Source organism: Dermacentor silvarum, chromosome 3 (genome assembly GCF_013339745.2).
Source record: "Dermacentor silvarum isolate Dsil-2018 chromosome 3, BIME_Dsil_1.4, whole genome shotgun sequence".
NCBI classification, from domain to species: Eukaryota; Metazoa; Arthropoda; class Arachnida; order Ixodida; family Ixodidae; genus Dermacentor; species Dermacentor silvarum.
Window position 1 is genome coordinate 72,457,537 of NC_051156.1, and position 72,089 is coordinate 72,529,625.

The following is a 72,089-nucleotide window of genomic DNA, read 5'->3' on the forward strand; positions in this document are numbered from 1 at the left end:
GATAGTCTTGTGCAAGTCCAGGGTGGCCCCAATGAAAGAGACAAGCCTTGCCAGACTCGAACTACTAGCCTGTCTCGTCTCAGCACGAATGTACGAGTACGTGCGTCAAGAGCTATCCGAGGACATTACATCAGTGCAGTTTTGGACTGACTCAATGATAGCACTGTACTGGATTACCGGCGATCCTAAGAGATGGAAAGACTTCATTCGCCATAGGGTAACGGAGATTCAGAGTACAACGAACATCACATTGTGGAGACACTGCCCTGGAAAGCAAAATCCTGCTGATTTTTTGACAAGAGAAGTTTCGGCCCGTGAATTGACAACAAACTCAGCCTGGTGGACAGGACCCCATTGGCTTACTTGTAAAGAGAATGAATGGCCACCACACCGTAGACCGAACTCAACCGATCTTCCACCGAGTGTCACGGAGGAGCGTACTCATCGGGTACCATGCTTGCAAGTCGCCATGAAAGCCGAATCACCTATTATAGACATTCACAACTACAGCTCTCTTACTCGACTACATCGTGTTACAGCTTGGATACTGCGATTTACCTCGAAGTTGAAGCGGAAAAGTGTGTCCCGGGGAGCCTTGAATGCAGAAGAAGTACAAGCCGGCGAACTATACTGGATAAAGAAGGTTCAAAGCTCAGCCTTTTCTCCTGAAATTGACTGCGTCTCCAAAGGAGCTCAACATATAAAAGATTCTATACTGCGGGACGTGACATGCTTCCTCGACAATGGAGTTCTTCGAGTCGCAGGACGCCTACAATACAGTAAGAAATCATACGATGAAAAACATCCAATCGTCTTACCAAAGGACCACTATTACTGCGAGCTCCTCGTCATGCAGCACCATCGGCAACTTCTTCATGCAGGAGTTCGGGATACACTTGTCCAAATAAGGGAAAGATTTTGGATATTACGAGGACGGCAGCTAGTCAAGAAGATCATCAGACGATGCATCGTGTGCCAACGCTACAACGTCAAAGCCTTCTCCAAAGTGACTGCACCGTTACCACCTGAAAGAGTAACCGCTTCGGAACCTTTTCAAGTAACAGGACTAGATTTCACTGGTCCCTTCTATGTTAAACATCCAAATTACTACGCCAAAGTGCATATTTGCCTGTTCACGTGCGCCGTGATTAGAGCTGTTCACCTCGAACTAGTAGAAGACATGACCGCCACAAGCTTTCTCAACGCTTTCCGACGCTTTGTGTCGCGGCGGGGACTTCCTTCTGTTATATATTCCGACAACGCCTTAGCATTCAAGAAGAGCAAGAGAGAGCTTTCTAGATTGTGGTAGTCATTGAGAAACGAAGAAGTTTGTAACTTCATCGCGAACCATCACATAAAATGGAAATTTATCGCCGATCATGCACCGTGGTGGGGCGGTTTTTACGAGAGACTTATCAGGTCGGTCAAGCTGACGTTGAAGAAGTGCATCGGCAAGGGACATCTTACGGAGAAACAGCTACAAACAACTTTAACTGAAGTAGAAGCTGTAATCAATTCCCGGCCAATCACATACGTTTATAGCGACTATCGTGATCTGGAACCCCTCTCCCCGGCTCACTTTCTCATTGGAAAGCGAATATCTGCACTTCCCGACCTAACAAGCGGCGAGATCACAGCCGATGGTCGCCATATACTACCTATGTGGGAACAACGAGAAAAAATTCGAACTTTCTGGGAACGTTGGTCCAAAGAATACCTCTCGGAGTTAAGAACAATGTCAAGCTCCAAGTCAACGAGACCGTTCGACAGAATTAAGAAAGGTGACCTCGTCCTTCTACAAGAGCCCAACAAGCCCCGGCAACTATGGAGCATTATTCGAATAGAGGAGCTCCATAAAGGAAGGGATGGCAAGACAAGAACCTGTACCTTGAGACTACCGGGCGAATCTACCGTTAAACGGGTCGTTCAACACCTGTACCCGCTGGAATCAAACTTTTTGTGAACTTCTGCGCGCGGGGCAGTTTGTTGGAACAAGCGCGACAAAGAAGAGGACGAAGCTCGTGCTTGGGACCACGCGCAACAGCAGCTAACCCACGGAGTCGTTTCACGGTTTATTCATGATAAACCCTTTTCCTATGGAACGGGAGGCTTGATTTCCTACAATATTAATTTATTCTATTTTAAGAATTCAAGAACGTACCTTTGCGCTAGAACTTTGATAGTATCTTCGCTTACTTTCGGTGACCTAGCTGCTGTCAAACTTGCTTGAAGAGATGTTTGGAGGGAACTTGCGATCATGGTATTGTAGTCCTTATCAGGCGATGCATATCATTATTTGATCACACACGGGAATCGATGAGGCAGACAGTCCGAAGCAGCGCTGCTCTGTGTGCGGAGCCTTAGGGCCCATTCACACTTGCGACTAGGCGAGGTCGCGCGACCATGTTAGTCGCAAAGCGACCAGTCGCAAGTAGTCGCAAATGGTCGCTTTTTTCGAAATGCGACAGTTTCGGGCCAGTCGCTCACTGCTCGATTTTTCAGTCGCGCGACCACACTCGCAGAACACTTGAACCAATCAGATGCTTAGGAACAGGACGTCCGTATACGTTGACGCTTATTTTACGCGGCGATGACATTTCAAGCAGACGTGAACGATATATCGCGAGACATTTCGGTTTAGCGACTCGTCGGTCGCATTTGTGAGTGTGAACATCGTTCGCCTTGAGTAGCTGTCTGGTCGCCAGTCGCAATCGGTCGCGGGACGTCGTTGTAACGTCGTCTAGTCGCAAGTGTGAATGGGCCCTTAGTCAAAATTACGGCGTCCGTAGTTCGCGGCAAATTAATGGCTAGTAGCTCTGAGAGATTTGAAAGTGTTAATTGTCTCCTGACATGCCGCTGTTCTGAAAACTGCCGAGCCGTTTAATTATAGTTAGGATGGGCTCTCCGTAGCAAGCAGCTCGTGTGACGACGGGGTCGGCTTAAGCGTATATACTGTGGAGGGAGTGGGGGGGGGCACTTTCCCACCGCTCTCAGAACTAGGGGGCAGTAGCGCACCCAGGGTCTCTCTCTGCCAGGGGGGGGGGGGGGGTGGCAGCAAGCAGATTGCATAATTTGCAATTTCCTTGATTTAGCCAAAGGAATCCAACAGATAAGATAGATGCCTTATAATTTTACTAATAATGACACGAAGGATAATGACGATGCGTATTTCTTCAGCATTTTCAGAGCAATTAAGAGTGAATGAATAAATACAAGACAGTGATGGAGTATTTTTGTGAATCCAGAAAATTCGACCTCAAGCCACCTATTGAATTGCAATGACCATGTGAACAGGCCACTGAAGGTACACGTTGGACTGGTGGGGCTGGACGCAGGGGGGGGGGTGTTACAACGCTCGAAACCTCCGCCCCCCTCCCCCGCCGCCCCCCCCCCCTTCGGTGCGCCACTGCTAGGGGGGCAAAGTAGGCCATTTGCCCCTCCCACTTTTGAAAGCAGGGAATACAGTGCCTGAAGTCCCGACCAAGGTCACTTGAGTCTACAGAAAGCCGCTTCACGCCATGATAATGGGGGTCTGGCCTCGCCACCAGCTAGACGCGGAATCTCGGTCCCATTGGTTCTTCAGGGTACTCATCACCGGGATGTACACCCATGAGCAAAAGTATACAAACCAGGCATTGCTCGATTAAACTAATTTTCTCCTCTGTCATAGTGAATGCAACTTGAAATTAAAGACTGTAGTCCAAACTTGGCATTACAATTTTTTAGTGCCCTAAATTCTTTTTTCGGCGACCCTGCGGTCCGTATACTTTTGCTCACGAGTGTACATAAAAGAAATTAGTGTAGCTTGCACTGGAGGCGCAATGCTAAAGAGACGGCGGAGTTTATTGGCACCCAGCTAGTCCTGGCTTTTGGGCTAGGCTAAGCATTACCAAGTCAACCCCAGGATCTGCCCGAATTTATTGATTATTGATCGATCGTTGATTACTATTGATTGGCTATCGCAAGGTATTGGCCACTCATTTGGGCGAGGCTAAGCACTACCAAGTCATCCTCAGCATTTCCCGGAATTTTCCGGATTAGCTATTGATTGGTTATCGATGACTGACTAAGCTTAAGTAGTGCCAACCATGCTTAGCTAGACTTAGGCAGGCTCAGCTTCACTTGTTCACAGGGGTATGTGCCACTGTGCTTGGAACCTTCCTGCAATGCCGCCAGGATCGGCCCACATTTTTGGATTCAGCAAACACATTACGCCCGGCTTAAACAGCTCCGCTGTTAAAACACAAGATCTACTCGGTTCCATCTGGTAAATTCCCTGACCTCTACGAGTCTGCAGTAGTCTTTCAGGACGTGATCTAGGCGATGATTCAGGCTACTTTGTCTGTCATACTAGGAACCTCATTGAGTCCAATTAAGGTTCCCAGTACTTTCAAGACTTTCACTTCTTTGGCTGTGAAAGGTGGCCTCGCGGTGAAACTATAGAGGCAGCACGAAACGTTCGCTTCTCACTGTCAGGGCTCATCACGCCAGCCTTGTGACAGCGAGTGCTCGTGGTCATCGAGTGATATTTTTATATTTGGCTTTGCGTGCGTGACACCATGCTTGTCATAGGCGTATCTAGCAGTGGGGGGGAGGCATGCCCCCTGTTCAGCACACGAGCCGAGCGACGAGGTGGACTACTGGCAAGCGGAAACGAAAAAAGCAAAATCTTTATTCCCTCTCCTCAAAGCCCCTTGCATACATGGTCCTTTCAGTGGATTGTAGCACCACCTTATGGCCACCTGCTACAAGGCATACAGGTGGCGAGCTCCTTCTTTTTCACATTTTATGGGGCAGGTCCCTACAAGTCCAACCGTCACGGTGGTCTCACTATATGACCGCTGTAAGTCTGTGTCACCGTTTCCTACGGCGTTACTTCTGGCTGCGTTGGATCTTCTCGAGGTGCTGCAGGCTGCATGATCTCGGAACGGACAGGGGGAGAAGCTGCCAGTTGAGCTGGGGTTGCTTCCGAAGAATCAAGTACCAGGTGCTGAATCAAGTACGATTATGCTGAAGGACACCTCTCAGGGTCTGAACGAGGTAGGACCGTGGACGCTGAGCCTGTGAGAGTACTTCACCACTGCAGCACGTGTCAGTGACCCATACATATCTCCAGTAGTAGAACCTCGTTCATACGTTTTCAAAAAATACGCGATAAATAAACGTACGATCCGGGAAAACGTACGATCCGAATCCAGTAAAAATTGAAGCTGACAAGCCCATATTGAGGTGCAAAGGCAGAAAACATTTATTTCTTGCAAAACATAGTTACATGTATTTTCTGCTGGTGCGTCACACCCTTGGACAGGAACAACTCCTTTTGCGCACATGGCAGACTCTTGTCCGCATTTTCGTTGTCTTTCGTGCGAAAGAAGCTTTGTAAGGCTTCCAGGCCAGCAAGGTCTTCGGCGAAGGTAGCCCGTGGGCGCAAGCCTTCGTTCTCGCCGCCGTCTTCAGGCGCCTCGTCCGCCACCACCTCCGCTATGATCTCGGCGAGTCGTAGCGCGCGCGCGCGGCCGCCTGTTTTCGCCGCTTAGTAGTTCGCGTTGAAGCGAGTGGCGAGGTAGCGCAAAGGTGAATTCGCTCGCCGCGCTTCGTCACTTCGGGCGAACGAGCAATGCAGAGAAGTCGCGGAGGGTGGGGGGGGATTGAGCACTGCAGAGAAGCCGCGCGGCGGCTGTCTGCCACTGAGCGCTTCACAAGCACGAGAGCGGCCTTTTTGCACACCTGAGTGATAATTTTTCGCTGCAGAATGTATCATACGACCGCATTTTCCCGCAATGCTGAACGTTGCTGCCGAATAATTATATTTTCCGGGAACATATTCACTGGAATGTATTAACACATGCCTCTATGGGATTATGTTTATTTTTCGCGATTGCGAACGTAAGATTCGGGAAATCGTATTAAGCGGGAACGTATCAGCGCGGTTCTACTGTACTTAGAGGGGCCAGCTGGCTTGAAGCATGATGTCAATTTTAGTTCATCACTTGCCGTGCCTTGTTTCACGAGCATTTTCCATGAAACTCATGTGGCATGGCAATGACGGCACCAGTTGTTCCGGTAGTCTCAGGAGACGAGTTTTTAATTTCCTTCCCATCAAGGCTTGAGCTGGGGAAATGCCGTTGGGACTGGGCATGTCACGGTACTACAGTAAGGTGAGGTAGGGATCAGGACCTTTGAAGAGCAAGTCTTGCACCGGCAGAGCGCCGAAGAAGAGAGAGTAGCAGCAGACCGACGTGCCCGAGGTTATTCGAGTATAAACGTACAGACGTGTGCAGACAATATGGTCGCCACTGGAAGTGCATGATGTTATCTGGTATGAATGGGCATGTGGGACTAGTGTGTCCCGTCATCCATACACGCCTACAGATCGTGTATAGCAAAGAGGTCATGTCTCATCAAATGGTTGGTCGCTGGTGTTGCATTGCATGTCCAGTGAAGGAAGGCAGAGTGTGGAGGATGATGAAGGTCAAAGTGGGCATCCCTCCCCATTCACAAAGTACAGGACATGGTGTTAATGCACAGGCGCATAACAGTGTGAGACGTGGCATCCACACTGCGTATTGGTCATGCTCAGGCACATCACATGCTTCATGATGTGTTGGGTTACCGAAAAATGCCTGCAAGATAGATGCCGAGAAACCTGACCCAGGATCACATGAATGCAAAAATGGGTATCAGCCTCGACCACTAGATGGAGTACGCACGAGAGGGAAACGAGTTCCTGTTCAGAATCATCGCAGGCGATGAGACACGGGTGCACCACTTTACCCCAGAAACCAAGGCCGCCTCAATGACGTGGAAGCATCCCAGTTCACTAGTCAGGAAAAAAAATTCCACCTCCATTCCACTCTGTGAAAGTGGATGTACAGCAAAGTAGTTGCCGACATTACACAAGCGCCAACACCACAAGGCGTCACACCGTCAAGATAAATGTAGAGTCTACGACCTTATTCGTGCCCTTTCTGTTGGTGCTTCAACGCCCCGGTGCAGGTTCCTCGCGGCGTCCATACGCTTGCGCATAACCCATGTTCACAAAGTGAATGTCACTAACTTTTTAACAGTTTTGCCCTGATATTGATTACAATCGTAGCACACTTTGCATGACCGATGCAACGGACAGAGCGCCCACTCATCAAGGACAGATACATTGTATGCACACGTTTGTCACACGAGCACGCAGGTGTGCCGGAGTGCAGCATATATCCTCATTCCAGTAGACCCTGGCGCAAGTGCGTTATTGAACTAATTCAATTTCTCAAAGTAAAGTGCGTCACAAAATTTGTAAAGTACGACACACACACAACCTGCAGACATGATAGCATCGGATTGTGATTTGAAGATACGAGAAAACTTAATTCTGTTACGCCGAAACTCAAATTAACACTAGCTCTGGAGACGAAAATTTTTCTTTGTCGACGTGACTGCGTACAGGCACGGACGCAGAGAATTTGCCGGGGTAGCCATGTACAGATGCACTGTAAAAATTCAAAGTGTCACCCTCCGCAGTATAGGTTATGGCCACAATGTTCTGGGATGCGAAAGGTGTGATTCCCCTTGATTTCCTCCATGAAGGGACCATCAATGCATCACGCTACTACGACACCCTCACCAAACTCAGGTCCGCCATTCAATGAAAGAGACTAGGGCTCTTCAGTGAAGGTGTTGTGCTCTTGGACGACAATGCAAAACCACACACAGCAAGGCTCGCAGAAGATCAGATTCGTCACTTCGGATGGGAGAGATTGGTTCACCCAGCCTACAGCCCCAATCTTGCCCCAACAGACTTTCACCTGTTCTCTGCATTGAAAGCCGCACTCTCAGGACGTCACTTCCAAAACAATGCTGAGGTGGAGCAGGCTGTGCGACAATTCCTTGCATCGCAGGGAACCAAGTTTTACCAGAGTAGTTTCTTCGAACTGATTGCAAGCTATGACAAATGTCTCAATGTCGGTGGTGACTATGTGGAAAAATAGTGGAAGGTGTATAGGTCATGATGCCATAGTGCATTTTTTTTGGCAATAAAGTTTCCATGTGAAAATAAATGATGAAAGTTACTTTCAGAAAGTCCCTTATACATAAGCTCGACGCACGGGGCACTTTCCTTATATTTGAATGCATCAAGAACAACTGCCTATTATTATGAAACAAAATACTTCTTTTTCCTTGACTAACTTGACTGTCAAAAGTGGATGACCATAAGCTTTCTGGGGTTATGGATGCACTGCAGCCACAGTGTGGATAAATGGGTCTAAGGTTAACAGCCTGCAAGACTCGTAAACAAAAACCACCCAAAAAAGTAAATGAGAAACGAATACCGGGGCGATGTACTCGAGCGATCACTTTTGGAGATACTCTTGACCTTCTGCAGTCCCTCTAGTTGAGAAAAAAGAAAACGGCGATGAAGAACCATGCAAAACATTTAATACTGCTATTTCATATTTATAAAATGTCACATAGAAAACATAAGTTTATGGTATCTTGGTCACTCCTTGTTCATGTCACTCAGTTGCTGAACATAGTTTTCATCAACACTGTTGCTTGCTCACTCCATGTGGACTTTCGTCTGCTTCTTGAACAGTTTCCCAAGGTGACATGCCAAAGGAATCCTGCTGAGTACTTCCAACCAGTTAAAATAGGACGATTGACTTGTTTCAGGAAGAGGGCTCAATGTGCGCTGTAATTTCTCGCGACTTCGCTCTGGCAAGCTGATGACGGCGTGCCTCGGCCAGCTTGGAGAGAAACTTCGCCTGCAAGAGAAAATGATACTGCATTCTTGTGGCGACAATGAAAAGGAAGCAATGCCAAAATTGTGAGTCAACAAGAATCGGAATCTTTCTATGGCAAACTTTTGCTCGGAAATACAAGTAATACTGAAATCACAATGATAGCGGTGTGCAATGTTGATGCTCGTTGAATTTAAACTCCCTGTTCAAGTCCGTTTGTTAATTACTGTTACGTGCATCAAGGCACACTGAAGAGTACTTGCTCATCCTCGCTTACATTTGAGAGTGTACAACAGCATTCCCGTCATGTACACAATTTGATTACAAAAGACTCTCTCTCTATATAGATGCGGCGACAACGTCCAAGAATGAAGGAAAAATAGTCAGTCACCTGACTGTAGTGCAAAGCTGCAAAGGATACCCAAACGAGTTTCTCTTTTGAGAAACCTGTATCGGTTTCCTCTCTAGCTTTATGCTAAAGTGGGGTGGTTGACTATTTTTACCTTCCTCCTCTTTGCGGGCTTCCGCAGAACAGATTTGTCACATTAAAGAAGTTTCAGATACCTACAGTAGACAAGTGTTGCACCGAATGATAACTTGATAACAGTGACCTCTGCTCACTGGTTTCAGTGAGCTGAAGCGTGCGCTGTACCTATGTTGCAGCCATTCAACTAATTCTACCCGAGAACTGCATTAGTGATCCTCAAAGAGACCAACTTCACGTGTTTTGCCATGCTATTGCAATAGCAAAGATCCAAATAGCCAGGGTCATTGCTAGGAACCACAATAGAAGAGGATGGTTTCCTTAGCAACAATAGGGCCCCATGCTTTTATTCAAAGAAACATCTGTACTGCTGGGTAAGCTGCATAAAAAAAAGTCCTGTCTATTCTTATTTTTTTTCTTGCATTCTTTTATTATGTGCTGCGAATGTCAAACACAGGTCTGGCCTAAGTAAAGTAGCACGGCATTTGGCAAAGAAATTAGACCACTAAGCAGAGGACTGCTTCCTACTCCTCCATGCATAGGACATGAGAAGCATGCAGGCTGAAACTATGTAAACTGGCTTTTTTATATCACTGCTTGCTTCTGGGCTAGTTGATGCATACTTATTACGATGTGTTAAGAGGCAACCCAAAGTGAAAAAATCCGCCTCCAATCCACCCTGTGAAAGTGGATGTACAGTGAAGCTTGTGTGGACATTAGACAAGCACAACCAATGTTAGACAAGCACCACCACCACAAGCGACATTAGAAAACCACAAACTGCTGATGTAATACGTTTATTTGGACAGTGTTTGCAATAAAGTTGATTACGGTTGCAGCACATGCTGGGCGACAGATGCAACGAGCACAGCACCCATGCATTAAGGACAGACACGTTGTGCGCACACATACGTCAGGCGCGCATGCACATTTGCAGAACTGCAGCATACGAGGTGTGTTCAAAAAGAAACCGAACTTTTGAAATAGCGCACCAACTGGCAGAGGGAGCGCACTGTGGCTACTTAGCGCATGTAGCGGCAGGTTTAGACAACAAACTGCCATTTACCGCGTTTCTCTCTGACCGTTAGTTGGCGAGTTACAGCCGTTGAAGTGAGCACATGAAGAAGCTGTTATTCGGATTGGTGCCAAAGTAACAATGAAGGAATTGGAAGAACAGCGTGTGTGTGTGAAGTTCTGCTACAAACTTGGGAAAACTTTCACAGAGACATTTCAGTTGCTTAGCCAAGCATATGGGGAGGACTGTATGAGTCGCACGCAGTGCTATGATTGGTTCAAACGTTTTGAAGACTGAAGAATGTCGGTCGGTGACGATCCCAAGCCTAGAAGACCTTCCACATCCACAGATGAGGGCCACGCCGAGAGAGTTCGAACTGTGATTCATGGAAATCGTCGTTTGACTATTTGAGAAGTCACTGACGAAGTGGGTATCAGCATAGGATCATGTCAAGAAATTTTGAGTGACAAACTTGGGATGCATCGTGTCAGTGCAAAATTAACGCCGCGTTTGTTGACTGACAAACAGAAGCAGACCCGTGTTGAAATCAGCTAGGAACTGCTCGCTGCTGCCAATGAGGATGAAAACTTTCTTAAGAACATCATAACAGGCGATAAGACATAGGTTTATGGCTATGATGTTGAAACGAAAGTGCAGTCATCGCAGTGGGTGGTCAAAGGTTCTCCTCGCACCAATCCGAAGAACAGCTTGTTCATGTGCTCACTTCCAACTGAAAGTGATGGACAGGATGGCATTGCCACAAGAAGAAACTATCAACAGCTATTCGCACAAAATAAAGGGGCCCTTGTAGCAATATAACATACGCTCGAAAAAACGTTCAAGGCAATCGCTGACGCGCATAGGCACCAATCCTTCGCCTAGGCACGGCACATGGCTCGTGCAAACACGAATCTGCGCTGGCCCACCAGTCTCCTCGCTTACTGCTGCCATCGCTCCAATATGAGTCCACTTCTCACAAGCTAGACGATATACTGTCTCTTGAATGAGGCGCTAGCAAGAATCGTAGATGTGTCACAATCATGTGGTGAAAGCTGACGGCACGTGCTATCCTTGATATGCCGATGCATTAATCGCCAATCCACAAACTTATTCTGGAGCCCTCTGCCATGGCGTCCTCCCTCCTGTTAAAGGGGCCTAAAACACAAGAAACATTGCTCATCTGTAACCAAAGCTCCAGCCAACATGTGAGCCAAATATTATTGCACTGCACACAGCAGGAAATGTACAATCTCATGTGAAAAGCAGTGAAAAATCGCTTTCTCTGTCCTTGGCAATGTCATCATGCAGCTGCGTTGCAAGCAGCCAAACCCACCAACCGTTATTGACTAATTTTGTAACCGCGAGAACATTCTCAGTAATACTATTACTGGTAATATTGAGTTTGTAACCGTTAAATAAATCAAAGATATACAGTCAAACCTCAATATAACAAACTTCGATTTAACGAAATTCGGGATGTAACGAACTATTTTTATTTCCCCATCTTAGTTCTATTGAATCAATGAAACCTTGATATAACGAAATTCTCGATATAACAAAGTTTTTCGCTGCAAATACAGCTTCGTTGTATCGAGGTTTGACTGTACATATATGTCTGCGATCTCAAAAAGACAGAAAAAGCAATTCATCTTTGTACTGCCGATCTACACACGACAGCCGCGTGTAGCTGCGTGTGGCCTCTGAGATAGCAGGGGCACGCTGCGTAGCATAGATATCGCGGCTGCCACAAGGTGCCATGATGAGCCCAATCGCTGGCAAGACACTGAACTTTTGGGTGGGGCCTTGCCTCTTGCCACCTTGCCTGTGTACCTTCCAGTACCTTAGTGGATACGAAAGGAGAGAGAAAGCCGCTCATCGGTACGATAACTATGTGAAACTCCGCTTATACTTGAAGGATTCGAAAAATGTTTACGGCAGGATATTCGTGAGGTGATGTCCTTCATTAGTGAGGTCACTCTATGATTACTTAGAAAAGTGTTCTAGGGCCCCTTGAAGGTGCAATGCTGAAGTGCTACACTCAAGCCGCTGCCTGTGAAGCAGGCATCAGCAGGTTCTCATACCTTGGCCTTTGAGTGGTCACCATGGGATGCTCTGCTTCCTCTGAAGTCCCAATGGAGCTTAGGAAATTGGAATGCGAGTGACAGGCCCAGGTAGTGGTACTTCCAACGGCGGCCACCACTGCTTGTGTCTGTTATTAAGTTGTGTTCACTGCAGGAGATGGTGGGGAGAACAGAATTGTGGTACAATTGGCAGCGGAAGCAGCACAAATGATGCACATTGTGAGTAGTAAGCTCATGACAATCAGCTGCGGCAAAGCCCAAGTGAATGAGTGCACAAGTCATCAACCCCAACCTGTTCCAGCTCATTAGGAAAGCGCTCGGTACAAAAAGACAGGTAATAATGTATTCTGTGTATTACGTATCCCAAATGCTAAGTAGTAATCTGTAAATATCTTTGATGTAGTGTGTTTACTTCGTGGCCAATACCATTGAGGTTTGATGGGCATGGTATGCAAAAAAATTCTAGTTACTTGCTTTTGAACTAAGGAGGCCAAAATGAACACAAATCCCCCCTTTACTGTAGTGTCTCTCACGGTCAGTGTTGTCATCTTTTTTTCAAGTGTGTTGCTGAATTGTCGCAAGGTAGTCGCTAAATGTTCACTAAATATTGCTCCGAAGTCTCTAAAACTGTCCGAGTGATTTTGATACAACTTCCCTCTTTCTTATTTATTTCTACAATTCAATTAAGCATAATAGTTAATTTCCCTTTTGCTTTCTTTGGCTTGATAGCCTGCTTTCTTTGTATGGTTGTCACATATAAAAAATCAAGCCGTGAGATTTCCTTATTCCTCTTGCTAATAAGAAACACATGCATTTCCTTAATAACGTCTACTGTCGGGTTATTTGGCACATGACTAGAAGCGGTTTGAGGCGCAAAATAAGATGAGGACTAAGGAGAGACACGAACAAGTTCAGACACATTTGCAATTTCGTTTTGATAGAGCATTAGAAATTTTCTATAAATACATATCACAAACAATTTTTAGTTTTGAATGAAGATTTACAGATTATTCTACAGCGACCTCGTGGTGCATGACACTCCTATGGCAGCTCATCTGTCGCGGCATTTTAACACTCCCGCAGCTTTCGGCCACCTGGCAAAGCTTCAAACTGACTGCGCTGCCAAGTCAGTGGCCATGACCTCCGCGATTATGGGGCAAAAACCGTGTGCGCTAAGAATTTCAGAGATGATGCAGCAGCAACTCCACTCTTGCACTCTATTGCTGCTGAATCCAGCATTTCACGCATACAACATGCTGTGCTTCGACTGCATGTTTCGTTACTATCAAGTCAGAATAAAGCTCATGGCTTATGGTACATGCTGGGCGGCGTAACCGCGGCCGTGCCAAACTTCTGCACATGCTGAGATACTAAATAAATTAATCAATCAATAACCTTATTTTCATCTATTTGAACAGACAGAGGAGCGGCGGATAAAACCTGCCATTCAACAGCTTGACGTGTCCGCAGTCCCCATTAGAAGCACTTACAGCTGCACACATATTTAGAGATCAAATCATTAAAGTAACAAGTTAACAAGTATACCAATATAATGCTGAAAGTGTCTGTGTTATCAAATTATGTTCTCGCGGCAACAAATTTCAAGCGTAACTTGCTTGAGGCACTAGAATTCGTTGCCCTTCCACTCCGTGAAGATAGTTAACCAGTGAAGCTGAAATGTGTGACCCCGGTGTTTATCACTGGGTTAATCCCGAGGGTTCATTAAAGTATTTCTCAATTATGAGGTTACACACACGTTCGGCTGCGACGGAGAGAACGACGCCACTGATGGTATGCCCACAGTCCGCCATTGTCGCTTGCGTTTGATGTCTCGAGTTTGCTCGGTGGTGTGGTTAGCAGCATTCGCCCGCCATTGCCTCTTGCGATTCTTCGAGATTAAATCTGTTCATTACGCAAGACAATGAATGGCTCATACCCCCGTAAACACGGCCTCCCCATTACGACGACAGAAGAGAAGTGAAACTCTATGCTGGAATGATTAGCGGCAACACAGTGAGCTGTGGAAGCAGACGACGACGATGAATGCGGGAGCAGTAGCATGAGCGCGCGCCAAGCGTGAGCCAACGAGCCAGCTGCGGAAGAAGATGCCAACGCTCGAGCCAGTGCTGATGATGATAGTTTTCTGTGGACAGGCGATTTCGCCTAACCATGTAAAGCTTCCCTTTAATAGGTTCATAATTATTCCGAAGGCAATGCAACAAGTTCAATATTGAATTTTAAATTGTCAACTTCATGTGTAGTGGTACAACTGGTGGATTCTAATGACACAAGCATTCATAAAGAAATCAATAGTTGGTGTCCCAAAAGAGGTATTATAAGCAACCCAAATAAACCGTTTTTATATTATATGTTTCTTGCATTATATGGGTTTGCAAATCTGTGTCTTCACGGCGATCCCTTAGCTTATTGGTGTTTTCTGAACATGCCAACAGAGCACTGCAAGCCTCTGGTTTCATACAACAGTCATTGCTGGATGCTAGTATAGAAAAAATTAAATTCTGGGTTTTTACATGCCAAAGCCATGATCCGATTAAAAGGCACACCGTAGCGGAGGACTCTGGGTTAATTTTATGACAACCCGAGGTTTCTTAATGTACACCTAAATGTAAGTACTGTATAAAGGCGTGTAAGGGCTGCACCCTTGTACGGGCTGTGTGCTTGTTTTCGTCCAGGAATGGATGTAACGGAATGGAAGTACACGGAATGGATGGCAAGCTGCTGGCACGAAAAGACACTGACCGGACAGCTCAAGAGGGCATTGCTTGTGACTGTGCTTGGCTGGATCCTGTCAGCGTGGGGCTCGATGTCCGTCTATCTCTAAGTTTTAAAGTCACCGGAATCTCGAACAGCTTGGACGGCGCAGTAGATGACTTGTTGTGGGATGAGTGTTCACCGTAACACAGCACCAGCTCTGAGTCTCAGGACTCGGCGAGTGATGATGATTGAGCATATGTGTTGTATACTGCAATAAACATTCTTTGTTCGCTAATTGGTACTGTCGCTTTTACATGAAAAAAAATTTTTTTCTTTCACATCGTGTGCACAGGCCGCACCCTGAAAAGTGGCCTATGTTTCTTGAAGAAAGTGCGTCCCTTACATGTGTTTATACGGTACATAAGCGTTTCTGCATTTTGCCCCCAAAGGAACATGGCCACCACTGCCGGTATCGAAACCACGACCTCAATCTCAGCATCACAATGCAGTAGCCACTGGGCTACTATGGCGGGTGCTAGAGTAAACAAATAAATTTAGTTGTTAAGAAGAGTCCGCTCAAACCCAGCGATGAGCATTTGATGAAACCAGTGCATTGCAGCGCTCTGCAGGCATGCTTACAAAATGCTGATAATTCGACCGATCATGGTGGAAGAATGCATTTTCACATCTTCAAGCGGCAAAGCACAGCCTCTTCAGTCACGGTGTAACGTCAGCGTAAGCAACTCCTTTTTTTTTGCCAGTTCTGTCCAGTAGTGGCAAGAAAAAAAAATTACGGCACATCTCATCTCACAATGACTATCGACAGTATTACGAATAGCATTCGTGCAATGTAGCGATAGAATGTATTCCTGAAGTCACGATTATTTAACACGTATAGTGGTAATTCTGAAACTTTCGTTGCTTCGACTACATGCCACATACTCCGATATTGTCCCACTTTGCTATGACACGTGCTTGCCAAGGTTGGCCATGAGCATGGTGGCATGACGAAGACTATGACACCGACGCAGTGACAATGGAATCATGAAGAAGGAATAATATCGACAGAATGACAAATGTGCATAATGACGCTGGCATGATGACAATGATATGTTGATTTTTAAATTATGCGATGGTGTAATGGCAACAGCATGACGATGACATGAGGACAATTAGATGATGATGACTGTATGGTGACGACAGGCGTGACGAAGGTATGACGACATCCGGATGAAGTAGCTGGAATGGCGATGACGGCATGTCCACGATGGTGTGACGACGACGTTATGACAGCGGATTCATTATAGCGTCTTTCTGACGACACAATGACGACAATGGCATAAAAACGGTGGCATAACTACGACTGAGTGATGAAAGCATGATTAGGACAGAAAGACAAACAATGAATGACGAAGGTGGGATGACAACAATGGCATGACATTACTGAAATGATGATGATCTCGTGAAACGACAACATGACAACGATGGCATGATGATCACGAGTGTATGGTGACAATAGTGTAACGATCACAGTATGATAAAACCACAATGACGACAATGGTGTGGCAAGAGTTGGATGACAAAGCTGCTGTGACGACGGTGGCACGACAGCAACTGTCTCATAACGGACAGACAGTCGCTGTCTTGCAATGACGGCACGACAAGGGCAATATCCTCACGATTGAATGACGACAGCACGATTAGAATAGAATGACGTAGAAAGATTGACTTCGATGGAATGGCGAAGGTGGTATGATGACGACAATTAGATGACGTTACTGAAGTGATGATAATGACAAAACGACAGCGTGATGACAACATGACGACAGTATGGCGAGGATGCAATGACCAGGATGGCATAACGACCACGAACACATACCTAATGGCCCAAGCTATTACAACTTGGACCACTGGGTCAAGGTAGAAGGCATGATGATGACAGCATAACGAAAATAAGATCACACATCTGGAATGATGTTAATGGAACGACCACGAGGGCATTACGACCAGGAGCACATACCTAGTGGCCCAAGTAAGTAGACAACTTGGACTACTGTGTCAGCGTAAGAAGCTAGATAGATAGACAGAGAGATGGCTCAAAACGGCTGAAGTAGGCAAAGAATGCTATTCACATTAACAAAAGCAATAACATTAGGCTGCACGTAAAATGAAACCTCTGCTTATCCACTGTGGCTCCATTTTACTTCAATATATGTAATACAGTAGAACCTCGCTGATACGTTTTTCACGGGACCGAAAAAAAAACAAAAAACGTAAGAGCCGGGGAACGCAAGAGCCGAGAAATCGGAAAAATTTAGAAATGAGAGTAGTGGTGAACTGCACACAATTTTATTTTAATCCTTCCGTTTAAAAAAAAAAGTCGCAGTTTCGCCCGAAAGCCGAAGCATCGATTGCGATAGCAAATTAGTAGGCAGCTATGCAAAGTAAGGATAGTAGTTTTATCGTCGCCGTATAAACTTGTAAACATTCGCTTATTTACTATGTTAACAAGCACGGTGTCAGCGTGCACAGGCAAACATGAACACATCAGATGTATCCGATGAGCGCGGGCACTCGCTGTCGAGGAAACGCAGCACAGCAGCGAGCGATGTGACCTGTGTGCCGTCTATCGCTTCAACGCAAACAGAGCACCGAGGACACATCGCACACACCAGCACGCATAACGCCACGAGCCGCCCATGCACCTACACTGCCTAGACTCTGCCCCCAATGCACATCGCTTTCAAGATACAACCGGCACGACCACGCGCCGCCACGCAGTACGCAGTTGATGCCAGAGTACAACGCCGCCCTCTATCCCTCCCCCCCCCTGGTGCCTCGAGCGCGACGGAAGGCGCGCATCCTCCCAGCTTTTCTTTCTTGCGTGCTCGAGATTTAGCTGCGGTCGTCGGCTCCCCTCGCACACTTTCCCTCGCACATACAGCATACGGCGCGCGGCGATAGAGTTATCGCCCTTGGACTTTGTACGGAACCATTTGAACAAAAGCACTAGCGCTGAAAAGACGTAGATGACCAAGAAACTACGAACACGGGCGCTGTGTTTGTCGTTTCTTGCTCGTCCACGTCTTTTTTGCGCTAGTTCTTTCCTAAGGTGGTACCACACCACCTAGCCCAGCTCTCAGTTTTGATGTTTATACATCTATGTGCCACAACCAATTTTAGGGCCCCAACACGTCATAGACACCATCCTTAGATAACAAATACGGATCTCAAAGGCGGTGCTTTCGTGGGCGGAAACCGAAAGTACGTCATAGGTGTCGCCCCGACCACTTTGGGCGGCCAATCCCATCGTCAAGCCCCCAAGCCAAGCGATATGAAAAGTTAACATGTCCGCTCGGAACGGTGCGGGGTGGCACTTCGCCACGCATGATGCAGGAACGGTCCCACAGTTGCGATGCAGCAGCGGGTTACCAATGCATTGGGTCCTAAGGAAACTATGTCGGGACCGGCCAAAAATGACCTAACAGCCGATAAAAAGCAGCACCCGGCAACGTAACAGCAGGGTTCTACTGTATTCCTATGCACGATCACTTCATGAAGGCACTACTGTGTTTGACGTGCCATGTTCCGTCAGCTATGGTAAAGAAAGTTTTTTGTCCAGTCAGGACTATAGCCAGTATTAAACTTGTGAATGAACTTTTAGACAGTGATTCAGTTCATTTTATGAAGAAACGCGACATGAGTGACTGTATGCTAAATAAATATTTAATTATGTGCTCCGTAATCATGAGGATTCACTATAAAGTGTACGAATGATAATCCTACTGTCTTGACTTTCTTTCAAATAAATCTGCAGCACTTTGGAGCATTCTGTAAGTCAGACACTATTACTAACAGTCCAACATAATTCTTAAATAAAGGGGGTAGGCATAGCAACAATTCACTGAAACCACATCACATAAAAATGCCAGCTGATTACCAAAAAGAAAAAAAAATTAATCTTCAACCGGTAAATTCCACAGCCGAATTCCACAGCCTTGAACGTTCTTGAGGTTGGAATGATAAATAATAAATAAAATAGATACATAACATGCTAGCAAAAGCACACAAGACTTACTTTAGGAAGTCGATGATCTCGCGGCGGAACTGCTTTGCGAGCTTGTGGTGCTCCTCCCTGGTCAGGGGATGTCCAAGCAGCAGTGGCTGCACTTCGGACGAGAACTGCGGTAAGTGATGCCCCTCCAACCACTTGTCGTCCTGGCGTGAGGATTGGAGAGGGATTGAAAAGCATAAGTATTGAAAAAACACATCTGAAAGCTGACAACACGCATGAGCGTTTGATTGCTATTCAGTAGCTGCTGCTAGTTATATAACTACAATTGCTAATCAGTGCTTGTCCGTGTCGTCTGCCCTTTGATCACTAGAAGTGCTGTCATGTTTAATTACCAACTTATGTACTGTACTTATGTGCAAGTTAAAACATGCTAGAAGGTGAACAATAATAGGGAACCTGCTTTGACAGCCCATGCAGAGCTGGTGGTGACAATGGCGCAGTGCAATAAGAATGCAAGCAGCTGCGGCTGACGGCTCAGGTTGGCAGAAGCACCCAGCATGGGCTACATGTGCGACTAATAAATTTCAACATGTTGCTAAGTATTGCCACCTATGTACAGTGGAACCTCGTTGATACGATTCTGCATAATATGCTTCTTTCTTTTTTCCCCGATAATACGATTTGGTTGGGTAATACGTTGAATGATACAATTTTCGGATGATACGGTTTATTTTCTGGTACCCGTGATGATCGTATTAACGAGATTCCACTGTACCAACTAGTGACAAGGCCTATGATCAGTCATCACAATATTCGCTCACTATTAACAGTGGACAGCCACAGCTAGCTTCCCAAAACTGAAAGCATTTACCGAGGAAGGCGTCCAAGAATGTGGCGAGTATGTGGAGTATTTGAAGTAGTCGTTTAATTGCAAATGACGTTGAAGAAGACAGTCGAAGAGCAGTGTATTTGGGCAGCTGCGGACGACTGACGTACGCATTGCTTCTGACATCAGAAAGGCCGTCGGAGGTGTCACTAGTCAGAACCTTGGAACTGCTGTCTACACAGTGCTCTTGAAACCTGTTTTAAGAGTAGTGTCAAGAGAAGTGTACTGTTGAAAGCAATCCATTATCATGCAGCCTTATTACTTCTACAGCAGGTTGCAGAAGGGCAGTGGCAACATAAAAAAAGCATGGTCAGCCTGTGTCAGCCCGTCGACAAATGTAATTCCAGTCCAGGGCTCGACGACAATCTGTGAGATTGCCTTGCTTGGTGCGTGGAATCTACAATGATGCCATGTGCAGACACCAACTGTAGGAACAACATCTGACACTGGACAAGAACTGCCACACTTGGTGCTGACCAGATTACAGGTCAGGTTGGTGACATGGCAATAAACTGTGTGACAGACTACATCGAGAGGCTACCTGCAAAGGTCTGTGTGCCCACCACAGTTGACAACTTAAGGCAGCGCTTGATGGCAACTCAGACGCAGGCATTGTCAAGAACCTTTGGGTTTTTGAGATCACAGACCCAACACCAATGTCACATCATGTGAAAATCCCAAGCAAAAGATACTGCCAATTTTTTGGGAAATTAAGGTACAAATGAGGCTAGTCACAAAGGAATTAGACACCAGTGCCACAGATCTGGTCATGGATGAAACCGAGTTTAGGAGTCCCAACGTCAGCAGAGGGTCATCAGTTCTCACAAGAGCGTCGATCACGAAAGGGCAAGGGTGCTCCACTGCCGCCACCCCCGAGGCTGGAAACCTTAGACAGCCCAAATTACCTGCAGCATTTTGATGTGGACAAGTCTATTGCTGTGATCTTATCACGTAGCAGAATTCAGGGCGCTTTCCCATGTATGTCATGAAATAACCTACATACAGCCATGCAGCAAGTCTTTCTGAAGTCTGGAAGAAGCTGTTTAAAAAACTTCCCAGCTCTTTTACATTGCTTGTTTGCTCTGGATCACTACCGACTGTATTTTTTCGTTTAAAATTCGCAAGAACAGCAAGTCTGAAACCGAAACATCCCTTCCTTCACTAGCTCTTATGTTAGCTTTGATTTGACCATGCGGTCAACTACTTCACTTATCTTCATTTCTTCCTAAGAGATGGTGCATCAGCGGCTGTCACTGTGACTCAGCGAAGAACAAGCGGGCTGGCCAGCATGTGAAGCCCATTCTGTCACCATTAACCAGCATCCCCCCTCCCTGGAAAAATAGCTTGCTATGTCTCTGTGTTGTCAAGTTATGGGGACATTTTAGCCAGCTCTTGTCAGTTTCTGGCAAAGCAATGGTGAACGTGGAGTTTGGAGGAAGAACAGCAAGGTTACTGTTGTTTGTGGTGCCTGGCAGTGCAAGAACTCCCCTGGATCGAAACTGCACAACAGTGCTCAACATGCTCTGGAAAGGAATCGTCAAGGTCCATCGGGTCGCTGGTGGGATGACCTTGTCAGTCATTATGGACTTAAAGTTAATTGATGGTTTTGGAAAAAATTGGGTGGAATGCAGGGAAATGTAACTGTACCAGAAAGCATGAGGTCAATGTTTTGCAGCCACTGCACTGTACCTTTTTCACTGTAAAATTCAGCAAAGGTGGAACTTCGGCGACTGAAGCACAAGGGCATCTTTAGTCTCGTTTGGTCATCACTATGGGCAGTGCCCGTCGTTCCAGTATTAAAAATAATTGCAGAAGCAGTACCTGTGGCAATTTGCACCAACAGTGAACAAGGTGGCAGCCACTCAAGTGTACACCGTGTGCTGAAGCGCGAAGAAATGTGGGGCTAACCAATGGCAGGACAATATTTTAAACATGTTCAATTGACGAAGTGAAGCCATCATACATATTTGTAGAGCTAAATTATGGGTATGGCTTAGGTAAAACCAAACTAAAAAAATTTCATTCAAATGATTTATTCAGAAATGCAGATGCAGTTATTACACGAGTTCACGTAGTATATGTGTAATTTTTACTTTTGTGTAGTGACAATGACAGCAATTTATTTCAGTGGCAAACATTTATTGAGAAGATATTGATCCATACTACTTTGTTTTTCCAAACATATCTAGAAGCAAGGAGATGGTGGTTCTATGGCAACTTCTAAAGCTATCTGGTTTCCCTGAGCTGAAAAGGTTTGCGATTTCCCCTCCAGAGGTGTCCACTTGACAAGACAGTTGCAATGTAGCTTGGGTACTAAGAATGCGCTGTAATTTCCATATGTGACCTGTACAGTGAAGAAACATAAAGAGACATAATGAGTTTAGTGAGTGAACGATACTCAAAAAAAAAAAAAAAAAAAGAAAACGGTTCTTATTCCTAAATTTCTTTTGCATTAGTGGTTCGCAAACTTTAAGCCACCATGGACCCCGACCATGTCATGCTTATTCAGGGGCTTCCCTTGAGTGCAATATAAATCATCATTTAAGCAAAAGCATGCATAGAAAATCAGAAACTGTGCCATAGGTGCAACTGCCAAAAGCACTTTTCTTTGTACCATATCAAAGCTACATGTTTTCCATGCTTGTTATGTCACTTATACTCTGCAAGCAATGAGAAACAAAGGTGTTTGCTTTGTTGCAGATACTGTATGCTAGTGCAAACAGAAATTATGAAATAAAAAGTCATCTGATTGCGTATATTCATTTGTGACGCTTTGGCGCAAGCACCTGCCTGGAGTAATGTACGAAAGAAAAAAAAGGTCCCGTAAGGAATAGCTGTGATTAAACAAACTATCATGCAGTTTAAGCCAAACGTTCCAACCACTATGCCATGGCTGCTTTGTGCAAGTTAACAGATATTACTAGCACTGTGAAATAATATTCCTGCAGCAGCAAATATCCTGAAATAAGCAAAATTAACAGCGCAATGAAATTATTAATGTTTGGAAGTCTGAAGCTTGTGTCTGCATCACTTCGTGGAGGGCTCATGAACAGGATGTCTGTCTTAAATGTCCCGTTTTCCAATGGATGGCGCTGCCGACTAGAGTTACTGTATATGGCTCCCTTTAAGAAGGCAGGGCTGCGACTGTGTTTCCCGTTCGCCGCTAGTACTCCCATTTGTCAAATGTAGTCACGTGGTTCCAATAACAGTGCCAACACATCACTACAGTTTAGCACTTTCTTCAATGACGAACGTCTATACAACTGCTTCTGAAACTAGTCCGTTTTGCATGTTTTTCTTTAGTGTGAAGAATTGCAGGATAAACACTTTCTTTTCTTCATATACAGTTGAACCCACTTATAACGATCTCAGAAATAACGATCTATTGGCTATAACGACCACATTTCTGTGCACTTAAAATTTTTTGACCTCTCCCTATGGAAACTGCATCCACATATAACGAACGTTTTTAAAATTGTCAGTACTGCTACAACGAACACTTCAAACCCGGCCACGGTAAAAATGGGGTACACGTGAAATGCCAAACTGCGGAAGTGCAACCAAACTGGGCGTACGGCTGCGCGTGCCCCCCTGTAGTCCAACTACGATGATGATGCGGCCTTCGGGATGAGCAAGCGACCGCTCGAGTGAATTTCGGAAGCTGCGAAAAAGGTTACGCATTTTCGAGGCACGCCTCCAGGGCGGAGGTGTGCTGCGTACAGCGTCACTCTCATTTCCGCACAATTTTACGGGCAGCACCATGTACATTACACCTGTTTCAACGGTTCGGAACGTCTATCTATGTCTTTCCACCATGAGAACAACGGCTGCTCAAGCGTTCCTGTCGACGCGGGCCGAGTCAGCAAAAACGTTGCACCACGTGCTGCTGCCATGCAATGCTGCAAAGGGTCGGCAGCTACTACGCTGTTATCAGGAGATCATGGTTCGGTAGTGCTTCATTTTCACGTTGCTGATAGGTGATAATCGTGCGTGATGATGTTTTACCTTTCGAACATCGCATTTTTTTTTGCCCGAGGCGAACATCGATAACGTAATTTTATGGTTCTTGTGTGGCTGATGCCCAGTTGTAATGCTGAGACCATGATGTCCGAGACCTTGACAGAATGGCAGCATGCCACAGTAGTTTCCGAAGTTTACGCTTCCGGCTTACTAGAACGCTTCGCGATCATGTGCAGAATATGTAGTCATGTCCCGCTGGTAGTACAGTTAAACCTGCTTATAACGAACCTCCATATAACGAATTCCTGGATATAACAAAGTTTTTCTATTCCCCGCCGTTACTCCATCGAAGCACATGTATTTGAGACCTCTAGGTAATGAAGTGCCAGCGGGAGACCCCCTCGAAATGACGAATTTTCCCCGCCGACAACCTAGAGATTTCACCCCAAATTTTTTCATTTTTGCGCGAGCAACAACCGGAAGCACCTTCTCCGGCGCGACGGAATGCGAAGCGAGCGCACGTGTGCGTGCGTGCGAGCGTGTGCGAGGCGGGCCTGCATCCCTCGACCCGCGATCTTGCCGCCGCAGGGCGTGACCTTTTCCCCTGCTGCAGCTGGCCTAGTCCGCCAAGCCGGCACTCTCCTTTTACAATTGATGTTGCCGACACGCTGGCAGACGCTGTGACACATCACACTCGATGAGCACGGACACGCGCTGTCAAACGCTGGCGGCGTGTGGAAGCGCCGCTGCAGAAGCGAGCGAAGTAACCTTCGTGCTGTTGTCTATCGCTTCTACGCAAACTGAGCACCGAGAACACACAGCACGCACAAAGCTACGAGCCGCCAACGCACCTACACTGCCTAGACTCTGCCCCAACGCAGATCGCTTTCAAGATACGGCCTGCACGACCCGCCGCGCAGTACGCAGTTGATGCCAGAGTACAGTACAACGCTGCCGGCTATGCCTCTCGAGGGATAGCCGGCAGCGTGCCTCGAGCGCAACGGAAGAAGGCGCGCTACCTCCCTGCTTTTCTTTCTCGCGCGCGGGAGATTTAGACGCCGTCGTCGGCTCCCCCTGCACGTTTTTACTCGCACATACAGCATACGGCGCGTGGCGACTGCGTTATAGCCCATGGACTTTATACGGAACATCTATGAGCCAAAACCAATTTTAGGGCCACAACGCGTCATACACACCATCTTTAGATAGCAAATACGGATCTCAAGGGCCATACTTTTGCTGGCGGAAACCCAAAATATGTCATAGTTGTCGCCCCCGGCACTTTGGGTGGCCAATGCCATCGTCAAGCCACCAAACTAAGCGACATGTAAAGTCAAAATGGCCGCTCGGGCCGGCGCGGGGTGGCAGTTCGCAACGTATGATGCGGGAACGGTTCCACAGTTGCGACGCATCAGCGGGGTTACCAATGCATTGGGATCTATGGGAGCTGTGCCGGGACTGGCCGAAAACGATGTAACAGCCGGGAAAACACAGCACCCGGGGTTCTACTGCAACACTATACGACGCTATGACGCCATCGTGACGCTCGCTCTTCGTTTCCGATGCCTCGCGCTTGTGCAAAATGACACGTGTCCACGCATCCAGTACCTGGTGTGACATTCCAAGGATGAGTGCTTCGACGAAAACGGAAAACGGGTGCGCGTTACAATCGAGGGCGAGTTAGAATCGAGTAAATACGGTAACCGTTTGTTTTTAGAATTTTCGTGCCGAACCTGCATATAACGAAATCCTCTTTATAAAAACATTTTTCGGCAATTTGTCACTTTTGTTATATCCAGGTTTAACAATATATATATCACAAGCTCTTGAATAAATAATGGCGGCTGCACTTGCAGTTTTGCAAGGATAGGTGATGGGATCCAGGTGTTGTTTTGAAAGAGCGACACGACACCACATTTCATTCTTTAGATGGACGTTTCTAATAGAAGTGTGCAGCTAGGTGCGGGAATGCACCATGAACAAAAATGACACTGAAAATCTGGTTTTAGGACCAAACTGCTGCCAAATTGTAACTGCTGATGCCAGCTTCAGTGCGATTATTTTCTTAGCGTTTTTAAGGGCGAGTCCATATATTATGAACTACTGATACAACGATCACTTTTCTCGGAACTACAGAGTTGGTTATAAACGGGTTCGACTGTATTGAACTCGTTCAGCGCCGCTGGTTGGCATCTATTTTGACAGATGGCACCACAAGGCCATGCGCAATGAGAGATCCTAAACTAACTAAAATGTCTAACCAACGATTCTGCGAACTCAATCAGCAGATGGTTCTTGTCATTTGCCTTTGCCTACAGCAGTCAATGGCAGACTCTCCTAACTCCTTGAGGCACCAATAATTTCTGTCCATTGAAAATTAGCTTCACCACATTTCTTGAACCTTCCAAATCATGAAATATGTACAGCTGCAATACAGATGAAGAATTTTCACTTCTACAGTGAGCTATGTGAAGCTTACAGAACGTAAACTCCATGCGAGAAGTCTGTACGGAAATGTCAGAAATGAAATCAACTATTCCAAGCCTAGCATAATTAGGAAATCACCTATTCGCCCCCTTGAGAAATACGTCTGATGTAAAACGTGAAAAGAAATGAATCCGCTTCATGATGACACACTGACAACAAGTGCCAACACCCAGCCGCCTACCTTTCAACTTGTTTCACTAAAACACTTTACACATACAGCCAAACCTTATTACAGTAGAATCTCATTAATTTCAACTCCAAGGGGACCAGAAATTTATTCGAATAAAACAGAGTTCGAACTACGGAGAGCCCTACAAACATAGCACCCAATCAATTGTGCGATACAGGGTGCAAAACCAAAACAGTCATTGGGCTCGCAGTGAAAAAGTTTTTCTTTCATCAGCAAGCGACATGAGCCCGAAGAAGCCTAAGTTCGTATAAAGTCCAAGTGCGATACAATTGCACACCTTGCACTGCCGTTTGAAGTCGGTGCGAGGGAAAATGCGTGAGGGTGAAGCCGTGAAGGATGGTGGCTTGACACGCGCCGTACTCCTGCGTGCCAAATGTTGGATGACGTGATCGAGCGCGTGCTAGGAGATACAAAACCATAACCGCCATTCAGGCATTCTAGTGCTTTACCGCGTAACACGACTGTGGCGAAGCTGAATTTAAAGAAAACCATGAGGCAAAGCTGACTTTACGAAACTGGTCGTTATTGTGCAACATATTTTTCTTGCTAAAAAATCGGGTGTGCATTATATTTCTACTTTGTTCAGCAGATTTATTGTAATTTCTATGCAGGTTTTCTACTTTGGACACATAGACAGTGGACGTGCATTTGATTCAGGGGCGTGTTAGATTCTGGCAAATATTGCCAAATGGTGTGTTTTGACATTGTTTATGCCTCTTGTTTAATTCGACCTACCAGATAATTCAATCAGTTTTGTCGGTTCCGTCAGGGTCGAATTAATGGAAGTCAACCGTATAACAACATCGCATCCGACATGAAGATCTCATATTCATTATAAGGGTATACCTATATGTTACATGCGGATATCGGCAATAAACATTTACAGTGTAGATCGCTTGTAATGTAAGACGCTGGAGTCACGAATCTCCGCACTATAAGCGGTACCACACTAGAACCAAACGTGTAGACCAAGCAGCCGCGCGTATCTCAAAATCGAAGCGTGTGACCGGGAGTGTTGCATCCATTTAAATTTACAAACGTAGAAAGGTTAATGTCCAAGTATTCTTCGCACGAAGCAGACAAATTAAGATTAATTTTTTTTCAATATGATGACAAGGTGCAGTAGATTGTCTCGTCTGATTTCTTGGACTGATCGGTGCATGCACTGTGTCGAAAACGTGGCGACCACGGGCCAAGTTGCCGCCATTCGAGTGTTGCTCGTGCCCTCACTTTCGTTATCAAGGTGGCTTCTCCGCTTTCCATGTGCCGTACAGCCAATGCAACATGTTTTGCTGACTCGTCACCAAATGCCAACGAGGCACACTGGTTAGACCTAGCCGGCGGGGGTGTCGGGCAGCATGCCATCGTGGGAAGCTCGCCCTTGATATGTTCGTACTCGCAGACGATTACATAGAGACTACGCATGCGATCACGGGCACAGGCTGTACTGACAGCAAAGCATGCGAAGCGAAGTTTGGTTCTTCGGGCGATCAGCCGCGGCAACTACTACGAATGCCTGCCACGTTTGTATGTGCGCACACTGGTACGAACGGCGGAGGCTCACAAGTGCACATAAAGCCTAATAGCTCCAAACTACACTGTGCGCAGCATTGCTTAAACTGACAGCGTCGCATGCGCAATATCTACACTTCACTGACGCGCATTGCGACAGGTGCACAGAAATTGAAGGCCGCGTTCAGTGCAAAGCGCACCGCTGATAAGCAGCCGAGCAAAAGGCTTCTCCGTTGCCTAGGCAACCACCTGCGTGCCCGCATCGTGCTGCCGCCGCATATACATCTTTTTTTTTTGTTCGTTCACTCCAGTGTCCCTTGCTTCCCCTCACAATGCCCTCGTTGCTCTCCTCTCTCATCGGAGGGCGCAACTCGTTGAGAAGCGTGCTTGCTACCGCGCTTGTCAGCGGGATTTTCCCACGGAAGCCGCATTACAGCCAGTACAGTGCAGTCCACTTATAATGATATCAAGAAGAACGAAAAATGCGATCGTTATAACCGATCATCGCTATATCTGGACTGTGGTTAATAAAAAAAAATGCCGAATATACCTTTGCAGTGCCGATACCAAATTTGCCACTTGTGATAAAAAAACGACGTTGTAGAAAGTAGGCTGTCAAAAATAAAATGTTTACTTATACCTCTAAATAGCCCCTCAATCATTATGCGCGCCGAAATAGTCAGAAATCTGCACTTGCTTTTATGAAGTTTCGGACTCACAACCGCCGTGTGCATCACGTCCAGCTGCTGCACGAACAATGGCGGCTATAATTTAGCGTGCATGAAATAAATGAACGACTTGATCGACGACATTGAACTTCGGGTGAACATCGGGGCCGGAGTCAAAGACGGGCCATTGTCGATCTCGTCAGCACTGCCGCTGCTATCGTCGCCTCTGTCGCACAACGCTGCCGTCTGTCGCGACAAGACAACGATCGCCCCGTCGGCGATCTTTTCGCAGAACGAGGCAGCACTATCTGCACTCAGAAACTCCTCCATCGAAGCATTATCTATTTCATCGTCGGTAGCGACGTGCTCCCAGAGTTCGATAATGTCAGGCGGCTTCCACCGTGTTAGTTTCACCCATAGAGGTTTCGTCCTGGCGCACAAAGTCAGCCTTTTCTGTTGATCTGCATGGCCACTGCTTCTAGCCTTCATGATCGTGGCACTCCCGGTTTTCATAATCGTCGATATCATTGACTGCACGAGCTCGTACTTCTTCAAGTCCTGCAAAATTTGCAGCTTCGTTTCAACAGACACAGATTTGCGCTTTGTCGGCGCACCTCCCGCTGCTTCCGCGGGTGCATTTCTGCGAATTCGCTGAGAGAGGGAGATTGTAAAAGGAGCGCAGGCTGCACATCTTCACCCCCCCCCCCATCTTCTCCTTCCCTGGACGCTCGCATGACCGCCGGCGATGCGGACGTGAAGCAGCTGGCGCCATCTTGTGTACACTGTGATAACTTGTGATGCTCTCCGTGGCTTTCGCAATCGACGCACGAGCAGGATGCGCTGTGCGGTAATGGCTGCAGGTACGAACTCGCGTAAGACAACTTTTGCCCCGTCAGGGTTAAGGGCATCTTAGGAACGCAAATTTCACGATTATTCTGCATGAAAAACGCCGCCCAGAAGCAAAATTTCGATCGTTATATCCGATATGCAGTGAATAACATATCATTATACAGTAAAACCCCGGTGATACGAACCCGGCTGGTACGAATTTCGGTGTGATACGAATTCGAAACATTCCCCGGCCGAAATACAGTGCTCACACTACGAAAAAAAAATCAGCTGTTCCGAACGTGTTGCCGCACTGCTACGGATCACACGAACGCGTGAGCAACAGCGGCGGTGGCCTAGCCAGCGGGGCCACCAGCACAGACAAGCTGGCACAGCGGGACCTGGGCGGGATCCATAGTCGCCAAGTAACCGACTACGTCACGTGGCTGCGTAATCTCTCATTGGTCCCCATGTCGAGCGGACCGGACCACATCACAGCCTAGCCGATGCTTAGCGAGAAATTAGATGAGGACCAATGCTGCAACGGCGACCGCAGCGCAGCCCCGACGGCCAAAACGCTCCTGCACTCGACTTGCTCAGGCGTTCAGTGGCATGCGAAAACATTCCCAAGATCACATGCGCGCACTTATATGCCTTTCAGAAGGCGATCGTTGACAATTTGGACAAGAAGAAAACGTCCCGTTGATACGTTTTTCAAGGGACCGCGAAAAAAAAGCAAAAAAAAAAGGCGCAGTTTCGCCCGAAAGGCGAAGCAACGGAAACGCAGCAGCAGCAGCGAGCGAATTGACCTTTGCGCTGTCTCTCGCTTCAAAGCGAACTAAACGTCGAAGGCACAGCGCATACGAAGCTACTGGCACTAGGCGCACTTTGTCAACATCGCAGATCATTTTGACGATAAGTTACGCGCGGGCGCACACTATGCGCACGTCGCTTTCAGGATACGGCAGTAACGGCACCCGTGCGGGTACGTGTATCTGCAACGTGCCGGTCGCTTGTTGCAATGTAGAAGCTGGCTGCACAGATAAATTTACGTGACCGCCACATTCAAACACAACGTAACATGCCGGTACGTTATAGAAAGGCGAAGTGTCACAGGGGAACGCCCGGTTATTCGAACGCGAAAGCATTTGCGATGGTTAATTCGAACATACCGCGCACCGACAATGCTCTCAGCAGGCTACAGCGCGCCAAATCACGTGGCGGCGCCTCCGACCGGCATTGCTCCGACACCGCCAGAGAGCAAAAGCTTAGGCGAGACCCCTCAACGCCGCACGGAGAAAAAAAAAGAAAGAACCGAGGCATCACGCCAAGGTCGCTGTTTCTGCGTGGCGCTGGAAGACGCGTGTACGTGCCGACGTCTCAGCCAACGCTGCGGCTGCAGCGCAGAGGGAAGCTACGGCGGAGGCCCAGTTCGGCCAACGCTCGCTTCAACGGCAGAAACCGAAACTTCAGGGAGCGGGCTAAGCGGCGGACGCGCACGGAGACAGTCGAAGGTGAGGGGGCTACGCGGGTGTTGAGAGGAAGGGCGAGGGGAGCCACCGAAGCGACAGAGTTGCCGAGGCCAAATCCGCTTCCCTGCCGCCCTCCTCCCTCACCTGCGACGGTCCCTGTGCGCGCCCGTCGCCGTGACGCCTTTTCCTCTTCACAACCACAATCTCTCTCGCCGTGCCTGCGCGCCTCGCTCCCTGGTTTCGTTTTCTGCCGTTATCGCGAAGCGAGCGCGGGCAGTTTCGTGGCCCTCGCTCGATATGTGCTTGCGCGCCGTGATATTTCACGAATCGCACCGTTCGTACGTTGTGCTATGGTGCACGAATATTTCAAAAATAAGTCCTTCTTTTAATTTGAACAAATTTTTGGGCCCCTTCGAGTTCGAATTATCGCGATTCGACTATACATGGAAGTCAATGGGATATAGATGAGGACTGCAAAAACGCGACGTAGCAGCCGGGAAAACGCCGCAGCGAGCAAGGTATCAATGGGATTCCACTATTAGAAATCTTTTCTGGTAAAAATAAATTCATTTTTCTTGATATTGTGTATGTTTTGATGATACGAATTTCGGGTGATACGAATATTTCACGTGACCCCACGAGATTTGTATCATATGGTGTTTTTTTTTTTTCATAGCCCTAATGCATAATTTGATACTCTTTCGTTATAACCGATATATCATTATACAGTAAAAGCTCGATAATACGAATCTCACGGGGTCACGAAAAATATTCGTATTAGCCGAAATTCGTATCATCAAAACAATTAATACTACTGTCGAATCTCGATAATTCGAACTCGAAGGGGCCCGAAAATTTGTTCGAATTAAAAGGACGTATTTTTGAAGTATTCGTGCACCATAGCACGATGCACGAACGGTGCGAGTCGTGAAATATCGCGGCGCGCAAGCGCATCGCAAGCGCGGGCCACGAAACTGCCCACACTGGGTAACGGTCGCTTCCTGATAGCGACAGAAAACGAAGCTTCAGGGAGCGAGCGGGCGGCGCCGACACACGGGTGCGCGTGGAGACCGTTGAAGGTGAGGGAGGAGGGCGGCAGGGAAGCAGATTTGGCCGCGTCAACTCCGCCGCTTCGGTGGCTCCCCTCGCCCTCCCTCTCAAATCCCTCGTAGCTCTCTCACCTTCGACTCCGTGCGCGCCCGCCGCCGTGCTGGCGCCAGCTTATTTTAGCCACCCCCTGAAGTTTCGTTTTCTAACGTTATCGGGAAGCGAGCGTTTGCGGGCGTGGCAGTTTCGTTGGCCCGACTGTGCCTCCGCCGCTGCTTCCCTCTGCGCTGCTGCCGCAGCGTGCATGGTCAACATGTGACTAGAAAATAGAGGAGAAGGGTTCACTGCCATTTTATCCGCATGGCTGAGACGTCGGCACTAGTGTGTGCTAGAATACGGTTGTCTAGAACACTCTAGTCGGCACGTACACGCTTGTTCCGGCGCGATGCAGAAACGGTGACCTTGCAATTTGAGAGAGGGGGAAATTTCCGCCGCGTGTTCTTTTTTTTTTCCCCGTTCCTTCGCGCGCGGCATTGAGGGGTCTCTCCTGAGCTTTTGCTCTATGGCGTTGTCGGAGCAATGCCGGTCGGAGGCGCCGCCGCGTTATTTGGCGCGCTGATAAGAGCATTGCTGGTGCGCGGTATGGTCGACATAAGCGTGTTCGAATTAACGAGATTCGACTGTAGCTAAATTAAAGAGTCAGAGGTGAACTCACTCAGGCACATGTACGTAAAAATCATTTATTTCTTGAAGCGCCACCGCTTCAAACTCTTCGCGCCCAGTCGCGGAGTCCGCGCTGTCCGACGCCGCGCCTCCGCACAAAAAGAGAAGGAGAGAAAGCTTGTGACTGCGCGCTGTTCTCTTTCGCGGCCGTCGGTGGGGCGGCGTTTATTCGTATCAACTGACGCAGGCTGAAAATCGATTCGTAACAACCGTTCTCTAGCACGTTGCAAAGTAATGGGGCTCGGCCGGGACCACAGAAAAATTTGTATCATCCGGAAATTCGTATTAGCCGCGATCGTATCATCGAGCTTTTACTGTATGTGGTATCGTCATAAGTTAACTGCACTATATTTCGTATTGCACAACTGCACTGTAAGCGGCATGTGTATACATGAAGTTCCACGGGAGGGTAAACGGGAGTCAGAGAAGGCCGCATTGTTGCTATTTCTGCACTATAAACGGTTAGGTTATAAGTGGTCTATACTGTACTTTGTTCATTCCTATATTCAACACGTGCATTCTTTGGAGGATGCTTTGACCTTCTTGCATATGATGTGCTTTCCTGGGTTGTGTGCATGTGTTCTTCGTTAGGTAGATAATTTCTTTTGTAGCAAAGTGTATACTATATTACTGCAGAATTTTCTTTCATTACACACTCCTACCCAAGGCCTAAAATACTGGCCAGTAGTACTTGATAAATAAAACAAGCAAATTTTTTATATCTGTGTTCGTTATACGTATTCAGGTACGACTGTACAATATTATTGAAACTTGCAGCACAGGCTAAACTAAAAGTGGTTCAAAATGCAGTAGTTTGTGGCACATTTTAGGTATCATTATTTTCATCAGCGCTTTTGTTTTCAATGCCTTATATTGGCATGCCCAATTTGTGCCCACCGTACTTGAATGGGTTAAAGGGACTGACCACTGATTTTTATGGTGCCTATTTTTTTGTCAATGCAATGCAAGGCGTGCCATATAGGGTGCCTGGCATTATTGTTTATTATGAACACGAGTTCATAATGAACATAAGCATGCCTTCTACAAGGCGAGCATGTGGAGGGTGCACCGGTACTGTCCCACAGTGATGGCAGGTGTACAACATATGCAAGTAGCCAACAGTGCTTGAACAAGGGATGCCTCACGCTGGAGTCAACGTTTCGATGAGACGACTTGGTCTTCATCGGAGCCCTGACAAGGACGTCCCCTTGTTGAAACATTGGCTTCAGCGACATCCCTTGCTTGTCCACTGTTGATCCCTTCGTCTCCATCGTTCTATGAACATTTCTGTGTTGTTTGAACAGGTAAAGCCTTTGTGAAACGTATATGGGCTACTCTGTGCATTTACTATAACTGTCATTCAACTGTAGGGTTGCCACCTTTGCGCAGAAAAAAAGAAAAAAAAATGCAATGAGAGAGAGGGAGTAGGAGGAAGGCGGCTTGTCTTTTGCAATAAAAACTGTATACAAGAACTACAAACAAATAAAGTGCCAATACCTCGAGTACAAATATTGCATGACAGAGACTGATTCAAAGGCTTCGTATAGAATTTGGTATAGTACCATAATAAAATTTTTTTAAATGGCCAGCGTGTAAAGCCAAGAATTCAACAAGCATCATTTCTGTAGCCCAGGGACCTATGGGAGCAGAATAATACATAATGTGCGTCCATTTTGTTAACGTGGCCCAAATCAGTCGTGCCAGTTGACGCGATCGTTGCCAAGAACACATATCAGAGAGAATCACTTCATAGCAGAAAGCTCAGATGCTTCACTCACTCTTGCCACTTTTGATAACACGCCAGCTTTACTACACGGAACAGTTAAGGAATTAGGAATAAATATGTTTGCTACAATTCAGTTGTTTGCTATGTTGACCACCCGACAGGGTGCTTGCGATGCACATGCTGAATGAGAAAAACGGAAAAATTCGCAAATGATGTGACGGGGTAGGGGTTGAACTGGCAGCAGGCGCAGTGAGAAAAAAAAAAAAATCTGGCTGTGCCAGTGGAAAACAGGTCAGGTGGCAACTCTATTTGGCCGTGAGGTGAGGTTCCCATTAGCGCTCCGGAAACTCCAGATCTCTGGATAGTGAGTATGAGAGTTCTTTTCATTTTCCAGGGCACTGCAACTATTGGCTCGCCAACTCCTCTAAATAGCCTGCTAGTCAGCATGGTGGTTACGGGTAAAGTAGCCTCGCATACACTTGACACAGACTGTAGACAGAAGTGCTGTAAGACTCACATATTGCTGCAGCTTAAAGAAGAGAGCTGAAGGTGCTTTTTAAATACTTAACTGCAATCTTGGTACTTCCTCAACGGCGCTTCCGAGGCTGAAGTTTGCTCAACAGTTTGCTCATTTACAGGGAAGAACCCAGAAGCAACTGGATTCGCTTGAAGTATGGCCAGTCAACACCAATGGAAGGAGCTGTTTGGCTTGTCCTCAAGTAATGCCTGTAAAGACAAAGGTACATGCATGTAATGCACATCACATTGCCAAAGGGAAGCAGCAGAAAGCAAGCATTCAGTTTCAAGCGAGTAAAAGTTGCACCTTAAGTTTCAAGTGCTCCATGAGCACTAGTCCAGCAGCTACACACAAGCCTAATAATACAATGGTACCAAAAACATGAATAGGTGGGAGAGGTGGGGAGTTGAAGAGACAGATCACCAACAGTATAACCACCATCAACAGCCAACTTGATGCCCACTGCTGGACAAAGGCCTTGCCTGGGGATCTTTCATTGCATCTGTTTGACATCAGGTAAACCTATCCTATTTCTACAAGTTTCCTAGTCTCTTAACTATGGCTAATCCTCTCCTGCCCTCAACTACATTTGACTTCCCTTCACACCCATTGCTACTCTAAGCCACCAGGTTATCAATTCTATATATTACACGGCATATCCAACTTCAATTCTTCCTCCTGATCTCAGCTAAAACAGAAACTCTAAACTAGAAATACAGAATAAAAGAAAGCATGATAACTCCTACCTAACTTATTGCTATGGCCATGAGAGGCACCTGTATGTTCAAAATGCAATGTCAATGACTAATAACGGTTGAAGTAAGGTTGGACATTTCCTGTTCACTTTCTTTCTGTATTCACTCCTTTTGTTTACATGGTATGTATCTGGATGGCTGCCCTTCTCAATGTTTCTCAAATGGTCTTCAATGATACAACAAACGGACTCTCTATGTACTCCAATAATAATAATAATAATAAAAGCCCTAAATGTGCGGCAAAGTGAGTGACAGCTGAGCTAGTTGAACACTATTGTGATGTACGAAAACAGTGCGAGGGCAGCACCCAGAAAGAGAACATACAAATGCAGTGCTAACAAGTACAAACTAACAGGCTTTTTCCCACCGACGGCTACAGCACACACAAAAGAAAGCAAAAAGATATGCTAACAGAAGAAAGTTATGGCATCCAAGGTTGCCATCACCACTGTACAAAGGCAATTTTGCTTCCCTGTGTCCATTGCTGACAAAAGCAGGCAGCCACGAACGTTGGCAGGTTTCCGAGTGACACAGAATACCACCACCACCACAAAGGCCTCTCCCATAGCAGATTTTCTATGGGAGAGGGTTCTTTTTTTATGGTTCTAGTCGAATGGCAACCTGGTTTGTCAACACCTAGCACGTTTCGACGCTACAAAAATGCCTAGACCTCTCAGACCCAGTATCCGTCCTCGTGGACATCGGCTTTCCTCCTTTTCAAAGCTAGGTCAAAACCAATAAGCTAAATGTTCTGGTGTATCATAAAGTTAGGTGCAAGAGGGACTATATGTCAAATGCCTATCATTTTGTTGTCACCAGTTCTTGTGAAAATTTATACACTACATCATAAATTTGACAATGAAAAATGAATGCGCACTACATTATTTAATGCCACCAGATAATGCAGCAGTCCAGGATAAAAAGTGAGGGCAATAAACTGCCATGCACTTTTAAACCTCTATTTATTGCGTTAAAGTAAACAAAAGATGCTTTTATTTGAACAAGCTGAAGAAATGGACCCTTTATCCACATAGATAGGTACTGCTGTGAGGATGTGTACTTATGCCAGCTGATCAAGCTAGTAGTTTTTCAGGTTCGTAAAAGTGATTGGAATAAGAATCAATTTTGAAAAGTAATGTGCCGCAATGATGTTGATGGGTCTGAGGAGGCTAGGCCAGGCATAGCTGTGAATGTGCATGATGATGGGCTTACCGGTACAGCTGAGTGAGGTTCCTTATCTTGTTCTTAACCTCTGCAGCTGTTCGCCGAAATCCTTGCAGGAGGAGTACGTCAGCAATTTCGTGGTACACTCTGGCGTTGCGTTTCTGGTTTAAATCACTTAGCCGATCCCGCCAGTGGTCGATGAGCGCGGTGGTCTCTTTTTCCGTCCACAGATTTCGCGCCTGCGTCGACACAAACGCGGTGCTTCCATTGTTCACGATGAAATCCACGGGCGATGAAACCAATAAAACGAAATACATGCTTTCCGAAAAGGACGCAAACGGATTGTTCATTTGCAGGCAAGTGACAAAGCCACTTGTTGATGATACAACAAAATAATTATTTGAATACGTTCAGGAGACAATGTCAAACGTGCTTGAAAATGACTACACGTAGTACACAGTGCCCAATGTGCAATGACACGAGCAGGATCAAAGGTGCCCGTGTTACTGTTGAGCATACAGGCAAAATGTTGCAAGTAACATGGAAGTTGAAACCAGACATACTTTGTAAGAACAGTATGACATTTTAAAAAAAAGAAGTAATGGTAACAAAGTGCAAGTGTATAAAAATGGCATTTTGAAGAATCTTCAACAAAGTACCCTAATTGAGGAAAAGTGAACGATGAAATATTTTCTTGCATAGAGAGCCTGACACAAAGTTCACCAGATCTAAAATCGTGACTCTATGTCAAGTTTTCATGAGTTCGTGTTTTGCACATTGAAATCTTGGCTGTCAGTCAAAGTTTACGATCTAGAATAAAAAAAAGCGACATGTTTTATGACATGGCTCATGCACATTTGAGAGTGGTCTGCAATGCAATAGTTTCCCATAACCTCTCAATGTTTCACAACTTGGAAACTGTAGGACAGCTTATGGAAAAGACACGTGAAATTTTGCGACGTGATGCTAATGTGGGAAGTTCGAAGGTTGTTTTTATTCACTTATGCTTTAGTGATAGTACTATTTAAGAATGAACAGATTACAGTCAACTTCCATTCATTCGACCTTGACGTGACCAATGAATTTGATGTAGAGTAAAACCTCGAGAATTCGAACTCGGTTAATCCAAAATTTCCGTTAATTAGAAGAATTTGAGCGGTCTCATCATTTTCCATGCAAATTCTATCGGATAAGCTCCATACAGTCGTTGACCGATTTCCCACACCTCGCAGGAACTGGAAAATAGGCAGAAAAAAAATTTATTAAGACACTCAGTGCGGCTTAAATAAATCTTAATACCCTGCCTTATACTACGCTTGGAGGGGATCAGACTTGCTTGGATTTGTGCAAGAGTGACGTCCTCTCAGTGTACAGTCGACACAAGCGTCACCGTGCTGGCGATCTCTGCCAACGGAGTTCGTCACGGGGATCGAAGAAACGAGCTTCGCACCACTTGGCTCTCGCGAAAGCTCAGGAGGTCGTGCCCATAACGTTTCTCGCTATATTACCTAGAGGGAAATCTGGCGCTGCTGTGCTGTGGTATGCATGGGAATGCTGGTATATTGTGACTTCGGATTGGCATCGTTCTCGGAGAGCCAGAGGCGCCTTGAAGACGCGCCTGGCTAGCACCATTCTGTCTGTCACAATGATTCATTTTCTGCTGAAACTGCACGTAAAATAATATGTGGTCAGTTTGCACTAGTAGTGCAAGGCTGGGTCACAGTGGAGCTAGTTCATGCTTTTGGTAAGTATTGCTAGGTTTTGCTAAGTTTAGCGAGGTTATACATGGTCTGGCTAGGTTTACATATACTAAGTGTTGCTGGGTTTGCTAGGTGATGCGCAGGCCCACAACTCATTCCTGGCAGTGCCGAGCATTCAGTTGGCAGCGTTCGTTATCCCTGGCCCGAAACTGGGGATCCTCGGCTCGGCAACGGCATTTGTCAGCGGAGGCCTCGGCGCAATGGGCATGATTGGCTCTCCTTCGTCAATTGTAGTCCCGCTGAGCCGCGCGCCGAGCTTCCTTGTAGGCGGCTTCTTGCTCGGGAGGTCTTGCCTTTCTTCGGTCGCCCCATAGTAGCTGTGCAAGCGTATTCACTAAACGAAAGAGGCGACACGTCTGTCGGTTCGCCGGCTGCTCAGAGCTTTCTAGCATATCAGTGACGTCACGGCTAAGCAAACACTTGCTTCACCTTGGCTGGGGAGAGGGAAGGCAATGCGGTTGCATGCTGCGGCGAGCCTCCGCCCTACGCATGCGTGTGATACGAGGAAGTTGCATGGCTCGGCGACGCACAGCTGGGCCAGGTTTTCTGTCGGCACGAAACGGACTTACGAAAAGCTTAACAGCTCCGCTGTAAAAGCTGTTTTAGCTTTATTATTACACAAAAGCATCTTTTGTTGAATTTTGAGGACTTATTCTTGGTTGTATAATTATATGAATTGTAAAGGTATCAGCTGGCAGCTAAAGTTGGAGGACAGATGACAAGATTCTCGCTCGCTTTAGAACAACTTGTCTGTTCTTGCTTTTCTTCACTTGATTCTGCATTGTAGGTGAGTAAACTTTATTGAGAGATGTAATATGGATGAATGAAAGCCTTTTATGTAGATTTTATTTTCAGCACGCATTATTTGTGTAGCCATAGCCACGTTTTACACGAAGCCTTGTTCAACACCAGCCAACACAAGCCTCGCAGACACATATCCCGTCCTTCCTATGATGACACAGCACCGTCTATGGGAAGAAACTCCCATAGACAGTGGCGGCAGATTACCCTGTAGGTGTTATAGTGAGAAACTCTGTGGTAGTGCCAATCTCCGAGACACACTTGCGCAGTGTACACCCCACATTCAAAATAGTAACCAAAACTTTAGAAAAAGAAAAAGTGAAAAAGAAAACAGATTTTACATTAAATGATTATGACGATAGTACTGACCGGAAAAAGAAAAAATGCAGTCCTCTGGAGCGTTTTGTCACCCAAGGAAGAGCAGGCATGGCCTCCGAGACTGGAGGATGATGCGTGCTCGCCATTAGGTTTATTCGATTCAGCCAAGTTTTTCTGCACCTCCTGCACTTATTAACGGTGCACTGCACCTAGGGCGTCGATTCCCCGAGGTGCAGCACTGCACCCTGCACCGCCGTGCTCGATTGCACTGGGTGCAGGGCAAGGTGCTGCCCCGGTGCAGTGCACCCTTGAACCTTGCAGCGAGTAGGTGCAGCCCTGCACACCATAACTGGCACCACCAGCACCTTTTCATTTGTGGTGCTATGTACCTTTTATGAATCAAACAAACCTATTGATAGCGTGCACCTCCCAATCTTGAAGGCTATAGAGCGGGCCGCTAGAAGCCAAGCCAGCGAAAAATCCAACATGGCGGCCTCCAAGATCGTGTAGCGTAGCTCGAAACGAGCAATTCAGTCCAGGAAAATCGAACTTCGGGACCTAAATTCGTCCAAAAAATCGATTGTGAAAATGCATTAGCTCAATGGCTACCCTGACAGTGCATTTTTGAAGTCCGGAATATCCAGCAAGTCCGAATTTTTGGAGTCAAGCATCCACGCGCCCGCTTTAGCAGCGGTTATCGATTCCGTGAACATCGTCCGCAGCTTTTTTGAGGGCAGCAGCTTTTTTGAGGGGAGCATATGCTACGTGTTGTGAGCCAGCTGGAAGAACATGGCACTTGGGGTGGTGAACTACCGTGCCAAGCAATTCCGCATCAGTGATTACTTAAGTAATCATTCTCGGACATGGAAAATAAAGGCGATTTCTTTGTGCGGCAAGTTCTTGCTTGTTTTTTTTTTCTTCCTTTCAGTTAAATCAAAAATCCACTTAATTCGGAGAATTTTCGTGGCCGGGCGGCCTTCGAATTATCGAGGTTTTACTGTATTTATCTGGAAGGTAGAATTAAAAGAGGCACAGAAATGTCCAAACAAGCCATTGTTTCATATGACAATATTGATAAAATTCAAACATTTCTCTGAATCCAATGCCCACCCTGTTTTGTGGGTTCGAAGTATAAAACAATGTTCACTAATATCTGACATGCACCCAATTTTTTGACAAGAAATATGTAACATGAGGAAGCATGGTACATTCTGGCAATAAAAAAAGATGAAACTGTCACACTTTACCGTCACAGATTGGCAATTTATTCACATTCAATGTCCACTGTCAACCTCCGTGCAATCCACAGCGTTTCACATTCCATGTTTATTGAATGACCCTGTACTCATCATGAACAGGATGGTAATATACAAGCGTATTTTATTTGGCTCTCAAGTTCGTCATGCAACCCGAAACTCCGACACAGCAACAACCTGATGGGGTTTTGTTGCTGCTAGATTTGCCCCCCCCCCCCCCCCCCCGCCATTAAATATCTTCTCTTTTCAATGAGCTTTCGTAATGAAAGTGGCACATTGTCACTGCCAGCCTATATGAAAACTTGTTTTGTAGATACCGAATTTACTTGCATAATGAACGCACTTTCTTTCCCGATAAATATGCGCAAAGTTGGGGGTGCGATCATTATGTGAGATAATATTTTTAGCAATTTTTTTTCTGCGGCCCCCTCTAAAGAAGTCGGAGTTTCGCCTGAAAGGCAAACCATTGATAGTGATAGCAAATGCGTAGACAGCTATACGAAGTACGGACAGCAGTTTTATCGGTCATATAAATTTGCAGTGATGCTACTGCGGCCTTATGATTTGGAGCAATTTTTGGAGCATCAGAAATTTCATTTTGGAGCACTTTGGAGCAGGCAATTTGGAGCAGCTTGGAGCAGCTGATTCTTCACATCCTGAAGTATTTCAAAAAAGCGAGTTTCAATTTACATTCAATTACCTGAATAATTCTTATGTTCTCACGAGAAGCTTCGTAAACATTTCCATCCATTGCAAACCTCGTGGAGAAAAAAATGCACTTGTGTGCATGCGACACACAGACACAAATTGATATCATTTCGTATATTGCTAGTTTTCCCAGATGTCATCGGTAATATCCAGAAACAGAAATGATGGACACATTGGCGGCACGCAGTTATTATAACCACGTCATGCTGCGCTTCAAACAAGCTACTAGCTGCGTTTCCGTTGTAGATAACGTCCGCCGATGAATCGCCAATTAACCTTGAAGCCGCGAGCCTCGGCAGAAACCGCACTTTGCCGTCGAGCCGCCTTGCAAGGCAGACGCCGCGTCGGCGCCGTGCGTGGCACAGCAAAAGTCACTGGAATCTGGAATTTTGAAAGTACCGCAACCGCCGGAGCGAGCGCAGGCAACACTGCGCGGAAAAGACGAGCAGCTCTTCCTCGGGTTTTCTAGGCTTCTTTCTAGGAAATCCACAAACCAAACCGCATTTCGTTTAGCTAGATACGATGTAAATTACAAGTACAGCAGCCGACGGATTTTTCGGACTCCAAAAATTCGGACTTGTTGGATATTCCGGACTTCATAGATGTACCGGCAGGATTCCCATAGAGCTAATGCATTTTCGCGAGCGATTTTTCGGACGAATCTAGGAGCCAATGTTCGGTTTTCCGGACTAAATCGCTCGCTCCAAGCCACGCTACCCGATCTTGGAGGCCGCCGTGTTGGATTTTCCGCTGGCTTGGCTTCCAGTGCCCCCCTGTATAGCCTTTAAGATCAGTAGACGCACGCTATCCCCTCGTCTCCAAGGCCATGCCCGCTCTTCCTTGGCCGACAAAATGTTCTAAAAAACTGCACTTGCTTTTCTTTTTTCTTTTTTTTGTTCTGCTCGTACGCTGTGTGCGGGTGAAAGCTTGCGAGGGTCAGCCAGCAACCGCAATTTATTCTCATGCACGCGAGAGAGGAAGGCGGCCGGAGGCGCGCGCGGACTTCGTTCGCTCACGGGGCACGGGGAGAAGGCGGTGGAGACGGTGGGGAGTTGCATTCTGCTCTTGCGGCTGCCGACGGAGCTGCCGCGCAGGCACCGTATCTCGAAAGCGATCTGCTATGTGGCCGAAGTGTGCGCCCGCGACACGGTGTAAGATATATCTTACGCCGTGGCCCGCGATCTGCGATGGGTACAAAGGCCGTGCGCCGAGTGCCACTAGCTTCGTATGCGCCGTTTTTTTTTTCCGACGTTCGCGTTGAAGCGAGAGAATAGACAGCGTGAAGGTCAATATGCCCGCAGTCATCGAGCGAAATGTGTTCATGTAACCTGTGCGCGCGTGACACTGTGCTTATTTAGTTAGTAAGCGCATATTTACAACCTTATACGGCCGATAAAACTAACATCCTTACTTGGTATCGCTGTCTATTAATTGGCTATCGCAATCGATGCTCCCGCCTTTTGGGCGAAAGTGCGACATTTTTCTTAAGCCGCTCTAAGCCTCAATTTTTTTCTCCTGGGGGGGGGCGAGTTTTTCGGACTGTTCGGTTTTTCGGACTGCTCGATTTTTCAGTCCGCGCGAAGTCTGGAAAATCGGTCGGCTACTGTACTCGGAAAGTGAAGCATTCAACTGTGCGCCACCCGTTCTAAATGCAAAGCGATCCCGATGCTTGTGTGTCACACAATATTTTTTTTTTTCGGATGACTAGGTATCAAGCGCTGCCACAAAATTGTTTATACGCGTGGATATTAGACAGTTTTAGTTACACGCACGTAGAGGCTTTGCGTACGTAGAGCTTCTACGTGTAAGCAGTCCGCATGCGCAGAACGTAGCGGCCGCACGCTGCTCTCACGGACGTACGTGAGATTCAATTTTTTACGTGCGTTTATTGCGCACGTAGACAGCTTCGCGCGGGGGTTTCGCGAGACCACGAACAAGCGATAGCGTGCTGAGCGCGTGCAGAGGGCTTGCATGGAAACACGGCGACAGGATGACTGGTCATCTATTTCATTCCATGTCAACGATGACAGCAGATAACGCTTGCACAACACACTTCCGGGCATTGCGCAGACGATGACCAGCACGCATCAATGCACATCACTGGCTTTGCTGAAATACGCATCTTGAATTGAATTGTTCATATTTCCCGATAGATGTAGCTACGTGGTGCGTCGCGTACGTGTAGCTAAAAGCGTTTCAGATGGCGTGCACGTAGGGTACGTAGACTGTTAACGTTTGCGTACGTGAAGTCTCCACGTACGTGTAAATAAAACTGTCCTTTCTAACGTGGCTGCTGATTTAACCGCGCAAGAAATGTTTCATACAGATCTATTTCTACGAAAATAAACTGTCCCTGACTGCACTACAAGAAAAGGTATGCTAAAACAGAATTAACCAGGTCATGTTCGTGTTGTTTTAAACAACACACGAGAAAATCTATATTTTAATTTTCAACATTAACAGGTCGATCGATCTTTATTGCAGTGGTTTTCTCACTACACTTTGTTATTTTTGACACAGCCGCCCGTATTCCGTCGCTCTTCGAGCCACATTTTGCTCGGTTCTGCATATTCATGAGCATCTCCTCGCTTTGTTTACTCAAGGCAAACCGCAGTCTTCAAAGCAAATGCGCGAAGAAGCTTTTCCATCACATTGTGGCATTTAGGGAGTTCGATGAAATACCGCAAGGAGCTTCTCAGCTTTGCGATATCAACAAGTTCACCAAGTGGGAGTGAACTTGTCGCTCTTTATCCGGTGCAGCCAGAGATAGCACGGCGCTTGCTGTCGCTCTTTCCGCTTAACTGGTATCGCGAAAAGCGCTTTCCCGGACTCCCGGCGGTTGCTGCACCCGAACGTGCAGCACCCGGGCATTTCCTTTCGTTTTGTTTTAAGTCTACGAAAGTTACATATACACTAAATTATACAAAATGCAAAATCTGACCTCGTTGATGACTCGTACGCGCGGCGTGTGCGAGCGATGTCTGTCTGCTTATCTCCTCCGGCGCAGCTTAGATCCGCCATCTATAGTGGAAAGTGAACACCTGACGGCAACTGACCAATCGGCGGCGCGGCGCCGATTGGTCAGCTTTCTCGTCTCCTGTTTGCAGCTAAGGTTGCAACTAAGGCTCGCCCTATCGTCACGTTGAACGTTTTAATTCCCCGGTGGTGCAATTGGCGATAGACGTCGTCAAATCCGAGACTGTTTGGTGCAGTTTGGCACAGTTAGGCGCAATTTTCGTCGATTGTATCAGGATGGCGCAGTAAATCCCAATTGGCGCACTTTGGCGCAGTTGGCGCAGGAGTGGAATCACTGAATTTGTAAACTTTCGCTTACTAACCAAATTAACAAGCATGGTGTCACACGCACAGGCAAACATGAACATATCACACTCGATGACTGCGGACACTCCCTGTCAAAACGTTGGCGTGAGGAACTGCAGCAGCAACAGCGAGAGAATTGACCTTCATGCTGCTTATCGCTTCCACGCAAACTGAGCGGCGAGAATGGAGCCCGCACAAAGTTATAAGCTGCCTTCGCACCTAAACTTATCCTCCGACGCAGATCGCATTTAAGATAGAGCGTGCGCGGCTGCGCAATACGCAGTTGCTGCGCCGCCCCCCTTCCCCGGCACCATTGCGTGCGACAAAATACTGTGCGTTCCCTCCTCACTTTTCTTCCTTGAACGCGGAGATTGAGCCGCAATTGTGGGCGCCGACGGCAAAAATGCGCCTGGAGTGTCCATATAATTGCTATTGCAATAAAAGTAGGAGACACGCAGTACGATTCGGCGTCTGACACAATTGCACCTGCCGGACGCCATACCAGACGCCGAACTGTACCGTGTCTCTTCTACTTCACGGCAGAAAGTTAAGCGTGCAATCATTATGCAAGGAAAAGAAAAAAAACACCTGATTGTAAAAGTGGAGGATGCATTCATTACGTGAATAAATATGGTACAGGCGAACCCGTTTCTAATGAATTCGATAGTTCCGCCACACGAAGTCGTTGTATCAGTAGTTTCTTATACAGTCGAATCCCTCTACAACGAATGCCGCTACAATGAAATTTTCGCCACAACAAAGATTTTACGATTCCCCATCAGCTGCCCATGGAAAGTAATCCAAAAAAGTCTCTCCATAACGAAGGCATTTTATTCGGTATTTCCGCTTCAACAAACTTTTCGAGAACGAAACTTGGACTCAATTGAAGTTGGAACTGCCAAGCAGTCAAATTAGAAGGCCCTTCCAAAGCTGTGACGATCGTATGTCCGCTTGAACGAGGTTTTCGCGAACGAAATCAAGTTCAAAGTACAGATTTACGCCACTGCAATTCATAGCCATGCGTGGTCATCACGCGCCTGTGCGAGACCACAAGGAATCACCACAGTCGCTGCCGTTTTCTGTGGTGTGTGTCCGGTCAGAATGGCTATGCCAACGAAGAAGCGTAAATTTCTCTCTCTCTCGAGAAGGCACGTATGATCGCCGAGGCAGAAGGTGGAAGGAAAAAATTTCGCAGTTGCGCTCGAAAGGTGAAGCACAAATTGCAATAGCAGATTAGTAGACAGCTATACGAACTAAGGATCGTAGTTTTATCGGCCGTATAAATTTGTAAACATTCGCTTACGAACTAAATTACCAAGCACGGTGTCACGCGTGCACAGGTAAACAAGAAAACATCGCGCTCGATGACCGCGGAAACTCGGTGTCAACAGCGAGCGAATTGACCTCCGTGCTGTCTCTCGCTTCAACGCGAACTAAACATCGAAAGCACAGCGCACACAACTCTACCGGCACTAGCTGCACTTTGCCCTCATCGCAGATCGCTTTGAAGATGAGGCCCGCCCTGGCGTGCACTTTGTGCATGGCGCAGATTGCTTTCAAGATACGGGGGCTGCGCCACAAGCCACTGTTGTCAACATATGCAAACGTCTCGTCGTCTGGGGAAAATGACAACCCGCTAGACACACCGACTCCGGCGACTGCTTTGAAAGTAATGGATCCTTTTGACCTCGTCTTAAAAGTTATCAGAGCCCACGACAATGACATTGCGATAGCTTTTTTAACGGGCTGTGAGACTCGCGTAACGGATTTGCTTGCTGTGAAGCGTAAGAAATCCAGGCTGACCGACTTAAATAAAACTTCCGGTAAGCGCAAGCTTGCCAAGTTTGCCAACTTTGTCATAAATATGCAGTGAAATTGTGATAATTCAAACAGCTTCATGGCTAAGGTGCATGTGCCGCAAAATGAGTGTTTCGTGGTCGGCTGGGCAAGCGCGTTGGGTAGGGCGTCGGCCTCATTGTACGAAAAATGCTGTAACAGCGGCACAAAATGCATTCTCTCGTGAAGCTGACACTTTATTGACCGCCTTCGATACATCTGAACCTTTGCCTCCACGCCATTGCGAAGATTTCCTGGACGATGGTTTCGGTTTTGTTCGCGGCTTTGCCGTTTGGCGTACGTATATACATACTAATTTCGCGTCAACAAAGTTCCTCCACAACGAAATTTTTCGCGTGTCCTGTGAATTTCGTTGTAGTGGGACTCGACTGTATGTGGACTTGCCCTTCAAAATGCACAAAAATTAACGCGACTGAAGCTGGCTGCAGCAGTTACGATTCAACACCCCTATGGTCTGAAAATGATATTTTTAGTATCTTACTTTTTGTTCCCGGCACTTTCCTGCATCTAGCTCTATGTCTTCGTTAAAATCACTATCTGAAGAACGAAATGTGGCATTGCAGCTCTTTCAAAATGGAGACCGGCAAGTTCCGATCACGTGCCATTTCGAAACTACAAGCACAGCTGCCGCCAATTTTTCTTCGAAAGCTTGTTATGTATTTTACTATTAGCGGGACACGAGTGGATTCTGAATGATAGCAAAGCATTCTAGTTGGCTGGAACTGCTGCAGCATGTCGACATTTTGCAAAGGCCTTGCCGTTATGTCTGCAGCGCCAGCCACGCACACACCGCGATGTTACGTTTTGCTATGTTGCTGCAGTCGAAAAAGTACGAAGTTCGAAAGTCTAAAACACCATTGTGATGTTTATCGGCAACGACATAAACGTAGCGTCGAAGAACCGCGATCTCCCGACTCTAAACGAGAGTGCCGCTATCGTGACCTCCAAGATTACACACGCTATACCGCACGGAGAACTGTGCAAGAACGAAAGTGCCGCCATCGTGGCCTCTGCAATAGCGCGTGCCGATGCTATGCAGAGACTACGGCCGTCGTTCTGCCTCGCCCTGAAGCATGCTGGAGACACGCCTTGAAAGCATGGTCGAAAGCAAGTGACCTTCCTCGCGGATTCTGAAATCCGCGCGCGGCGCTTGCTCATCCCAGCAGTCGCATCTTCGTTGCTGTTGGACTGGAGTGGGGGTTGCGCTGCCATGCTTCGGAACTTCGCGTGTGCCCTCCTTTTACCTCGACCAGTTTTGTAGTGTTCATTACACCAGTATGCCACTTTGAAAACGTCCATTATATCTGGGCCCAGTTTCAATAGGCAGGGTCTGAAAATCGTGAATGCCGTTAAATGTGGTCACTATAACCGATAAATTGTACTGTATTATTGATGACAATGGTGATACTGCTTGGCCCAAGAGTAGGCTGTTGCCAATGCTGCTAACATGGTTGCAGTTTCATATCCAATTCTTAATGTGCAGGTAATTTTGAAGCCACTCTTTATACATACATATCAATGTGTGGGCACTGGCTGGGACCAGTGGTTGGAATCGAATTAACCAAAAAATCTAATTAACCAGAGTTGAATTGCCAGAAGTTTGCTGCAACATGTTGATGCTGTTTTGCATTGACTTTGATAAGTTAGTTGATAAACACTCTAGTTGAATGTGTGAAACTTCGTTCCTGACTGGGAAAGACTTGAGCAGATTTATTCAGGGGCCATAAGCCCCCTGAATAAACTAACCGTAGCAGCAGTCCTCCTCTCCTGGCCTCTCACTCTCGTCGCAGATGTGTTTTTTTGCCATTCATCCTCTCAGTTTGCTCTTTGAAAACACGGCGATTGCGTCGAATAGTACGCCGTTCGTCACAATCGAAGGAACCACAATCACCGCAATCAGCGGGCTGCGCCTTGCAATCAAGAGCAACTGTCACAGCACAGGCGCAAGTCAAAACCACAAACTCCGAAAACAAAAGGTGCAGCAGGCAGTGTGAAAACACCTGCATGCTTATTTCCACAGAAACAGCGCAAGCGCAATCATGTGACTACGCTCTCCTACAGACAAGGAGGTGCGCTAAGCCCTGGACCTCCTCCCCTGCCCTCGCTCGTTACCTCAAGCAGCACGCCAAACGAATGTTGCTACCTTTAGCTTTATTCAGGGAGCTTATCCTGCACACTGCACTCTGGAGCGTGTGCTTCGATGGTATTTTTGCGGCTCAAATTTTTCATGCGAAAAGACATGTGCAAGTAAATACTGCCTCGGCCAACATTTTAATTTTTTTTCATTCTTTTGCTAGATTTACCAGCCATTACAGGCTCCAAGTACACGCTTGAAATGGCTGAAAACTTCGTTAAAGCCATGTCAGAAAATTACTTACTTAAATGAAGAAAATGAATACAGCGTTTTCAATGCAACTAAGATCAGGAAATGAAAACTGTTCATTACATCACGGATATCATTAAGTCGAGGTTCATTATACAGAGGTTTCACTGTAATCGGGGTTGTGTACAGTGTAGAGAGATGCGCTATGTACTTTATTGGTAAAAAAAAACAAAAAAAAAACATGGTCGTGCACACCAGAATAGTGTAGCCCAAATATCAGAAATAAAAGACAATCATGTGTTGAACATCATGCACTATTCCATTAAGAGGTCTGTACTTCTGAGATACCTATGAGCCGACATTATATGTACAGGTTTTATTTTGTCATTTATTGTTTCATTACGGAGCACTGATTCACACTACATAGTCAAAACTCGCCCACGCTACCTGGCCCACTGCAAGAAGCATCTCCAGGAACGAGCCCAATAATGCTTCACATTAATAAACAGGGGTAAAATAGTGCAATTGCATGAGTGGTAACAGTCAAATGATATCAAAAGCAGTTCATAGTATCAATTTCTTACATACGCGGGAACAGTGTTTGCTTTCGCATAAACAAAAAGATAAGATTAAAACTTCAACTGATTGTTAATTTTGTTTGCAAAGATAATCAAGAGCCAGCTTTTCAAACTTCTCATTTTAGCTTCAGACAGAATGGCTTGGATCCATGTCTAATCCAAGTGTATGCGGCTACAACATATTATATTAATCCTACTTGTCCTCAACAATCAAGCAGTGCTACATGCAGAGACAAGGCAACAAAACTGCCAACAAATGCAAAGAGTCCTCACACAAAATGAAAAAAAAAAAAAAAAAAGGGACGAATGCGTTCACCAAACTAGGTCATAGCAAAGCAGCCTCATAAACTAGGATCCCTTGGCTGTATAGGCACCTGCTGAGGTTTGTTATTGCCAGATATTTCATCCAGATTCTTTTAGCAAACTTGTTTACTCAAAAGATATGTTTCTGTATAATCACGCAGATCCCAATCACTGTGGGATGCAGTGTTAGCAGAACTTTGGTAAATTAGCAACACGAAATGGTGCATCTCAGTAATAGACGCACTGCAGACTTGTCCAGAAATTGCACGCTGCAACCATCACCCAAGGTGTGGAAGAAATACAGCATATCGCCACCACTGAGCTTTTCGCCTTCGGATGCGAATAAGCTATCGCATGGGTGCACGCGTGTTTATTGGAAACTGGCACACGCACTAATCGTCTCAAAGAACCACTTTTTGTTGTAACAAGAGAAGCATGCATTCTGCTGTAGCTTGTTGGTTAGAGCAGTGGGCTCTTGTGCTGGAATACTGAGGTTTGATCCCCCCCACTGTCAGACATGAATTTTGAAAATTTTCTACGTGAGCGATTCGTCAAGACATCAGCAGCAAGCCAGCAAAGTCTGGGAGGATCTCACCAACTTTTTGGGGAGGGTTTTGCCTTGAGCGCACACCTTTTGTGGCATACAAGTGCACTTTATTAATGATCATTTACCTTTAAACACAGAATACAAGCAGTACTAACTTGAAACAGCAAAGAATGACAAAAATAGATTGCTTTTAGGTCACAGAGACTTAATCAGCAGCTTTGATGCGGCCAATTAATTTCGACTGCTTCAGGTACTTGTCAGAATAAACCTTTTTGAAGCAAGTGCCTCTTTCACTAGCAAGAACGTGGCACAGGGTATCAACGCAATTCCTTTTTTGTGTGCACTTTCTCGCAATCCTGTGCTGCCCCATCTTGCAACTTTGAAATACTTTTCAGGAACAGGACTTATGCAACATTCTTGAAATAATCGAATGAGCTCAAATTCATAAACGTCACACAAAACTCCGGACAGTTGGCAAGTATAAAAACAAAGGAACAAAGTACGGACAAGACCTGCAGAATCTGACAATGTCAACCGAATTTCGGGAAGCTAGTAACAGAACACAAAGGATAAGGAATGGTGAAAGACATGACGCGGGCACCCGCATCGCGTCAGTCATTAACTTTGGTGCACTTTGGCGCAAAATCGTGTTTTCTATCAGGATGGCACAAGAAATCTTATTTGGTGCAGGAGTGGGAGCACTGCGTCCTATGTAGTCTCGCAAGCAAAGCACAAGGTCAATTCTGAAAGTGATGGTATTGGTCACACATAAACGAAGAGCATGAAAAGCCATGAAGCTTTAATCTATGCACCATGCACCAACACATGGTGCTGAAATGCACCATCTGTTGGACTTTTCCGAGTATGCCAGCTACTGCAACGTCACAAATGAGACAATGTTACGTGAAACCCCACGAAACATGTAATGGAACAGGCGAGCAGTTGCAGCACTAGTGTGCTTGTGCAGCTTTTTTTAAGTGCGAATTAAATGAGCGTCGTCAGCAGTCCGCTAGGACTGTGACTGATGGTGTCCCAACCCACAGCCATTTCTTTTGCAAAGTACCAACCGACACCACCAGGGTGAGGAGAAAGATGGACATACCGTAGACAATGGAGCTCTTGTGTGCGGTCTTCGCTTGAAGGCCAGCAGGCGGCATTGAGGACCCGGTGACATTGGCAGCTGCTTGTGCCAGCAGCTCTTGGAGAGCACCGGGCCTGTCAGCTCGCAGGGCATCAGCAGCTCCATCGTGCACAACCGCAGGAGGACGCCAGGGAGGCACAGTGTCGGGCTGTTCCAGCTTGATCAGCACTAAGCCTAACAAAGAGCGGATCCATCAGCTAAATTAGTCAAGCTTACTTCAAGACGTGTGGTAGGGGTTATCGGTACAGGGTAGGAACCTATCACAACAGGAGGTTCCCGAGTTTAGAAAATACAGAGGGGGACCTTCTCTAACTACAAAGATGGGTTAATGAGAAAAATTGAGAGGAAGTAGTAAGAAATGTGCAGACATGTGAATGGGCATACAAACAGTAACCAATGAAGCAGATTAGACATACAATATGTAACTTGGCACATAGACTAATGCTAAATATACTCAGCAGTAATCAAAGTATACACACGTTAACAAGCACAGAGATACAACTCAAGGTACTGTCCTGAAAGAAACATCAGCTGCACCAAATAAAGCAAAAGTGCAAATGGAAAGGTTGCAAGATTAATCACCAACCTTATGCTGGTAAAAGGGGATATGGGGCTCGAAAGGTAAGGAAATAAGAAAAGAGAGGAACAATGACACGCTGTAGTCAGTTTGTCTCATGCATCTGTTGCCTCTAAATGATGGGAATCTAATTATAAAAAATGACACTGAAAGCTATGTGCTTCCGAAGTATAGCCAACTATCTAATTGACAAGTAGTTATGTGGTAATTAACAAAATGTCGTGGCACCACTCTGTGTTTAAAATTACTCTTTTTCTTACTGTGCAAGCTGCAATTCCTGGTGGTTCTATTTTTTTATCCTTTTATCTTGAGAATTACTAGCCACAACATAGACTCGTCATAAATCAAGGTGTAGCTGAATTCATGTTTTGAGTGAAGGTGAAGAAGCAACAAAAGAACTTTAGAAAATCTTCGTAAAATTTCAAAGAAGCATAGAAAAAAAAGGACAAGCAAAACAATAATACATATACAATTCCACTGAAAAGCACGGCATAAAAATGAAATACAAATCTTTAAGATTCCACATATGCACTTACTCATTCTTATATGTGTAAGTTAGACTATGCTTAGGAAGATTTAGTCGATTTTGATGCACTGATGTTACCCTGGGCAATTCCCACTCTATATGTGGGAATAAGCTCCTTAACGAAGATGTACAGATGTAAACTGCTAAACGTGCAGAAAAATTTGTTTCAACACACAGCATAGCTTCTGGTTCCTTTTGTTTCACAATAATTTAGCATTTGAAGCAGCGACTAAAAGCAGGGAATGCCCACAACCCTTCTCAAGCTCGACCAAATGCTTTTATAGGTAACCTCCATTCTTAAAACAAGCCAAGCTATTCAGACACCTAACCAGGTAGCACTGCTGAAACTTCTGCACATTCCATATAGCATGCTTAATAAAGAATACAACTGTTTGCACAGTCTATGCTGAAACAGTAAAATATGAAACTGCCAGCTTGCTCCAGCAGATGCTCAAATTGAAAGCAACAATGAGCTAGTGTCACACAACAAGCACACAACAAGTCACAACAACAGTCAAAAGTCACACAAGTAGAATTTTGCACTGCACTTTGAATACACACTGGTGGAACCGTGATGAATAAATGTAACCCAGTTGGAGCACAAAAGAGGTGCAAAACATTTGATACAGAAAATAACACAAAACTTGAATGCCTGCACCGAACATGGATCAGTGTTCGAGGCCATGACAAAAACAGCATAATAGTCACAGCTGAAAACTGGGCAACCTGACATATTCTACACAACCACTGTCATTCGACTGTTATGCAGCAAAATAAGCCAAAGTGAATGGCTCTTCAATGTTCAGTTAAAATTGCAACATGAACTGGAGACGAACTTAAGTCTTACATGCTGTTGAAATTTTATTTTCACAACACCTCAAGGTGGCAAAAATTAACAAATACAACTAAAATTAAAAGTGCAGCTTCAAAGTAAACAGTGGAAGGCTTTTCTTGTTAAAGAATGCTGAAATTAATGTTGTATGCCAATACGTCAAAAAGTAATCGTTAACTATTTTCTAAAGCGCACTAAGGAAAGAGTTACCAAACATTGTAACATAGTGGCGATAACACATACATTTTGATGACCGAATCCTGTTAACACCACAATGATTGGCAGTGGTATATTATTGCTTTTATTTTTAAACCTGCAATAATATTTTGCAGTGTTGGCAGAGATACATTATAGTGCCACAGCTTTAAACAAGTACCAGCAGCCACCCCAAACACAAATAGTTTTGAGGTAAATAATATCTTCTATTTCATAAGGATAAAATGAAAAAGAAAGCCGCAGGCATTGCCATTATATCACGTTTAAGTGGACATCTGCAATGTCCCATGACCATAAAAAAAGACACAGGATAAAGAAATATTGCAAGGAGTGAAAATTTACGACACACGTGATTGTAAAAAAAATGGAGGGCATAAACAAAGGGACATAACTGTACTAAAGGACACTGGCAAAGTAGAATGACAACAAATGGAACAGATAAATAAATAATTGAACAATCTTGATATGCTAGTCTTGTGGAGAGTTAATGTTGATGTCATTAGGCATATGACGCTGGCCTTCTCTTTAACACGTTCCCATCAAGTTGACGTCTTAGTGTCAACAACCGAGAAATTTGGGCCTGTCGGTATACCATGTCAACACATCACAGTTAGGCGCAGTTATAGATGAGTCAAATCGGAACGAGCAGCAAAACAAGAAATATGGTGAGAAAACTGCTATACTGAAAGCATGAGACACGTACACTGATAAAACAGAACTAGATATTCATAACAAGCCGTACAGAAAAGGTAAATTTCAAACAGAGCACATTTGCTTGCTCAGGCGAGCAACAAAGAGCTATCATGTGTCATCTGTAATTCACACACAAGGCACTGCAGCTTCGCAATGACAAAAATAAACTGTTATATGGCACAAGGTGCGAAGAAGTCAGATTTCAGGTGCAATATCTCTCTGCAAGGCGCCACACTGTAAAAAAAGAAAGGAAAAAGTTTATATCCGATATACAATTTAAACAAACAATTTCTCTCCTCTTGTCCTGCACTTCCCCAGCTCCCATACCATGCAGCGAAGCACTTCATTTTTTGGGAGGGGACGTCACTTTATCACACGAGCGATTAACTTTGGCAATCATGTGTTATACATAATAGAAAATCAGGGATATTGATAAAGTGTGAAACCCTTCAGACATGCAAGTCAAACAAGAAAGAATGACAACCTTCCTATTTAACTGCTACAATCATAAATGCCACCCATTCCGTTTTCCAAATAACATTACTTTCAAGTAACCCCCCCCCCCCCCCCTTTTTTTTTATGGCAGCAAGACATCCATACCCTCTGACAAAAGTTTAAAGGAGACAGCATCTGAACATCAACTTCAATAAACTTGGTCAACAACGTTTTCATGTAAACAAATGCGACTTTCAAATTTTAGCGATATACAATTCACTTTACGTTAGGGCCAAGCGCTGTAGACGCTAAACGTTTAACGTCTAAACCGTAGCTCGGCATCTGCAAAAACACTGAATACCGGTGTCTCACGGGCACTTTCGATCGCGATCGAGCCAGATATGGACCGAATTTATCGACCGCGATTGGCTACCTCCCGCACCTTGCGCAAACGAGCAAATTCGATCCTGACCGGGCGGAACCACGATCGAAAGTGGTCATGCAGGCTGAAACATGGACATACAGTGCTGAAAGCAGCTTTGCAGATTGAGCTAGCTCTTGCGAACAATACGCTGCTTCATTCTTGAGCAAGCTGAATACGCAAATTGCGTGCAAATTCAGACCTCTCAAGGAATGCGATCCACCGCAAGCTTTCGGCGCCGACAGTACTTACACTTGGCGGTGCACAATCGCTTATTGCAGCCACGTATTTTTTTTTCTCTCTTCATCAGTATTCAACAACCAAAGTCAACGCTGGCACAAACAATATCACGCGCACCCTCACACAAAGTTCCGAGATATGAGCGAAAACAAAAGCGCCAACGCTACACAACACAAACGCTGCTATCACACCAGAAATCAGATATGCCCGGGGGGTTGTGGCGCGCTGAATAAAGTAATAAATTCACTGGGTATCGCAGCCGGCGTAATCTGGGGCGCCAAGCTTGACCATATGCCGCCCCATATTTCGTAACGAAGCGCGCTTTTCCATCGGTGTCCTCTGCTACGGTCGCACAATGTGGTTCCGGCGTCTTCAGTCATTCTGTCCGCGTCTTCCTAGCTTCGGCGTGGACACAAGCATTGCTGCACGGAGTCGCATAATGCATAACTTTGAACACCAAAAACGAAAAAAAGAAATTAATGCCAGGAGGAAGACGCGAAACTTTCCTACAAGCTCGAGAACTTGCTGGGAACGGCATGGTAACGCTTTCAATGTTATGGGCGACGCTATTGCGTGAAGTCTAATTTCGACGGCAATGGGAGAAACATTCGCAAATCTACCGCAGCGCCAAAAGCGGCAAAAAGTGGCTTTTGATGATCAGGGACCGGTCCAAATTCAATAGCCTTCGAGATTACAATTTGGCACTCGGAGGGAGCCATCGGTGCCACCACTGCAAGCTCGGTTCTTGCTCAAATTTCGCACAAAGACCACGTTTTGTTCTACCCTTTTATAATCCAAATTGCTGAATACACACTTCGCACTGTTGCTTGCTTGTTTCTTTTTTTTTTTTTTTACTTTTACGTTTCTCGTCATGGGGGTATCCAAACCAAGTCCTACTCAACGACCACTTCCTCAGAGTAACAAAAACAGATCTCGAAGGCCATGGTTTTGCGAACTGTTTTCCTAGAGGCACTTGGAAAGAGAAAAAACGTCATAGCTGCCATGTTTTTTAATGCTTTTTTTTTTTTTTTTCTTTATGGGGTGGAGGGATTTTTGAAACACGGAGGCTGCGTCACTATACAGCAAGGTGACACTTCAAGCAACTGCAGTAGGGCAAAGCACGCCCTTTGAGGTCAGTTTCCATTAATAGGCTATGACGATGGTGGCCATCAGCTATGTTATTCCAAGAGAGCCGTCACTGGGATTGCGATTTCGAAGCTTCGGATGTCTAATTTCGGATGTCCTGCCGAAGATGTGTCAGGAATGACAAACTTTTTGGTACCTACACATAAATTATTACTCGTCTAGAAGATGATTCTTTCTCTACGCTTCTTTGATACATAAATATGTTTTGTGATTTTTGAAATTATAACCGACACGTATATATAGGCTGTTTATTGCAGTCCATTTGTACGCTGTACTTTGCGTATTTTTTGGCACAATTGACTTTAAAAACTTCAGCGCATATGTTAATCAGGCACGGTAGATGCTATAAAGTAGACCAACCCAATGCACTTCCACGTGCGCGCCTGGCCCGATATATCCGATCTTGCTGTGTGAACATTTTGTCCATGACATAGTATAGAGTACACATAGCGACGCCTGCGAATAATGCAAAGAGTTTTGAAGCAAGGCTATCCAAAGTAATACACATGTGCACTCCAGTTTCTGTCTTGACCCCGTGAAGGCTTGACAGAGATGCACATGGGTGAAACCTTAGACAAATAAAGGTACACAAGATATCCTTTGGCAAAATCTGTAGATATACCAAGGCACATTCATAATCCACATGAGCATATCCACAGAAATGCCCATGGGACGCAGTTTCTGATAATGGCCGGGGGTCGATTTTCGGCAATATTTGTAAAAAGTTTAAGGTTCTAAATAATGATTTCACCTCGTAGCTGGTATAATCCAATGTTTCAACGAATTCATTTATATCGATTCAGTGGTCTATTTATAATCTGAGAATTGGTGTGATTTGCATACATTTGAATATAGAAATGAAGGTCTAGCTGTCACGAGTTAAATCCCTCTAAACCAGCTTCTACCTTTCTTTAGTCTAGCCTGATTTAACGTCCTAAACCAAAAGCGGAAGGTCGACTTCGCGTCATTCACACATACAGGGGTCCAAAGTATCATGCACCAAGATTTAAAAATATGCAAATTGCCACGTAGCTGGACAGAAACAAGGTAATGTTGTTTGCCGTTGCTTGGAGATACCCAGATTATTTTTTTTTGCATTCAGCCTAGTTAGTCTTAATTAATTCAACTCCTCAAATGTTAGAATTAGATGAAAAGTGTCAATGAGAAAATTGTAGACCAACATGAAAAACTCCCGATACAGCTTTCTGTTGTTCAATACGTGCTACATGAAAGTTTTTCGAGCGTGAAAGAAGCCCGCGAATACATGCAATGTGCCTCGAGCTAACTATCGCATTTACTGAGTACTACACCTCTACGCGCCGCGGAAAGAATTTAAATTTCAAACCAAACGTGGTTTACCCTTCTCGCGGACACCGCTCTCCCAGCCGGAGAGTCGACGTCTATCGCGCAAGTGCGCCTATAGGGCTGTGACGTTACTCATAGTGGCAGTTGACTTCGAGAATTACCCGCCGCGGTGGCTCAGTCAGCTAATGCGTTGCGCTGCTGAGCACGAGATCGCGGGATCGAATCACGGCCGCGGCGGTTGCATTTCGATGGAGCCGAAATGCAAAAAACGCCCGTGTGCTTGCGTTGTGTTGTAGTGCACGTTAAAGAACTCCAGGTGGTCAAAATCAATCCGGAGCCCTCCACTACGACGTGCCTCATAATCAGAACTGGTTTTGGCACAGCAGCTCGCGCGCGCGACGGTCACCGGAAGTGAGCTACTCAGCAAAAACGCGAGAGATGGAGAGAAAAAAAAAGAAAGAAGGCTAGCCCCGTGACGTATTCGTCACGCGATCCACCAGCTCCGGTATGGGAGAACGCAGGGACGGAATTTCGCTTGCGAAGGCTAGACGGGGCAAGTGGAGACAGTGCTTGCGGCAATCCAAACATTTGTATATGTGCTATTAATTAACTAATTTGAAAAATTCTTGCTGTAGAACACTCCTTAGAGGGCACGTAGCAACTTCCAGCGTATAACCAAAATTTCCTATATGTGGCCCGATGAGGGGTCCTTTAACAGCTTTACTGCAAAACCTTAGAATGTGCGTGGCCACCATGCGCGCGGCATTCGGTGATTGTAGAAACGTGTAGGGTTAACTACTTGCGGAAATTCGCTGTAAGAACCGTGACGTAGCATAGAGCGCCATGTTGCTCATCCATACGTACTTCTTTGTCTCTATAACACTCTGTTCAATGTTGCAATGCTTACAACGTAAGGCCTTGGAATTTAGCAAAAGTGATATCGTTGTTGTCTCGGAATACTGTCACCTGCACTTTAGTAAAGAATTTGCTTTAATGCGCCTATACTGTTTTAAAGCAATTGTGGTAGACGAATAAATGACACCAGTCTCAATTGTCCAGCTCCGTACGCCGCAGCTTCTCAGGGATGGATGTTTGTAAAGACGTCACAGATAAGGCACATTTGTGGGTGCTCCGCATGTACTTTTCCAGCTGCAGTCCTCGTGGCGAATTTAACCCTAGGATTGAGTTAATGACCGGTGTGCATTATATATCTGGCTTACATGGTTTTCTGTTGTTAGCCATGGTACTTCGACGTGCGTCTTTCCCTCGGATAATATATGCTCCGGGACAGCATGTGTGTGCGCCTCGGAAGAATATCGGATATTCCAGGAAATTCTAATATCAGAAAATGAATGAATGAATGAATAAAAAAAAATGTTGAGGCACTGTTGAGCTGTGTCCTCCATTACCATATTTGATTTTTTGTTTGTGCATTAGAGCATCCGCCTCATACGCGGGAAGTAGCGGGTTCAAATCCACGCGCCAGACTGGAACACATTTTTTTCTGGACTTAATACTCACCGACAGAGAGCTCCAGTAGCATGTACGCAGGGCTCTGAGTACCAATTGTGTCCAACCGCTGATAACTTTGCTGCGGAACATCGACCACTGCTGTGAAAGCAAATGCTCACGAACTGCGACTGGGTTGTATGCCTATTGGTAACATCGGTACAAGCGGTCACCTCCAAAGGACTAGTGGCCGTTCTGGAAAATTACCAGTAAGAAAGGGTGCATTCACCTATCCAAAAGTGTTCTCACCCACAAAGTGTAGTTATGTGCAAACTGAAAATTCATTGCTATAGAAGCGTTCCACTTACTTTCTGCTCCATTTATGTAACAAAAATCTAAATTAGCGAAAGAGTTTGCACGAGAAAAGTCAACATCGTGCAACCTTCTCGATAACATTTCTCATGGACACGAACTTAACTTGATTCTTGGCTTTCTCAAGATAGGTGCGCATCATCACCGTGGTTTCTTAGCTTTTCAGAAAGCCGATATAGTTGATCACACTTACAACTCACAAATTTGACCATCCCACGGGTTTCATTTTGTTGTAGTAAGTGTCCGGAACAGCGCTCAATGCGCGCATTGCGCTCAGTCCTTGGAGTGTCAATAATGTCCTTTTGAAATATTGACTTTGTTTCGCGTTTTAACTCAGTCCTTTCAACTATGTTTTTGTGTGCAGTCGTAACAATTAACTGTCACAAACCGTAGCTTCTGGCGATAAAAAGAAGAGAGAGTGAAAGAGATCTCAACCGGTTCATTTCTGACGACGAAGCAGCATAGGAGCAAATCTATGAAATGAAAATGAGGAAAACAAAACAATAGTAGGGAAGACAACGTCCGTCCCTCTCCGAATTGATTGCAACTTCCATTCATAAACTTGTCTTTGGAAGTTCGTTCGTGTTCGTGTTCATCAGCTGACATGGGTGAGCAACAGACAGACAGACAGACATGAGCTTTATTTGGTCCTGAGGAACTACGTGTGGACCCCCTGTGGAAAGTCCGTAGTAGTCGCTGGCCGCGTCCACGTAGGGGCAGGAAGACCGTGGTCCTCCGCCCTTTCGTAGGCCCTCTGGACAGCCTGGAGTTGGACTGAGAGTATGCTGCTTTTAAGGGCATTGTCCCAGTCCGCTTCTTTGTTTAGCGGTGCGTTACGTAACGCAGGGCATTGCCAGAGCATGTGAGCCAATGTACAGAAATGCACACCACAATCTGGACAGTGTGGTTCTATATTTGAGGCGATGCGACTTAGAAAGCCCCTCGAAAGAAAGGACCCCGTTTGGAGCATTCTAAAAGCTAGTCGACGATTGAGACCTGTTAAGCTTAGGATGAGGTAGTGGAAAACTCCTCCGCTCTAACTGGTAGTGAGAAACTATTTCGTGGAATGTAAGTAATGGGTCGCTGAGCAACACTATAGGGCAGATATTTAGGCACGCGATGTTGTTCATGAAGTGCACTGTAATGTGCCGCAGCGCACGACCTTATTTGGCAAATATGTTTACTGCATTGAAATGTAATCACCCACTACGTGTAATTCTATGAGTTCGTATGTGCGCGATAGCTCTCTCAAGTTGGGGCAGCAATACCCTCTGGAAAACTTCAGTTCTCTCCATGCAGCACGCCTAAGTTCGCCTCTTTTTGGCTCGGTATGAAATGTCACGTGGCCGTTGGATTATTGATTATGACGGGTGATGAAGCAGACTCACCCAAATCTTGAAGTGGAACACTGGAAACAAATTGTGGCAGAACTCCTCTCACGATGACTGTCGATGGTAATGTGATTAGCATTCGAACAATGCAGCGACACACCGTACTTGAAGTCCCCTTTATTTACCATCCCTAGTGGTCATTCTAAGAGTTCCATTGCTTCGGCCGTATGCGACGTACTCCGGTATCGTCCAAATTTGCTATGGCGCTCGCTTGCCAAGGTCGCACATGAACATGGCGCAATGACGTCGAAGAAACGACAAAGGCGGTATGACGGCGATGACGTGGCGACAATGAGATGAATGTTCTTAAACAAGGTATAGCGACGACGGCGTGGGGACGACGACACGAGGACAGTGGGATGACGACCCGAGTGTCTGACGTCCATATATAGCGCAAAGACGATGATACCATGACAACCGGATGGCGAAGTTGGGATCACGATGACGTGACCACGACACGACGAAGAGGGCATGCCAAATGTGGCATAATCACGATTGGATGACGACAGCATAATTACTATAGAATCACGAAGAAAGAAGGACATCGATGGATCGATGAAGGCGGTATGACGGCCACGGCATTAGGTGAATTAGGTGACGTTCTGAACTGATGACGACGGCAAGACGGCAAAGGTATGATGACGACTGTGTGACGACGACGACATAACGAGTGTCGGATGGCGAAGTTATAATGGCGACGACGGAACGATCACGACGGCATCACGGCGACGGTATGAGAACGAACGCATGACGACGACTGTATGAGGACGCACTGACGACGATGGCATGACAAAAGTATAAGAACAGTGGAACGACGACGAGTGTACGATGACAATGACGGCACGGAGACTGTCATGAAATTAGTATCACGATGATGGAGTGACGGCGACGGCTAGAGGAGAGTCGGATGACAAAGCTGGAGTGATGACGATGGAACGACCACGACGGCATCACGACAGCTGTGTGACAACAAATGAATGACGACTGCAGGACGACGGTGGCGTGACGGCGACGGCATGTTGAGAGTCGGATGACAAAGCTGGAATGACGACGAATCAAAGGCCATGACGGCATCACTACCACGAACACATACACAGCGTCTCAAGTTCGTAGACAACTTGGACCAGTGGTCGGGGTAAGAGGCTAGATAGATAGATAGTTAAGTTGAAAACGCCTGAAGTAGGTGAAGAATGCTAATCGCATTAGTAGTGTTTAATAATGCTACGAGAGAGACATTCTGCTTGGGGCAGACTACAAAGAAGACGGTTCTGTCTGGTGCTGGTGGCTATCCACCATCTTGGCTACTGTGCCTCTCGCGTAGTGTAAATACAGTGTGAATAGTCCCGCCTTGTGTCGTTTTACGCAACAATATTTAAAAACAGTACGCTCATGCTACAATGTTTGTGAAATATACACGCGCTACGTCGCATGCGACGGTAGAGCTGACTACAGCTAGGCTGTTTAAGATAGTTCCTGCTGTATGAAATAAGCTCCATTGCCCTAGGAAATGAAAGTAAATGTCGTATGAACAATCCACAGGTCTGGAGTGTTAGGAGCGCCATGAGAACAACACCAGGCAGCCGAAATACATCTATGACGTGGGCTCAGAGTATAACCCGAATGCTTTTAACAATGGCTGTTCATGTGTGCAAGATGCTGTAAAACGAATTTTTTGAAAACAGCATCCTATAGTCACTTACCAGATAGCCTTATCAGTGTCACAAGAGCCGCTTACTACGATTAACACTGTGGCACGTCTATAAGACACTTAGCGCGACTATTCAAATGCATACCTATATGCGCTGACAATTTATTGTTGAACCTCGGGTTTATTATCTCGTGTTACGATACCATTTGCATGTTCGTAGTCATTTATGAAAGAAGACGCAGGAGCTAACACACGCCTTCTACCATCATTTTTTCTGTTGTGTTGCAGTTCCGGCGCCGGGTTTACCAAACAACAGAGCATCGAATTCCTCCATCAACTGCAGAAGTTCTTTGCCTTCCGCTTTGCGTCGTGGAGGACGCGACTTGGAGCGGACGCGTTCAAGAGATTTATCCTTTTTTGGGTTGATAAAAGATGCAATCAGGTTCTCTTCGGATATTACTCGTGACGCCCCAGCTGGCGCTGCTCGAGCGCCCTCAAATCCCGGAAAGTGCCCTGCTGAAGCAGTCGTAGACCCTGGGCCACTTGCGTTGCCAGCTGAAAAGGGTTCTGCAAAACCTCGTTGGCCACTTCCGGATTGGAGGTCCTTTTGAGCAGCGTTACTATAGTACCCGGAAGGAAGTCCCATTGGTGGTACATAGGGTCTCTCCGGTCCAGGAGGCCATAGATTCGGTGGCGGTGGATAGGACGAGGGCCCAGGCAGACGTCCACTGCGTTCGGCATACGTGTTTGTTGACTGAGGTCGTGCAAGCCCAGCTGGACGCAAGACGCTAGCCATTGCTCCCCCATTGGCTGTCCCAGAGGGTTGTCCCGTGCGTTCTGGTGGAAGGTAGCCAGGTTGCAGTGTGCCATGAGAGGCATCCACAGGTCTGCTACCACCATCCTCTGCCCGGCCCCCTAGTCCCAGTGGTCCCGTTGGCAGACCAATTGCGGGGCCAGGGTTCGCATTTTGCCATCTCGGGATGGGCGATGAACGACCGCTGGCAGTTTGAATTCGACCTGGGTTCGCATTTTGCCATTTCGGGATAGGAGACGAGCGACCGCTGCCGGATAGAACTCTGTCTGAACGTGGAGCCCCGACGATCGGATCGTAGGGCCCCGGCATGCGGCTCGCGTTCCGACCCAACGGTGCCTGTGGACCTCCTCTTCCCTGCGGGGATTGTCGTCCTTGTTCGTATGCTGCCTTCTGTGGAGGGCGCGAACTCAGTCCCAAAACCGGTGGTGGTGCTCCGTAAGGCAAGCGCGGAGAGCGTGCGTCCCCCGGTGGTGCGTATTGCGCGAAACCAAATGGCGGTCCTGCAGGAGATGATATTGAAAGACACGTTTGTTGTATGCAGTTTCACCGCTTCATGCCAGAAGAAGAGATCAACCCAACAAACCACACATCTCTCAAGGATCTCCCCGACTGGCTGAAGTGTTATCCCAACGCAGCATTTGTTAAATATTATCGAAATGTCCTTCCTTGGATATACGCAAAAAAAAATGTTACTTAGAGCCAAAAAGAGCCCCAGAGTGCCGCTGTGGGATTAAGCGTTTTCATTCAAACGCAATCAAAATAAAACAGCCCGCTTTAGTCCACAGAACGCCGCTTTGGGACTATGGGTTCTGACTAAAATACCATCAAAGGAAAACAGCCCACCGCTTTAGTCCCAAATGGTAGAGCACGGGAGCAACGCATCCGAGGAGAAAAACTTCCTCCTCCGTATCATTTCATCGTTGCCAGCGTCTTGAATGCGCCTCTCACAAGAAAATAATTTTACGATTAGTGCGCAAATGTTTTACAAATGCAGGCAATTTTATTAGTATATTATATTATATAATAGTAGTATATTATATTAGTATATTAGTAGTTACTAGTATAAGAATAGTATTTGTGTTTTGGATGAAAATTTTATATGCGATGCTTTTGTAGAGCTCGTTTGAAAACTTCGAAAATGTGCTCACTCTGAGATATAGGTATAGGTAACCATGCGCCTGTTCATTGCTTCGCGTGACCTGCAGTGCTATTCGGGACATCGTAAAATTCCGCCGTGTATATATTGTCAAATTTGATAATGGTGGCGTCTATTCGTTCGGGATGCGTGCTATCTGCGCCGGTATGCATAATTATATTTTGCACGCTAGATCTGCGTTCAGCACAAGGGCGGCGTGCAGCCTCGTTGCTGGCAGAATAGGTCTTGCCTGTTGGAGGGCGTGGAGGAGAAGCTCCACCAGGCAAGTGAGCCGCTGGATAAAATCCCTGAGGTGCGAACGTCTGGGCCGGACGTGGAGCGCCCGGTAGGGCACCCTGGTTGGCCGGACCGTATCCTTGGAGGGGCGCGGAGAATCCGAAACCTCCTGGGGAAGCTTCTGGTCTCTGTGGGCCACCGAAACCGGGAGTCCGTTGGCTCGCCATCCGCTTCAATCCACGTTCTGCGACGGATATTGAAAGTAACACGTCCGGAAATGTATGGTACCGGCCGCATTGATTCAGTGCGTTCTGCTGCTGATCTCGAGTTCTATCTTCGGCCGCATTGTTACGATACGTAACTACAACGAATGAGACGTTGAATAAACCCGGAAAAGTAGGCGAGTTAAAAGAGATTCAGGATTTACAACGCAAAAGGACAGAGACAAGCAAGAAGAAGAATATAGCTCGTGCCGTCCCTTCTTTTTGTGTGTGTCTGTGCTTTTGCGCTGTAAATCATGAATGAGACCTCGTGGCGCATGTCACAAAGCAAGCAGTTGCGAACGTTAAACCACGAGGCCTTTCAAGAAACCACGGTATCCTTATCACCCATGGAGGCCGATGCAGACTCGTGCATTGACGTGCAGGTGTCCATACCTTTGGGTCTTAACCAATCGGTGGTTGGTCAGTCAATCATTCGTTTATATGCAGCCAGGAAAAACCCCCGCATGAAAATAACGTGATTAGCTCCAATAAATGATGCGAATTTAAATTTGATTGGTCGGTGCCTGCTTCACAGTTTGGTAACATTAGCGATTCGGAAGCGTAGTGCATCTTAGCAAATTCGAATTGTGAAAGCTTTCACGAAAAAAAAAAGTTCAGACACCTCCTACTTTTGGCGTTCAAATGTACTCCAGAATTTGGAGACCTGAACATAAGCAGGTATCTTACCTTTTCTAAATGTGCAGTTGGATGAAGAGTGAAGCAAAAAAAGCGTAATCATGTACGCAGATAATAATGGAGCCGCATACAAGGGGTTGAAACGCACCGACAATAGGCGACCCTATTCAACTGGGACCGCATTCACAAAAAAAGTTCCTACGCAAGAACTGTTCAAAGAAGCAGATGTCAGACAATCAAGATGCAGGAAAGATTATTACCGAAGGTGGCTGGCCAATAGCGAAGAGCAGTTACGAAGAGAAAGCTTTGTGAATTCGACCCCTGATGTTGATTCGAATTGACTCCTCTGAACCACTTCTCAACTGATAACATTAGTTTGTGCTACAGGCGCAAAGGTTTATGTGTAGATCCTATCTTCCCAGAAAAGCTGCTTTTTAACACAGCCTGCACGTGTATCCTGCATGCTGTATGAGTGTTAACGTTTCTATATGCTGATAGAACTAAGCAATGTAGCCTTTGCGATACCTTTGCGAAGCCTTTGCGATACGTCCTTCCTTGCGCTATGCAACCACGCCCTGTAATATTTTCATGACAATAGCATAAGGACGCCAATATTGCAGGAAACGCGCCGCCAACATCCGACAAACGATTACTACAGCAATAATAAATGAAACGTCACTTTCTGTCGTGCGCTAAGTGGTCGTCACGTTCAAGGAAATTTCACGTGGCACTATTTCATTGCACCGGAAAATAAAGCAAAATTGACAATTCCTAACAAGAATGACATCTTTCCCTTTCATACTGACCCAACCTGTCGTATATTTGTTTCCTCTTGGCGTTTCTGATGAAGCGTACGCATTTACTTAAACCCACCAGTGCGGCTTGAAGGATCAATTCTAAACGAAGCATCGCATAAGTACGACAGCAAACTCACACTTTGGTTTGAAAGGAACGAGCATAATGAAACTCGAAATTGCGACAAAATACCGCTAGAAATGAAGAATATGAGGAGAGGATAGTCGCTGGGTTACCTGAAAAAGCACTAACAGGTAAAAAGCACTAACGTAAATGCAGGTTCGAGAAGGGGGACGAAGCAATGGAAAGGTCAAAAATACAAAGACGTGGCTCCCTGAACACATGAGCACACACACACACAAAAATGTCATCAATCGAATGACTATGCTCAGTTTTATACAGAGAGGCAATAGCTCCCCATCGTATTGACACACTTGTACGACCAACCATTGTTTACAGGTAAGATAGCCGAGTACCAACCTTGCACCTTTTCGGTACCCAAGGCTGTTGAGGCATTTTTTAAGGTCTACTAGCCTGAACGACCGCTTTTGCAATGCTCACGCGAGAAAAAAAGCTGGAGCGCCTAGATAGGCCAGACAAACTGTAAACGGCTATAGAAAGTCTGCGCGAATTAATCCTACCCCTACAAAAGGTAGTCTGTGTCAAATGTATACATGCTATACTGCAAGCGTTCACCACATATGGTATTCGGGTGGTGCCGTTCTCGCACCACCGGTGGTGAGTGCGAGAGTTCTTTATTTCACTGGGCGTTGGCACTTGCGGAATACCACAGAAATTTACTTAAGTTACAACCAGATAATGAGATGGATCGTTGCTACAGCCCGCATGTATACGAGCGTGACGTGCAACAAATTTTGCCGCTATCAGCTCGTCCTCGGCGTCCTCGCGTGCAGCGTGATTCGGTGGCACCGAGAGGCGTTATGCTCGTGCGAGGCCTAAATACTTATGCAATCTGTACCGTTTTCTGAATCTATAGCTTTAAAATCCTCTAGTCAGCTTGGCCGTCGAAGGCAACTTGGTCACTGTAATTATGACAAGCATTGTAAATACAGGTTCGAAATAACTATAGTGCTTGAATTAAAAGGAGCATCTGCATTCGCGGGAGGTATTAGGTATTTTTTTTAACATGAACGAATGAAAAGGTGTATAATAATTCTGCGCCATTCTTATTGGCATTGGAGCACACGAGGTAATCGTACCGCACCGCAGACGGGTGTCAGGGTCCGATTGCAACGATCCCCAATGCATTTCGGCATGCTCGGCAACGAGTGCGCCGACGAGCTCGCGGCAAGCGGCCACCAGCTGCCACCCGCCGACGTTTCCCTGAACAGTGAAATACGCGTCTGACTACCCGACGCTCCTACAACTAGCACTCTGACCTGTGTATCACGTTGCACGTCGAGTTCGTGTGCATACAAACGGGCAGGCTATGCCTCGGTCTCGCCCCCGATGGACGTCCGCCACAACTGTGGTGAAGTGGTCATCCGCGAACAGTTGCTCTGGCGGTGCAGTGCTTTCAAGGCACTGCGACAGGAATCCTTGAGCGGCTACCGCGCGCACTGGCTGCTGGCCGACAGCGCCCCCCCCCCCCCCCCCCGCCTGGGGAAACAAAAAATTTGGAGGACGCTTGAGCCTTTTAGAGTGGAACGCGATAACATCCAAAGATCCCTGACTGCTTCTCACACTTCGAAGCAACTTCAGCTTATGTAACCGTATAATAGTAACCGGGGAACGCCGGCGGCGAACGCCATGTACTAAGGCGAACGTTCTGGTAGAAGCGCGGCCTCTTGCGTGGTTCGATCCCCGGAGGTTGTGCACAGCCACGCAATACAAAAAACACCATTTTGAGGTTTCCGTTACTCTTTCGTACTTTCAATTTGTTAGTCTGAGAAGATTTTAACATAAAATGCATGGGCTGTCGGTGTTTCGTTTCGTGACATTGGTTTGTGGCCTATCATTCTCAGAATTCCGAGGAATAACTTTGTCAAGAATGTAAGACAAGGTATGAGCAACTTTAATGATAGAATGGCGTGGCAATATAACAGTAGCGTACCCAGGATCTCTGCCAGGGGGGGGGGGGGGGGGGTTGACAGTTTGCCAATACCATCTAAATAGCACTAATTTCAATTTCTTCACGGGAAATTGTCAAAAAATGCGCTTTTTGTGAGTGTGCAGACGATTGCACGTCTTACATCTTAGTTGCAGTACTCAAATGCGCAAGGAAAGAAAAGGGGTTAAACAAAAGAGGGGGGTTAAGTCGGCCTCAGGGGGGGGGGGCTACAACCCCCCCCCCCCCCCCCCCCCCCCCCCCCCGTCGGTGCGCCGCTGCAATATAACCTGCATATACCGCATGCCATATAGCAAGGCGCGGCATATACATATATTTAAGTATATTCGGAAATTTTCGCTCACGGGTAGCCGACGCCGAAACATGACACCGGATTTTCTGCGACATGGAGCTCTTAACGCTCTCGCGTTAAATCAATGTGTGGCTTCTTCGAGTAGTCGGGCCTCGCCAACCGGCTGCTCTGCGTGACCCGGGTGACATACTCTCTCTCTCTTGAGAAAGTGACTCCAGAAATGAAAAATCGGTATTTTTAACTAGTCGCTATGTGTAACTATAGCTATCCTGTACGTTATACTCTTTTCATATCCTTTTACTCACCCCCCCCCCCCTCTCTCCATTGCTGACCGCTGTTGAGGTGTCAGCAGACTGAGCTGTGCAGTTACTGCGGTCAATAGTAATTTCGTTACTTTTATTTTCCTTTATTTATCTGCCTATCTATATCAATACACAACCAATTACTCCTATTACTTTTAGCACCGGCGCTCCAAGTGAGAGTACCGCATCACTACTTGTATACTCAGCCAAATATCCCGAAGCGGCATCTCCAAAAGTCATGTTCATTCAGTGGACGACCACCGGCACGATAGAAAAAAAGTGATGGATCGATTCCAGCCCATCGCACATGATGAAGTATAAAGGCGATACCGCTAGATCCTATCTGTGTATAAGAAAAATTGAGCGGTGGGATACGACAACGTGTCCTTGTCAATTAAACTTTGAATCGTCGGTTAGGACACCACTGACAGTTTCGAGAATAACATTGATGCTTAAAAGGGAAAGCTCACCACAGAACCGTCGTCCTCTTCGTCGTCACTGAAACTTCGCCTACTTGTACAAGCTAATACGATGATGATTATGATGATGATGAACGTCTGTCATGGCTCGCACCCACTAAGGGGGATAGGCCAAGAATCCGGTGGCAGTGAGTATGCCAAAGCAAATTCGTATTTGAAAACGAGAAACGCAAAGTAAAAGACAAAGATTTCATTTCGCTGTCTGTTTTTGTCGTGAACAGAAATATAATATTTGGCAGGTTGGTGTTTTTTCTTGCCTTTGGACACATAATCGTGAGCTACGGCTCAATCGCAATGTAGAAAACAGTGTGACGATGTTGACTACACGAATTAACAAGAATAAGCTGCTGTATTCGGAGTTGTTCGTTATGTTCTTTTTTCTAGTGCTACTAAACAAACTGTAGTTTTGCAGTGAAGAAAAATTCACCCTGATCTGGGGTGTCGAACCTGGGACCAACGCCTAAGCGGGGCGGTCGCTCTACCATTTGAGCCATCCGGTAGCCTAGCAGATTGCAGAGCGAGGGCGAATTATTCGGCAACTAGAAGTGACAAGACACTGAATATGGCCAATCAGTTCTGCGAAGGCCGCAAGGTGGAAGGTTCATGAACAAGAAAACTGTCACCCACCCGACTGTATAGCACTAGTTTGCAATCTAATAAATAATGAATAGTTGAATTATTGAAACAATTGTTAAATAAAGATGGCGAACCCATTTTCAAAACGTTAAGGTTAGACCTGCAGGAAGAACCAACATCTCACGCACAAAAATAAATGTAAAAAAGTACATTGAGCCATTTCAAGCTTATCTTGTCTTACAACAATATTCCTCATCGCTCATCTATCTTGCGTGCATTTCCAATATTTACCTCTCTGAACTCGCTAGTTTCCAATGCGGGTAAGAATGATGACGATTATTTCTATGGGACAAGATAAGCAGCAATGGGGACTATCTTTTTAAACTGTGTCAAGCTGTTATGATTGCGACAACACACTTAGAGAAAAGTACGATGCCGCTGTACTTAACGAGTTCCTTCAACTTTGCCCTTGTCACTTAACAACTACTTCAGCTTCTTAAACTTAACATAAATCAATACCGGGTGTCTTGCGATCTTTTTTTTACCCTGAATGCATCTTAATTGCTTTCGTGCGGATTTAGTCCTTGCTACACTGTATTCTCTGTAGCCGTAATAATTTATTTGTAGTGTGCTCTCACGCATAATCTCAACAATTTCGAACAGTTACTCCGGCGCACTGGCCACTACCTCTCCAAAGAACAAAGTTACTCGAATGTAGTTTTTACGCAAACATCGATGGCATCACTGTTTTTTAAAAGAAAAACTTGTGTCGACAGAGATAGAGACAGACTTTAATGAAAAGAAAAGTGGAGATTTTGTCCGACACAACCGGCACAAAACTTGAACTTTCCAGATGGGGAAGGGGTTTGGGGAAAATGGCTTGGAAAGGGGAGGATATACTGAAATAGTACTCATGGTGAAAGAACTGCACTGGCTACTGTTGCACATGTACGCTTCATGACATATCCACCTTGGCGAACAATGCTTGACGCACCGAAGCGTAGCCAAGGTACAAAATTTGCGACACCGATTTCTCAACAGGCGTGATTGTGTAAGAAAGAAGCGCCTATTATATTGCATATAGTATTACCTTATTCTGAAGCGTCGTTCTTGTGTACGGCGTCCGCCGTTAATTAGTCGCGCAGTCCAGCACTCTTTCGTATGGTTTTGCGGTGCTGGAGGCGCAGTCACTGCACCATGTCTTGCACCTAGACGCCCGGGCTGACCGACGCCACGGGCTGGCACCAAGGATGACAGAAGCCCAGTATCACTGCCGCTCGCTTGTTCGACATGGTCTAGCTCTCACTCGAGCACTGTTGTGGCGTCGTGGAAG

At 46.1% G+C, this 72,089-nt stretch overlaps 1 protein-coding gene across 4 annotated transcripts; it reads right to left on the bottom strand.

Moving 5' to 3' along the window:
* Positions 1-8,411: 8,411 nt before the first annotated feature.
* LOC119445496 (uncharacterized) lies at positions 8,412-56,381 on the bottom strand. 4 transcript variants are annotated; one of them, XR_007465917.1, is made up of 7 exons: positions 55,840-56,381; positions 51,849-54,965; positions 37,023-37,213; positions 35,108-35,264; positions 19,103-19,242; positions 12,310-12,457; positions 8,412-8,753 (listed from the first exon to the last, which is right to left on the bottom strand). XR_007465917.1 is itself a non-coding variant. In XM_049663339.1 (5 exons), exons 2-5 carry the CDS (start codon positions 51,990-51,992, stop codon positions 8,658-8,660), a joined length of 528 nt encoding a protein of 175 aa, XP_049519296.1. In that variant the 5' UTR covers positions 51,993-52,061; positions 55,840-56,379; the 3' UTR covers positions 8,412-8,657. The 4 variants fall into 4 exon arrangements, 3 of the variants coding, with proteins under 3 accessions (XP_049519296.1, XP_037565702.1, XP_049519297.1); XM_049663339.1 differs by lacking the exons at positions 35,108-35,264; positions 37,023-37,213 and having other exon boundaries at positions 51,849-52,061; positions 55,840-56,379; XM_037709774.2 differs by lacking the exons at positions 35,108-35,264; positions 37,023-37,213 and having other exon boundaries at positions 55,840-56,379.
* Between the last annotated feature and the right edge of the window lie 15,708 nt (positions 56,382-72,089).

Excerpts from the sequence above, each read along its gene's own strand:
- LOC119445496 (XM_049663339.1), bottom strand. The coding sequence starts at position 51,992 with ATGGAGCTGCTGATGCCCTGCGAGCTGACAGGCCCGGTGCTCTCCAAG. Across the intron at positions 19,243-51,848 it reads CAAGAGCTCCATTGTCTACG|GACGACAAGTGGTTGGAGGG; the intron begins GTATGTCCATCT and ends TCCTCACGCCAG. Across the intron at positions 8,754-12,309 it reads GTGACCACTCAAAGGCCAAG|GCGAAGTTTCTCTCCAAGCT; the intron begins GTATGAGAACCT and ends TTTCTCTTGCAG.